General features: G+C 37.3%; 1 long non-coding RNA gene across 1 annotated transcript; it reads left to right on the forward strand.

Moving 5' to 3' along the window:
• The first annotated feature begins 24,760 nt into the window (after window positions 1-24,760).
• On the forward strand, window positions 24,761-45,652 carry LOC138986254 (uncharacterized). Its single transcript, XR_011463113.1, has 3 exons — window positions 24,761-24,900; window positions 44,214-44,301; window positions 45,060-45,652. It is a non-coding gene; the product is annotated as an uncharacterized lncRNA (long non-coding RNA).
• The last annotated feature ends 26,437 nt before the right edge of the window (window positions 45,653-72,089 follow it).

Consider the following 72,089-nt stretch of genomic DNA (forward strand, 5'->3'; position numbering starts at 1 on the left):
TTTGTTAAGTGAATGATAATTAGCAAGTCATGTAAATGTGTTTTCTGTAAAAATACCTCTGGAAGAATCTTTCATATGGGTCTTGCTTGGTTAAAGCTCTGTTTAATGATTTTTTTGCTGATCACTACAGATTGTACAGTCCCCAGCGTTTCAATGCCTCAGGCAATTTGAAAAAGTTTGTGTGTGTCATTCAGAGCCTGGAAGTCTAAATATTTCCATAACCTTAATGTCTTGCTGCCTTATTAGAAATCAACTCTCATTTATGCTTTTGTGTCATTTTCATACTGTGTGTTTTTTTTTCTGATTGATCAAAACAAATCCTAAAAATAAAATATAAACTGACTTTTAGTGAAACCTGTCAGAGATTTGAAAGTGTCTTCAGAAAATAAATAGAAAGATAACAAAAACTGGACAGGCTGAGTATGGGAATGGAGCCCAGAGGAAGAACTTTAAATGCCAACGTCATTGTCTAGTTCAGTATGACCACCTCAATTATCGTCAGGAAAGTGAAAAGAATGTTGATTAGTTTCACAGTTTTTCTTTTTTTTTTTATTTTTATTTTATTTTATTTTGATGTTGATGGATCATTATTTTTTTTTAAATGTAAGGACTATTTTCTTTTGTATTGGGGTATAGCCGATTAACAATATTGTTCGTGATAGTTCCAGGAGAACAGGGAAGGGACTCAGCTATACATATGCATGTATCCTTTTTCCCAGAACTCCGCTCCCATGCAAGCTGTCATGTAACACTAAGCAGAGCTTCATGTGCTGTATAGTAGGTCCTATACAGTTGACTCAGAGACAGTACTTTGCCAACAAAGGTCTGTCCAGTTAAGGCCAGGGCCTCTCCAGTGGCCATGCACGGATGCGAGAGCTGGACCGCGAAGAAAGCCGAGCGCCCAAGAATCGATGCTCCTGAACTACGGTGCTGGAGAAGACCCAGTTTTTCTAATTTAGGATATATAATCAACACCAGTAGTAACAAAACAAGTAGAGACAAGGCTACTCTCTGGAGAAATTCATGAACCTGAAGTTATCTAATAAGACAAACATGGACTAATAGTACTTACTGGAAAGAAGACAGTAAGGCTGGGTAACGTAAGGAATGGATAAAGCAGAGGGACCTAAGGGGTGAAGAGAGCCATGCCCCATTTGTATTCAAGCTAACAAAGTGTGTTCACGTTGCATCCAAAAAACATTTTCCAGGCCTTCTTAGTAACATTAGTTAGAATAGTCTTACTATTAAGTTTCTTTCAGAGTAACTCCTAGTTTTAAAGAATAGAAAGAGGTGTTAGGAAGCGAATCCAAATGAACAGAGCAATTGTGAAGTTTTGTTTGAAGAAATTTAAATTAGAAAAATATTTATATTTACCCAGCAGTTACCATATCTGCCATCCTGGTTCTTTTTTTTCTTTTTATTGCAGATCCAGACTCCTCCTACTTGGGGCAGGGGGGTGGGGGTGGGGCTGTCTTTAATATTTATCAAACTGTTAGTCTCCTAGTGATCAATGTTTTCAGCTTTTGTATATATGAAAAATTCTTAATTTTAAGGTATCTTTTAGGATCTTCTCTGGTTTTAAGTAATTTGCCTTTTCTGTAATTTCATATTTTACTTTCTTTGTATTGGTTGATCTTTTTGTATCTATAATTTTAATCAAATTTGACAAATATATAACTATTATTTCTTTTCATATTTTTCTATCCAAGTCAATACCAACTCTCTCTCAGACTCTAATTATACATATAATAAGATGGTTGAAGTTGTCTGACAAATAAATTATGTTCTATTCATTTAGTTTATTCATTCACTTTCTTTTTTTAAATTCTTGTGTTTCCTGTTAGATAATTTTTTTATTGCCATATCTTTTCATTCACTCACACTTGTAACATCTAATCTGCTATTAATCTCATTTAATGCCTTTTTCATCTCAGATATTTTTGTTTGTATTTTCTTGAAGTTCTATTTGGATCTTTTCTTTTTAAGTATCTTCCATGTCTCAACCTTTCATCTAGCTTCTTAAGCAGATGGAATGCAGTTACAGTGATTATCTTAATACTTTTTTCTACTAGTCATACCACCTGCCATTTGTTTGGGTTTTGATTGAATTTTTCTCTTATATAAGGGTTGTATTTTCATACCTCTTTGCATACCTGGTAATTTTTTGTTGCTAAATATTGTAAATTTTTGGGTGCTTTATAATTTTGCATTTATCAGCTATTCTTGGCTTTTATTTCTGGAATTCAGTTTAGTTACTTAGAAACACTTTGATCTTCTTGGGTCTTGCTTTTTAGTCTTCTAGGGAGAACCAGGGTAACATTCAGTTCAGTTCAGTTCATTTGCTCAATCATGTCTGACTTCTTTGCAACCCCATGAATTGCAGCATGCCAGGCCTCCCTGTCCATCAACAACTCCCAGAGTTCACTGAAACTCATGTCCATCAAGTCGGTGATGCCATCCAGCCATCTCATCCTCTGTCGTCCCCTTCTCCTCCTGCCCCCAATCCCTCCCAGCATCAGAGTCTTTTCCAATGAGTCAGCTCTTCGCATGAGGTGGCCAAAGTATTGGAGTTTCAGCTTTAGCATCATTCCTTCCAAAGAACACCCAGGACTGATCTCCTTTAGAATGGACTGGTTGGATCTCCTTGTAGTCCAAGGGACTCTCAAAAGTCTTCTCCAATACCACAGTTCAAAAGCATCAATTCTTCGGCACTCAGCTTTCTTCACAGTCCAACTCTCACATCCATACATGACCACTGGAAAAACCATAGCCTTGACTAATGGACCTTTGTTGGCAACATTAGTTAGGGCTAATTTTGCTCCAGTACTGTGGCAAAACCTTTCTGAGTACTAAACCCATGAATTATATGATTTTCCACTACTGGTGTGATCAGGTACTATTACCAGTCATATGTGAGTGCTGGAAATGGTTTCCTCTAATCTTTCCAAGAGATTCCTTCTTGGGTAGAATCCTCACACAAATGCAGTGATTAGTCCTGAGATGAAGATTCTGCAGATCTCCAAAATTCTCACTCTGCACTCCAGTCTCCTCCCTGATACTCTGCCCTCTCAGCTCTTGCCTATTTTCTCCTAAACTCAGGGAAACTGACTGCTGGTTCCTGACTCAGGCCTCCAACTGGGTTCTACTTCTCCATGCCATTACTTGGCAACTGTCTCTAGCTAACAAGTCAAAGCAATCTAGGACTTATCTTCACATGTCCTATTTTTCAGAGATCACTGTCCTTTACTTCCGTATACTCAATGTCTTAAAATCTGTTGTTTCACACAGTCTGTCTTGTTTGTTCAGCTATTTCAGGCAGAAATATCCTTGTGAAAAGACTTTAAAATGTCACAATTCTGTGTAATAAAAATATTAATATACAGGTTATGTAGAAAAATTCCTACTTGTTATGAGGTTTCTTGCTGTTAAGCAATGTATGTTAACACTGAGGTCAGCATATCCTAAAGTGTAATTTGTTTCAGTTGCCCCTGATCTCAAAATAAACTTGAATTTTCCACCACAATTTCTCCTCTTTCAATTTTCTTTCTAGCACAGGAAAAATTTTATCTTTGCCAGACTGGTTCGTAGAGCCTCTGTAATATAAAATTACAATTCATTCATTCATTTCTTCAACAATATTTATGAAGTACTCATTTTATGCTAGGCACTGTTCTGGGTATGTGAAACATACCAACTGAACAAAAGAGAAAACATTCCTGCCTTCACAGAATTTTTATTCAGCAAAGAGAAAATAGCACTACTCTATAAAATAAGTAAATTTTTTATCATAGAGGAAGAAAATGTGTAGATCAGAGAAAAAAGAAGAAAAGTCAAAAGTGACAGATCAACATGTTTAATAAACAGTTGGAAAAGAAGGGAGTAAAAGGAATAATTGTCTGGAAAAGGTTGAGAATTTATTGTGAGGGAGGTTCTTTAGCTATTCAGGTATATAAACAAGATGTGCAAAAGAAAACAGAGACTGCTAAGAAGAGTTACTGGATGTTATAAACTAGAATTACCTGAAATTCTCTCTGAAAGATTAAATATTGAATATTACATTAAATATTAGAAGGAGATGGATACCCATGCCAGTATTTTTGCCTGGAAAGCTCTATGGACAGAGAAACCTGGCAGGCTACAGTCCATGGGGTCACAAAGAATCAGACAGAACTGAGCGACTAACACTTTTTATGTTCATGATCTTTGAAATATTGGAATAATCTTCCTTGAAAGTTATATTATTTTCAGGAAAATGGAGGGCCCTATTTCATGTGCAGTATACAAACGTGTTGCCATCATTCTTAACTTTTAAATAGTATATTTTATTTTTGTTTTATAGATGAGGGAACTAAAGGTCAAAAATTAAAAAAAAAAAAAAAAAGCTTGTTCAGCTAGCAAATAATAGCAAGAACTGGAGTCCAAGTTGGCCTGTTTCAAAAATCAATACATATGTTTGTACAAAAACTACTCTATAACCTTATTTATGATGTAGCAAAGGTACATTAAAATGAAAGATGTACAAACAAGTGCTTAAATAATGTTTTCATGACCTTTGGTCTGTCTCAGAGAATTATCTAGACCACTTCCCTGGCTAAGCATCTCTAAAAAGTTTGTTAATTTTATAGTTTAGAACTTTTAGGTGTAAAGTCATAATTTTTAAGAGATTAAGAAATAGAGCAGAGGTCTGATAACTGTAGCTAATGGTCCAGAAATTAGCCCATCATATGCTTTTGTAAATAAATTTTATAGGAATGCAAGCTTGCTTATTTGTTTTATTATTATCTATGACTACTTTCAGTAGACAATGATAAACATGAGAGCTGTAAAAAAGACTCTGTAGGATGAAGCCTAAAATATATACTTTTTTTTTTAAACAGAAAAATTTGCTTAGCCCTGAATAGAAGATCTTACTTCTGTAAAGTCTTAGTGGTTCTTAAATGTGGGACATCAGCTCTGTGCTGATCTTCAAGTCTGGAAGATTAATTACATAATTTCCTTACTGCTACATCTTTTTTATATTTATTTTATTGAAGTATAGTTGATTTACAATGTTGTGTTAGTTTCAGGTATACAGCAAAGTGATTGTTATACATATACATCTATGCATTATTTTTTGGATTCTTTTCTTTTATAAATTGTCCGAGAACATTGAATAGCGTTCCTTATGATATATAGTATGATCTTATTGGTTACTATCTTATATATAGTAGTTTTGTATTTTCATCCCTAGTTCCTGATTTACCTTCCTCCCCATGTTTCCCCTTTGGTAATCATAAGTATTGGGCTTCCCAGGTGGCTCAGTGGTAAAGAATCTGTCTGCCAAGCAGGAGATACGAGTTTGATACCTGGGACATGGAGATCCCCTGGAGAAGGAAATGACAACCTCCTCCAGTATTCTTGCCTGGGAAATCCCATAGACAGAGGAGCCTGGTAGGCCACAGTCCATGGGGTTGCAAAAAGAGTAGGCATGACATAGTGACTAAACAACAACAACAGCAACCTTAAGTTTGTTTTTGAGATTTTTAAGTTTATTTCTGTTTTATAAATGAGTTCTTTTGTGTCATTTTTTAAACTAGACTCCTCATATGAGTTATAGTATATATTTGTATTTCTCTGTCTGACTTACTTCACTTAGTATGATAATCCATAGGTCCATTCCTGTTGCTGCAAATGGCATTATTTCATTCTTTTTATAGCTGAGTAATATTCCATGTATATATGTACCACATCTTCTTTATCCTCTCCTCTGTCAATGGACATCTAGGTTGCCTCCTTGTCTTTTTTATTGTAAGTAGCATTGCAATAAACATCATGGTGCATGTTTCTTTTTTGGATTATGGTTTTCTCTGGATATGCCCAGGAGTGGGATTGCTGGATCATATGATAGTTCTATTTTCAGCTTTTTAAGGAACTTTCATACCATTCTGTATAGTGGTTATACCAATTTACATTCCACCAATAGTGTAAGAGGGTTTCATTTTCTCCACACCTCTCCAGCATTTATTGTTTGTGTACATTTTGAAGCTGGCCATTCTGGCTGGTGTGAGGTACTACCACGTTGTACTTTTGATTTTTATTTCTGTGATAATTAGTGATGTTAAGAGTCTTTTCATGTGCTTTTGGCCATCTGTATGTCTTCTTTAGCAGTCTTACTGCTACATCTTGAGGAATAAGAATTCTTGCAGCCCATCCTCAGAGAGATTATCAGCAGAAAATCCCCTGCAGCGTTCTTTCTTGAGGAAGTATTGCTCAGCCAACTGGCCAGTTGGCACATAATCTCCCCTGTCTTAATGATAGAGGTTTGAGAAGGCAGTCAGAGGCCTGCAAGTCTTTCTTACTATTTGTTCCCTAGTTTCTAGTATATCCTTTATTGAATGAAGTAACTTTAAGAATGACAATTCCATGGTTTTCAAAATATTTGGAACTGGACTTTTAATAACATCTGAAATTAAAACAAAGAATAGAGTCACTAATCATTTTATGTTGCTAATCATTTTATTACCTCATTTAAATAGCACATTCTGGTAAATAAAGAATTTGCATGAATAGCAACATAGAATTTTGTGTTGTGATTTTGGCATTTTAGAAAATAATACAGACTGGCTGTATGCAAATGTTGATATGTCATTACAGGATTGGGAAATGCTCATTTAAAGAAAATGCCCTTAAAAAAAAAAGTCCATCTATTTTTAAAAACTATTTTTTAAGCTTCCATTTTCAATAAATTTTAGATTTATACAAAAGTGACAGAATAATGCAAAGGTCTTATATTCCCCCACTCAGCTTTTCCTAATGTGAAGATTTTACATAGCCATCATACAATTATAAAAACTAGTAATTAACATCTGTATAATGCTATTATTAACTTTATAATTCATTCTAATTTCACTAATTTTTTTTTTAAGCAAAAATCTCTAATAAGAATCTCTTTTTTGTTTCCAGGATCTGATTTTGCATTTAATCCCCTTAAATCTGTGTCTGGTTTTTCATATCTTTCATGATCTTTACAATCTTGAAGAGTGCTGGTCAATTATGTTGACATATTTGTTTTCTTTTGTAATGATGGGAATCTGAAGTTCCTCCCCACAGGCAAAGAAATAGCCTGCAGATCTTTGGGGAGTTCAGATAGCAAGTAACTAAGCTCTTTAGCCCACTGGCTATGTCTGGAGGCTCTTCTCCCAAGCGGATCAAAATGGGAAGAGACAGGAAAGCTGAAGTTCTTGCTAATATTTACTCTGACCCATTCTCCAGTATATTAAGATGGTAAGTCAGAAACTGAGCTATTTTCTACATCTGAGTTTAACATCTCAGTACCTATCTGAATAAAAAGTGAATAACATACACCTAAGCTGAAATGTAATAATTAATCTACTCAGAAAGCCTTTCTTTCACTTGAAATGAAGTTTAAAATGCATATGAAGATAATATGTTTACTTGTTCAGAGAATGACCCATCTTATTATATTCATAAGTCCCAAATAAATGATAAAGTTATATAAACCACTATCCTTTCAAGATTGAGATTTTAAAGATAACAATAATGATGAAGTACAGAGAGGTTTCCTCAAAGTATTGTAATCATATTACTATTGAGATAACATTTATTAAAAATAAATAATAGTCATAGAGTTTAAAACATATCAATTAGAGAAAGACTATTTTGTAGAAAAGAGACTATTATAAAAATACTTTTAAGGAACTTTCTCCCTTGAGTTAGTAGAGTAAATTATTATCCCATTGTTAACTATCTTTTGAGATAAAGCCTAAACAATTGAAGGAGGAAACAGACAGAAGAGGCTCCATCTTGAAAGCTGGACTCCATCTTGGGCCTGGCTGTGGACTTTGAGCTATATGCCCAGTATCTATGGAAACGACATACCAATTGGAAAACCAGACCTCCAGGATGGAAGAGCCCCAGGGCTTCTAAAAGCCTCTGCTGCTGCTGCTGCTGCTAAGTCTCTTCAGTCGTGTCTGACTCTGTGCGACCCCATAGATGGCAGCCCACCAGGCTCCCCCGTCCCTGGGATTCTCCAGGCAAGAACACTGGAGTGGGTTGCCCCTAAACACTCCTAAAAGAATACCTTAATTATCTGTGTAACTGAATAGAATCATAAATTCTATTATGCTTATTGGGGTATGACCACAGGCCTATTGATAATTGTCCACTGTTAACTACCTAGGCTTAAGGCATATGAATCACGGTTAACTTTGATTATATCATTCTTTTCCTTTGTTCAGACTAGTTTCAGGGAATTTGGGGAGGTGAGTTTGGGCACATACACTTAGGGTATATAAGGTTTTCACAAAAACTGGTCAGGATCCTTGGCTAAGAGGAAACTCTGCCTTAGGCCCACTGGTGCAATAAACTGTGCTTCACTATCTGCATTGTCCTTCTGAGTGAGTTTGTTTCCCCGGAATGCTTGGCTACAACACAATAATGTTTTCCCTAGCTTAATATAAAATAAATTGTTGCCTGAGGAAGCCTTTTTGCCTGGTAACAAACACTTTGCATTTTGTGTAATTAATCTTAATCTGTCAGGTGGGCCAAATTTCTTAGCCATTTTCCTACAGGGGAGCTGTAGGTGAAGAGAGAAAGAACAGGATAATGTCACATCTCTCTCATTAATTTGCATTCCAGGTTGTCTGAAGAGAGATGCAGTAGAAAGCATAAAAGAAGTGTCTTGAAGATAGATTTTGTTATTTTATCCTACCCTCCCCAGTGTTGGTCACAGACAATAAACACATTTCTAAAAAGCTGTTGCCCCAGGCAATTGACAAATGTGGAACTTTCCCTGCTCTCGTGGCAGCTATAGTCAAGCAGGGGACACAGAATTTAAACCGATATGTTAAAATCTAAAAAAGAGGTGAGCAGTGTGATAAAGGAATACATGTTGGTTATGAGGAAAACTAGAGATTTCATCTCCAGATGGAATGAAATAGGGAAGGAATGCAAATGTGGTCAGGGGACACGGTGAAAGAACTCTGTCCTGAGCTCATGCATATGTATTTCTAGAAGAATAAAAATTTACTTATCACCAATGTTTAATTAAGAAGTCAAAATTTGTCAATGTCATGTTGACGTGGTTTGAATGAAATGTGATAAAATATTATCTAACGTTCTTTAGTGATCATAGCAGAACAGCCCAAACTAAGTAAAATAAAGTTTGTGAAAAATCCCCAAACATCATCTAAGTGAGAACTCAAAAAGATTAAGAAATTTGTGAAAAAGTGAAATATATATTTAAACTATGTTAAAATCTAATTTGTCATGAGAGATTTAAGGTGTTAGGGGATTTTTTAATTACTCATTCAGAAAATATTTTTTAAAATAACCAGATTTAAAGCTGAAGGAAACACTGCTAAATATATTTGTGTAAAACCATTCTACCTAGCACTAATTACTATAGGAGAAAAGTCTAAAATAGAGAGAGAACATGTGCTCCTAGGTGAGCCTGTCATGCTAGCATCTGGAGGCAAAGAACCAAAAGCTGAAATCTTTAAATATTTTAATGAATTGATGGGCACTTAAATAGGCTCATGAAAACTCATAGTTTCTTCAAGTTGTATGTTCCATGTAGAGGATATGTTAATAGATTTCCCATAGAAATAAGTAATCTCTGATAGATAAGCTAGCTGGTCTTTATAAACATTTTGTCTATCACTAACATATGTAAGTTCTTTCAGAGTGATTGGCAAAGGTTTTTCGTCGCTTTACCAAAGAGATTCAATCATCTCTATGACAGCAAATCATAAACTTTCTGCCTTTAACTAGTTTCTCAGTTTCTTGAGAATTTAAGCTTGTACCATACCTGTTTACGAGGTGTTACTAGTAAAAAGAAGATTACAAAACCAACTAATGCAGTTACAGTTTAGCAGTGCCATTTATAACCCATCTGTCTAAATGAGCCAACTGATACCCAAAAAATGGCTTCAAGGATAACAAAAGCTTGTTTTCTTTTCCAAAACAAAGTTGTGTTCAATCAAGAAAGGCATTGTGGCTCATTTCCTGAATAAATATTGGAATTCTGTGTCATATAGGATATAGCAGGACCATCTATGCAGTGTGTAGATTCTTTTGTCTATTTCCCAGGATTGAAATAATTACTTCAAGGGATATTAAATCAGTTCTTCAGTGACAACAAAAAAAAATTAGTTCACCTAATTATGCTATCTTAACTTCCTAACAAGTGCCAGGCACATATCAGACCTGGGGATAGGAAGAAATTAATATATTAACCTTGCTTAGCAAACACTCTGTTTACTTCATACCTACAACATGAGAGACTAAGTGAAATATTTTGTTAACCCAATTATATAGTGAAGGAAAAGCTATTACACCAATTTCTTAACCTAAAGGTATAGTATCAGATTTTAATGGCATGTTATTATTATTTTGTGAAGCATATTGCATGATCTTGATATGCAAAAGTCATGGATAAAAATATGAATCTATGTAATGATTATACATTACATATATTATACGCTGGGCTGGAAGAAGCACAAGCTGGAATCAAGATTGCCGGGAGAAATATCAATAACCTCAGATATACAGATGACACCACCCTTATGGCAGAAAGTGAAGAGGAACTCAAAAGCCTCTTGAGGAAAGTGAAAGAAGAGAGTGAAAGTTGGCTTAAAGCTCAACATTCAGAAAACGAAGATCATGGCATCTGGTCCCATCACTTCATGGGAAATAGATGGGGAAACAGTGTCAGACTTTATTTTGGGGGGCTCCAAAATCACTGCAGATGGTGATTGCAGCCATGAAATTAAAAGACGCTTACTCCTTGGAAGGAAAGTTATGACCAACCTGCTGCTAAGTCACTTCAGTCGTGTCTGACTCTGTGCGACCCCATAGACGGCAGCCCACCAGGCTCCCCCATCCCTGGGATTTTCCAGGCAAGACCACTGGCGTGGGTTGACATTTCCTTCTCCAATGACCAACCTAGATAGCATATTAAAAAGCAGAGATATTACTTTACCAACAAAGGTCCATCTAGTCAAGTCTATGATTTTTCCAGTGGTCATGTATGGATGTTAGAGTTGGACTGTGAAGAAAGCTGAGCACCGAAGAATTCATGCTTTTGAACTGTGTTGGAGAAGACTCTTGAGAGTCCCTTGGACTGCAAGGGGTCCAAGCAGTCCATCCTAAAGGAGATCAGTCCTGAGTGTTCATTGGAAGGACTGATGCTAAAGCTGAAACTCCAGTACTTTGGCCACCTCATGCGAAGAGTTGACTCATTGGAAAAGACCCTGATGCGGGGAGGGATTGGGGGCAGGAGGAGAAGGAGACGACAGAGGAAGAGATGGCTGGATGGCATCACCGACTCTATGAATATGAGTTTGAGTGAACTCCAGGAGTTGGTGATGGACAGGGAGGCCTGGCGTGCTGCGATTCATGGGGTCACAAAGAGTCGGATACAACTGAGCCACTGAACTGAACTGAACTGAATGATTATAATTAGTGACATAGTGGGACTATCAATGTTCGAGAAATGAAAATGGATCAATCCCTTCATACTTCTGTAATTTCAGGGGGTACTAAGGCCAAGTGCATAAAAAATCAGAGCAAAGTTATTAGTATTTCTAATATGGTACATTCTTAAAGTTCAAAATTTCATCACAAGTTTTGAAATTGGTCCATATCTTGTTTCCATTAATATCTTTCACACTAAAAAAAAAAAAAAAACAACCTGTCAATGCTACCTAATCTTGCCAGAATTCTGCCTCATGTCCTCACTTTCTAAACTTTGGTTTGTCAGAATAGATCATGTCATCCACTAGCTTTTACTGAAATCCATTGCACATCTTTTCCTTTATTCATTATTTTGTATATAGATGGTGTCTGGCTTTAAGTTTTCATGCTACTTTTTGGGAATGTTTGCTATCACTTATAAAAGTTTTAAACATAGGATATTTAAGTCATTTTAGAAAGGCTACTTTAGGGCTAGTCTTAGAAATAACCTCTGAAGTAGTAGTATAGGCATTGTTTAATGTTTCCAAGACCTCTATAGAGTGGAAATACTACAATCATGTAGTCAAGAAATTGATGCTTTTGAACTGTGGCACTGGAGAAGACTCTTAAGAGTCTCTTGGACAGCAAGGAGATCAAACCAATCAATCCTAAAATAAATAAATAAATAAATAAAACCTGAATATTCATTAGAAGGACTGATGCTGAACTGAAGCTCCAATACTTTGGCCACCTGATGTGAACAACTGACTCATTTGGAAAAGACCCTGATACAGGGAAAGATTGAAGGCAGGAGGAGAAGTGGGGAACAGAGGATAAAATTCTTGGGTGGCATCACCAACTCCATGGACATGAGTTTGAGCAAACTCCGGGAGATGGTGATGGACAGGAAGGCCTGGCATGCTGCAGTCTATGGGGTTGCCAAGAGTCAGACATGACTTAGCCACTAAACAACAAAGTCAAGAAACATATAAAACATCTAATAAAATGGTCCTTGGTATACCCAACACTGTAGAGTGTGTGTGCGTGTGTGTGTGTGTGTGTGTGTGTGTGTGTGTACACATTTCTGAAACTTCGGGAATGGAATAAGAAGACTGCACCAAGGAAATGTCACTCCTCATCTATTTTATCAAGAGATTTTAGGTAACAGAAATATATTCAAGAAAAATACAGGGAAAGAGAGCACAATCACTAGGTTTTTATTTAAAAAAAAAAAAAAAGATGACTTCGAATGCTGCTCTGGCTACATCTAGTATGAATAGTATGCTGCTCCTGCTGCTAAGTTGTGTCCGACTCTGTGCGACTCCATAGAGTCACCAGCCCACCAGGCTCCCCAGTCCCTGGGATTTTCCAGGCAAGAATATGGAGTGGGTTGCCATTTCCTTCTCCAATGCATGAAAGTGAAAAGTGAAAGGGAAGTCACTCAGTCATGTCCGACTCTTCACCACCCCATGGAGTACAACCCACCAGGCTCCTCTGTCCTTGGGATTCTCCAGGCAAGAGTACTGGAGTGGGGTGCCATTGCCTTCTCCATGAATAGTATAGTCAAGCACTAGTTAAGAAAACAGAACTGTAGGAGGAAACAATGGTAGTTAGGCTTTTTTTCCCCTTATCTTTCTCTTCTGCCTTATTATTACTAAATTTTCAAGTTACAATGAAAAAATCACTACATTAATGACTGAGAAGTCACTGTACTGTGGTGATGTGATAACCTTGGAGTCAGACAAATCTGAGTTCAACTTGAACTTTTTGTATAACTGTGGTGTGATGCCACATTGGAGATCTTCAATGAGCATATTATTCACATCATTGTGTAGTTCCTAATTACATTATCTCTAGGCATGTTCTGATCATGTGAGTTGCCTTTGCCAATGGAATAATAGCAAGTGTGATAAAAGAATAGTTTTCATAAGCCCTTGAATACTGAGGGTTTTTCCCTCTGAAATATATATCCCTGCAAGGGACATGTGTGAAAACCATGTGGATGCCCAGCCCCAGATGGCATCTGACTATAAACATGAGACCCCAAAGAAGAACAGCAGAACTGTCCTTTCCCAAGGCACAGAAACATGAGCACTAAATAAATAACTGTTATTTTAAGCCACAACGTTTGGAGCTAGTTTGACAGGCAGCAACATATAATTTAAATAGTAGCCTAGATCAAATGACTTAAGTTCAACAAGTAGGCCTAGATTATGGCTTTACATTTAACAGATGAGGAAGAAAACAAAGCTGAGCATGAATTACCTTGTCTTAAATTATATCACTGTTTTTTTCTTTTTTTTTTAATTGAAGGATAATTGCTTTACAGAATTTTGTTCTTTTCAGTCAAACCCAAACATGAATCAGCAATAGGTATACACGTATCCTCCCCCTTTTGAACCTCCCTCCCATTTCCCATCCCATCCCACCCCTCTAGGTTGATACAGAGCCCCTGTATGAATTTCCTGAGCCATACAGCAAATTCCCATTGACTAACTATTTTAAATATGGTAATGTAAGCTTCCATGTTACTCTTTCCATACATCTCACCTCTCCTCCCCTCTTCCCATGCCTATAAGTCTATTCTCTATGTCTGATTCTCCATTGCTGCCCTGCACATAAATTCTTCAGTACCATTTTTCTAGATTCCATATATATGCATTAGAATACAATATTTATCTTTCTCTTTCTGACTCACTTCACTCTTGTATAATAGGTTCTAGGTTCATCCACCTCATCAGAACTGACTCAAATGCATCCCCTTTTATGGCTGAGTAATATTCCATTGTGTATATATTCCACAACCTCTTTATCCATTCATCTGTTGATGAACATCTAGGTTGCTTCCATGTTCTAGCTACTGTAATACTGCTGCAATGAACAATGAGATAAATGTGTCTTGTTCAATTTTGGTTTCCTCAGGGTATATGTCTGGGAGTGGTATTTCTGGGTCATATGGTAGTTTTATTCCTAGTTTTTTAAGGAATCTCTATACTGTCTTCCGTAGTGGCTGTATCAATTTGCATTCCCACCAAGAGTGCAAGAGTGTTCCCTTTTCTCCACACACTTTCCAGCATTTATTTTTTGTAGACTTTTTGATGATGGCCATTCTGACAGGTATAAGTGATATCTCTTTGTAGTTTTGACTTGCGTTTCTCTAATAATGAGTAATGTTGAGCATTATTTCATGTATTTGTTAGGCATCTGTATATCTTCTTTGGAGAAATGTCTATTTAGGTTTTTTTTCCCCACTTTTTGATTGGGTTGTTTGTTTTTCTGGCATTGAGTTGTATGAGCTGCTTGTATATTTTGGAAATTAATCCTTTGTCGGTTGTTTCATTTGCTATTATTTTCTACCATTCTGAGTGTTGTCTTTTCATCTTGCTTAGAGTTTCCTTTGCTGTGTGAAAAGTTTTTAAGTTTAATCAGATGCCAATTGTTTATTTTTGTTTTTATTTCGGTTACTCTAGGAGGTGGGTCATAGAGAATCTTGCTTTGATTTATATTATCAAGTGTTCTGCCTATGTTTTCCTCTAAGAGTTTTATAGTTTCTGGTCTCACATTTAGGTCTTTAATCCATTTTGAGTTTTTCTCTGTGTATGGTGTTAGGAAGTATTCTAATTTCATTCTTTTACATGCAGGTGCCCAGTTTTCCCAGCATCATTTATTGAAGAGGCTGTCTTTGCCACATTGTATATTCTTGCCTCCTTTGTCAAAGATAAGGTACCCATAGGTGCATGGGTTTATTTCTGGGCTTTCTATCTTGTTCCATTGGTCTATAGTTCTGTTTTTGTGCCAGCACCATACTGTCTTGATGACTGTAGCTTTGTAGTATAATCTGAAGTTAGGAAGGTTGATTCCTCTAGCTCCATTCTTCTTTCTCAAGACTGCTTTGGTTTTTCGGTGTCTTTTGTGTTTCCATATGAATTGTGAAATGTTTTGGTCTAGTTTTGTGAAAGATACTGTTGGTAATTTGATAGGGATCACACTGAATCTGTAGATTGCATTTGGTAGTATAGTCATTTTCATAGTATTGGTTCTTCTTACCCAGGAACATGGAATATCTTTCCATCTGTTTATGTCATCTTTGATTTCTTTTGTTAGTGTCTTATAATTTCCTGTGTACAGTTCTTTTGTCTCCTTAGGTAAGTTTCTTCCTAGATACTTAATTCTTTTTGTTGCAATGGTGAATGGGATTGATTTCTTAATTTCTCTGATTTTTCATTGTTGGTATATAGAAATGCAAGTGATTTCTGTGTATTGATTTTGTATCCTGCAACTTTGCTAAATTCAGTAATTCACTCTAGTAATTTTCTGATATTATCTTTAGGGTTTTCTATGTACAGTAACATGTCATCTGCAAACTGTGAGAAGTTTAGTTCTTCTTTTCTCATCTGGATTTCTTTTATTTCTTTTTCTTCTCTGATTGCTGTAGCTAGGACTTCCAGAACTATGTTGAATAATAGTGGTAAAAGTGGAGACCATTGTCTTGTTCCTGATCTTAGAGGGGATGCTTTCAATTTTTCACCATTAAGAATAATGTTTGCTGTAGGCTTATTACATATGCCCTTTACTATGTTGAGGTAGGTTCCTTCTGTGTCCATTTTTTGAACAGTTTTAATCATAAATGGGTGCTGGATTTTGTCAAAGGTTTTTCTGCATCTATTGAGATTATCATATGGTTTTTATCTTTCAATTTGTTAATTTGGTGTATCACATTGATTGATTTGCATATATTGAAGAATCCTTGCATCCCTGGAATAAACCCAACTTGATCATGGTGTATGAGCTTTTTGATGTGTTGCTGAATTCTGTTTGCTAAAATTTTGTTGCGGATTTTTGCATCTATGTTCATCAGTGATACTGACCTGTAGTTTTCCTTGTTTGTGTTGTCTTTGTCTGATTTTGGTATCAGGGTGATGGTGACCTTGTAAAATGAGTTTGGATGTGTTCCTTACTCTGCAAGTTTTTTAAAGAGTTTTAGAAGGAAAGGCATTAGCTCTTCTCTAAATGTTTGACAGAAATTTCCTGTGAAGCCATCTGGTCCCAGGCTTTCATTTTTGGGGAGATTTTGGGTCACAGCTTCAATTTCAGTGCTTGTAATTGGGTTGTTCATTATTTATATTTCTTACCAGTTCAGTCTTGGAAGATTGAACTTTTCCAAGAATCTGTCACTTATTCCAGGTTATACAATTTATTGCCATATAGTTGTTCACAATAAGTAAGTAAGTGTTAGTCACTCAGTCATGTCTGATTTGCTACCCCATGGACTGCAGCCCATCAGGCTCCTCTATCCATGAGATTTTCCAGGCAAGGAGACTGTAGTGGGTTGCCATTTCCTTCTCCAGGGGATCCTCCCAACTCAGGGATCAAACCCAGGTCTCTTGCACTGCAGGAAGTTTCTTCACTGACTGAACTACAAAGGAATCCTTTGTATTTCTGCATTGTCTGTTATAACCTCTCCTTTTAAATTTCTAATTATATTGATCTGATTCTTCTCTCTTTTTCTTCTTGATGAGTCTGGGTAAAGGTTTGTAAATTTTGTTTATCTTCTCAAAGGACCAGTCTTTAATTTTATTAATATTTACTATTGTTTCTTTCATTTCTTTTTATTTATTTCTGCTCAGATCTTTATAATTTCTTTCCTTATACTAATTTTAAGTGGTTTTTTCCTTCTTTTTCCAGTTGTTTTAGGTGTAAAATTATGTTGTCTAGTTGATGTTTTTCTTGTTTCTTGAGGTAGGACTGTTATGCTATAAACTTCCCTCTTAGAACGGCTTTTGCTGCATCCCATAGGTTTTAGTAGTCATGTTTTCATTGTCATTTGTTTCTATAAATTTTTTGATTTCTCCTTTGATTTCTTCAGTAACTTGTTGGTTATTTAGAATCGTGTTGTTTAATCTTCATGTGTTTGGGTTTCTTACAGTTTTTTTCTTGTAATTGATATCTAGTCTCATAGTATTGTGGTTAGAGAAGATGCATGATACGATTTCAATTTTCTTAAATTTACTGAGTGTTGATTTGTGACCAAAGATGTGGTCTATCCTGGAGAATGTTTTATGTGCACTTGAGAAGAAGGTGTATTCTTCTGCATTTGGATGGAATGCCCTGAAGATATCAATGAGATTGATCTCATACAATGTATCATTTAAGATTTGTGTGTCCTTATTAACTTTCTGTGTTGGTGATCTGTCCACTGGTCTGAGTGGGGTGTTAAAGGCTCCTACTATTATTGTATTACTGTCATTTCTTCTTTTATGTCTGTTAGTGTTTGTCTTATGTATCGAGGTGTTCCTTTTTGAATGCATAGATATTTACAATTGTGCTGTCTTCTTCTTGGATTGATCCCTTGATCATTATGTAGTGTCCTTCCTTATCTCTTATATTCTTCTTTATTTTAAGGTCTATTTTGTCAAATTTGAGGATTGCTACTCCAGCTTTCTTTTGCTTCCCATTTGTATGAAATATATTTTTCCTTCCTCTCACTCTCAGTCTGTATGTGTCTTGAGGTTTGAAGTGGGTTTCTTGTAAACAGCATATATATGGGTCTTGTTTTTGGATCCACTCAGCCAGTCTGTGTCTTTTTCTTGGAGAATTTAATTCATTTATGTTTAAAGTAATTATTGATATATATGTTCTTATTGCCATTTTCCTAATTGTTTGGGGTTGATTTTGTAGATCTTTTTTCTCCTCTGGTATTTCTTGACTATATAAGTCCCGTTAACATTTGTTGTAAAGCTGGTTTGGTGGTACTGAATTCTCTTAACTTTTGCTTGTCTGAAAATCTTTTTTATTTCTCCATCAATTTTGAATGAAATCCTTGCCTGGTACAGTGGTCTTGGTTGTAGATTTTCCCCTTTCAGCCCTTTAAATATGTGCTGCCATTCCCTTCTGGCCTGTAGTTTCTGCTGAAAGATCAGCTGTTAAACATATGGGGTTTCCCTTGCATGCTACTTATTGCTTCTCCCTTGCTGCTTTTAAGATTCTTTATGTTTAATCTTTGTTATTTTGATTAGTATGTGTCTTGGTGTGTTGCTCCTTGGGTTTATCCTGTATGGGGCTCTTTGTATCTCTTAGGCTTGATTGACTGTTTCCTTATCCATTGGGGGAAATTTTTGAGTATAATCTCTTCAAAAATTTTCCCATACCCTTTCTTTTTCTCTTCTTCTTCTGGGACCCCCATAATCCAAATGTTGGTGCATTTGATATTGAACCAGAGGTCTCTGAGCCTATCCTCAGTTCTTTTAATTATTTTTACTTTATTCTGTTCTTCAGAAGTTATTTTCACCATTTTACCTTCCAGCTCACTGATTCGTCCTTATGCTTCAGATATTCTGCTATTGATTCCTTCTGGAGTATTTTTAAATTTCGGTAATTGTGTTGTTTGTCACTGTATGTTTAATTCTTCTAGGTCTTTGTTAATTGATTCTTGCATTTTCTCCGTTCTGTTTTCAAGGTTTTTGATAATCTTTACTATCATTATTCTGAATTCTTTTTCGGTTAGTTTGCCTATTTCCTCTTCATTTTTGGGGACTTCTGTGTTTCTAGTTTGTTCTTTCATTTGTGTAGCATTTCTCTGCCTTTTAATTTTTTTTTAAACTTACTGTGTTTGAGGCTTCCTTTTCCCAGGCTTCAAGGTTGAATTCTTTCTTCCTTTTGGTTTCTGCCCCTCTAAGGTTGGTCCAGTGGTTTGTGTAAGGTTTGTATAGGGTGAGATTTGTGCTGAGTTTTTGTTTGTTTAAACCAAACTTAAAAGACGTTTACTCCTTGGAAGAAAAGTTATGACCAACCTAGAAAGCATATTGAAAAGCAGAGACACTACTTTGCCAACAAAGATCCGTCTAGTCAAGGCTATGGTTTTTCCAGTGGTCATGTATGGATGTGAGAGTTGGACTGTGAAGAAAGCTGAGCGCTGAAGAATTGATGCTTTTGAACTGCGGTGTTGGAGAAGACTCTTGAGAGTCCCTTGGACTGCAAGGAGATCCAACCAGTCCATTCTGAAGGAGATCAGCCCTGGGATTTCTTTGGAAGGAATGATGCTAAAGCTGAAACTCCAATACTTTGGCCACCTCATGTGAAGAGTTGACTCATTGGAAAAGACTCTGATGCTGGGAGGGATTGGGGGCAGGAGGAGAAGGGGAGGACAGAGAATGAGATGGCTGGATGGCGTCACTGACTCGATGGATGTGAGTTTGAGTGAACTCCGGGAGTTGGTAATGGACAGGGAGGCCTGGCGTGCTGCGATTCATGGGGTCGCAAAGAGTCGGACACGACTGAGTGACTGAACTGAACTTTGTTTGTTTGCTTGTTTTTCTTCTGATGGGCAAAGCTGAGTGAGGTGGTAATCCTGTCTGCTGATGATTGGGTTTGTATTTTTGTTTGTTTGTTGTCTAGATGAGGATTCCTGCACAGCGTGCTACTGATGGTTAGGTGATGCTGGGTCTTGTATTCAAGCGGATTCCTTTGTGTGCATTCTCACTATTTGATACTCTGTAGGGTTAATTCTCTGGTATTCTAGGGCCATGGAGTCAGTTCTACCCCTGCAAAGGCTTAGGGTTTGATCTCCTACCTGTGTTCTTCTGTTTTCCAGTAGGTGGCTCAGTAATAAAGAATCCACCTGGGAGGGTTGTTGCACAGGTCTCACACTTTCATCCAGGAAAGCACTTGGAACAGTGGCCTCAGCCCCTGTGGCTCCTCCTTCAGCTCCTGCACAGCACTAACCACCAGGCATCCCAGTGGTGCAGGATGTCTATGTCACTGTTTTGTCATGCCCACTCTTCTTTCACTGTTTGGAGAAATAGAAATGTGGATAAGAACTCACCTTGGGACCAGTTTTTTTTCTTCTTCTTCTTCTTTCTGATGATTTTCTTGAGATATTTACTTGCATTCTGTAATCTGAGTTGAAAGCATTTAAAAATATATATATATTTACCAAGTCAACATTTGTTGATTAAGGTGTCAGACATGGCTCCTGCCCTTATAGGAATTTGTAATCTATCAAGAGAGATGAATATTAAAGAAAAATACATACTATTGTGTATATTGTATATACACAATACTTTACTGAATGGGCAGATCTTGGTTGGACACATTAGAGTATAGCTTTATTTTTCTTTCACTACTGACATTAAACATATTCTGATGAACCAAACTTCCTCAGTCATTGATAAGAACATCTCAAGAAGATCCATAAATTTCACATCTCTTTGAGCTAGAATAGTCTTATTTTATACATTAGAACATCTGATCCAGTCAAAATCTCAAATTCAGTTCAAATTCTCATATCTAATATTACAGGTAATAAAATATCTCTTCTTTTTTTTTCACTCGTGCTTTATTTTTTAAATTTCCTTTTCTGCTTCTGGATCCTCTCAGGCCTAAACTAGGGAAAAGAGAATTTGAAGGGGAGGATCAACATCTTCAGTGACTACAGCTATCGTAATTGAGCCTTTGGGATCCTCTCCCTTGTGGATTAGTGGTAAAGAACCCTCCTGCCAATGCAGGAGACTCAACTTCCACTGCTGGGTCAGAAAGATTCCCTGGAGGAGGGAATGGAAGCCCACTCAAATATATTTGCCTGGGAAATCTCCTGGACAGAGGAGGCTGGCAGGCTGCAGTCCATGCAGTCACAAAAGAGTCCTGCATGACTTAGCATGCACATCATGGAGATTGTTTCTGGCTGTTTGTGACCCTATGGACCATTGTACACTAGGCTCCTCTCTCCATAGGATTCTCTAGGCAAGAATATTGGAATTGGTTGCCATGCCCTCCTCTTATATCTCTTGCATTGGCAGGTGAGTTCTTTATCCTTAGCTCCATCTGGTAAGCCCAGTTTATGGAGATACTTTTCCCCAAAGAAGATTTTGCTTGCTTCTTCCAGGAGAGTATAACCAATACAGGACTTCTTGAGCTCCTTTCAATGTTAAAAGTGTCAGGTTTAGCTCATTTGGCTTTCAGAGGCTTTTTAAACACCACCTGTAATTCTGATTTCAGCTCACATTATTTTCTGTTTGTTTCATTTGTTTGCTATTAGATATAGGTCTTATACCCCAATGTTCATTGCACCACTGTTTACAATAGCCAGGACATGGAAGTAACCTAGATGTCCATCAGCAGACGAATGGATAAGAAAACTGTGGTATATATACACAATGGAATATTACTCAGCCATTAAAAGGAATGCATTTGAATCAGTTCTAATGAGGTGGATGAAACTGGAGCCTATTATACGGAGTGAAGTAAGTCAGAAAGAAAAACACCAATACAGTATACTAACACATATATGTGGAATTTAGAAAGATGGTAACAATGACCCTATATATGAGACAGCAAAAGAGACACAGATGTAAAGAACAGTCTTTTGGACTCTGGGAGAAGGTGAGGGTGGGATGATTTGAGAGAATAGCATCGAAACATGTATATTATCATATATGAAATACATTGCCAATTCAGGTTCAATGCATGAGACAGGGTGCTCAGGGCTTTTGCACTGGGATGACCCTGAGGGATGGGATGGGGAGGGAGGTAAGAGGGGGGTTCAGGATGGGGAACACATGTACACCCATGGCTGATTCATGTCAGTGTATGGCAAGAACCATAACAATATTGTAAAGTAATTAGCCTCAAATTAAAAAAAATAAATTAATTAAAAAAAGAATGTTACATAAATGGGAAAAAAAAAGAAAAGCATTTTTAAAGTGTATTTCATTAATGATTCATTTGTATTGCAGTACATGTTGCCTTCTAAGTATATAATCTCTTTAATCTTGGAAATCATCAAATGATCTTTTAACTCCACATTTTGACTTGGAATTATGGAACAAACACTACTCCTTTACAGAGAAGGAAGAAAATCTATGCTCATTGGGTCTTAAAATATTTTCCCCCCCTTTATTTCTTTTCTTCCTCTACTTTTTGCCCCTAGAGTTTGGTGAAAAATGTTGATGGCTGAAGAACTAATATTAATATTTTTAATATGTCCTGAAATTTCCTTTAGAATGTAAGGGTACAGTACCCTATGTTCATATCCAGGCTTCAACTGAAACTTCATGGTAAGTACCATTGAATATCATTTCATATTTTAATGTCACAAAGGTTCTGTGAAATATTGTAATGAGAAAGATTTAATTTACGTTGTGAGGCTAGAAAAAGACTTTCTCAAGAACTAACATTTGATTTGAGAGATGAAAGGTGATTTAGAGTTATCTGGGGAGTCTAGTCAAGGCTATGGTTTTTCCAGTGGTCATGTATGGATGTGACAGTTGGACTGTGAAGAAGGCTGAGCACCGAAGAATTGATGCTTTTGAACTGTGGTTTGGAGAAGACTCTTGAGAGTTCCTTGGACTGCAAGGAGATCCAACCAGTCCATTCTGAAGGAGATCAGCCCTGGGATTTCTTTGGAAGGAATCATGCTAAAGCTGAAACTCCAGTACTTTGGCCACCCCATGGGAAATGTTGACTTATTGGAAAAGACTCTGATGCTGGGAGGGATTAGGGGCAGGAGGAGAAGGGGTGGATGGCAGAGGATGAGGATGGCTGGATGGCATCACTGACTTGATGGACATGAGTCTGAGTGAACTCCGAGAGTTGGTGATAGACAGGGAGGTCTGGCGTGCTGCGATTCATGGGGTCGCAAAAAGTCGGACACAACTGAGTGACTGAAATGACTGAACTGACTGAAGAAGTGAATGGGAAGAAGAGATTGACTACACAGGGGAGTTGTAATGTGGGAGGAAAGAGTGATATGAAAGATAATTTTTAAAAACAACTCAGGCTGCTAAGTGCAGAGGGAATGTAAGCAGTATATCCAAATAGGAAGCTTTTCTAATCATCTAGATTAGAAGTATAAAAGGTGTAGGTACAATGGAGGCTAAGACAACTGGTTAGATTCAAAAATATTTTTCATGTAGAAATGAAGAGAGATGCAGTGGAATGGATGTGGGACATGAAAAAGGATGTATGCTAGGAATAACACCCAGATTTCACAATTTAACAATGGGTAGATGAAGTTGCCACTTACTGAGATGATCAAAATAGGAGGAAAATAGAAAGAGCAAGTTGTAGTAGGTTGATAATTTGGTTTGCAAGCACTGTGAGTCATTCAAATGATGGAGATGAGGCAGAGCTGTAAATTGTTACCTATCCGCAATGGGTCCATGACCCCTTAATGGGTCCTTTACCTGGAGAAACAAATGCAAGTCAAATAAATCAGGCTCAGTATACCAAAGCACAAATTTTATTCACTGATCGAGGAATAGAGAAGGAAGAGCTTGTATTCTAAAAATGCCTTCTCCCCAAAGGAAGGGGAGAAAGGGAGTTTTAAAGGGTAAGAAGTACATCTGTCACCAGGGCTCTAGAAAAGAGGCAAAAATTTTCAGGGGGAGCCAGGGGCACCCTGGTGCATCTGGGGCACATGCAGTCTTCCAGGCTTATTTGCACATGGCAGAAATTGTGCCCAGCAGAGTATGAATCTGAGAACTTAACATGGTAATGCAGCCAAGGTAACTTACAGATACCATCAAGTCTCCTTTGTACAAGCACCTCCTCTGGTCAAGTCAAAGTCAGTTTAGGGCAGTTGACCACTGCAAATCTCTTAAAGCATGACTGCAAAACATCTGTGTCAAATAACAGTACTTTTGAAGCAGAGATAAATCAGGGAAAACATCCTTTGGCTCTAAAGGGCTAATATGGGTGACAAAATGAAAATTTGAGACCATGAATACACCTGAGTAATTCTAGTAATTATTATTTAAATAGAAAGGAGTTGATAAAGGCAACTGAGGATGAACCATTAGAAGAAACAACAGAAAACCAAGATTATGGCATGATATTAAGAGTACAAGATAGGAAGAGAACAGTGTTAATTGGACTTGGCAATATTGAGGTCAAGAATGGTTTTATGGGGATTTCATTAGGAAAATTAATCAGTTAATGTAAGAAAGAAGTGGAAAATTTCATTCATGCCAAGTTGAGTATTATAACCTAGGAACAGCATCTCAGAAAGCTCTGAGAACTCTTTTGCCCATTAGAAGTCAAGGCATAGTTATGTTTTTTGAGAAAGAGGGCTGTACATTAAATGACATATTACTGACAGTTTATATAATCAGATCTGCAAGTACAAAGTGGTAGGTCATTTTGACCCCTTACAAGATCAAGAAGGAATGTTACCTTTTAAGGAGTTTTCTTGTTGGCACTAGGAGAATGTTATTCTTTATGGCTGAACAGACATTTCTGCCAATGGGGAGATTTGTTTACACAGAATGATACACAAGGGATAAAAGAGGGGAAAGAGGAGGACCAAAGGCAGAGAACATTTTTTATTTAAAAATTTTCCTTCACATAAAGTATGAATTTTATTTCACAGGGAGCTGATTGGATAAATGGTGGAGAAGGAAATCCGTTGCTCCTGAAGACTGGAGTTTTGGAAGTTGCACTGCTGACGCCATGGTAAGTTCTTTATGATTCTTTCATTGAGGAAAATTTTGAAGCAAAAGGGAAACTCAGACACTTCATAAATGTACAGGCTAGATTTCATGAAAGGGATAATAACTCCTGAAAGATCAACGGCAATCTGCATTTTATATTTTCTCTGAGTGTACTTTAAATACAGGTGTGTTTATAACATGTTAATTTTTGTTTCTCTTTGTATATAACATGTTAGCAATGGACTGAAAGACTGATATGTTGTTAAACGTCTACTAAATCCCAGTAAAAGTAAACTGGAATTTTCTAGGACTTACATCCATGATGTTGCATTTATCCAGATACTTCTCAACCATAGGAAAAATAATATGCTTCATTTACTCCCTTAATTTGCTCAGAAGGATGAGAGGGAGCACTGAAGTGCCTATCCTTCTCCAAGTTAGTAAAGCACATTATACAACTTCAAGAAAAAAGAATCTACTGTCTTGCCCTCTAAACTAAGTCTTTGGATTACGATCACCAATTACAATCAGCTGGGTGTCCAAGAATTCAACTAAATAAGTCCTGACAGTATCAATCCACAGGTAGCATCAGACTCCACAGATAAAGGGCCCAACACAAGACAGCCCTTCACTTCAGACCCAGTCGCAATCTCAGTCTGTTAACCTCTCGTTACACATTAGAGGTTCCCAGGCTCCCCTCCTTGGATTTGATTGATTTCCTAGAGTGTTTCATAAAACTTGGGAAACCTGTTTACACACTAGATTACTGGTTTATTACAAAGCATATTGAAGGACAGAAATCAACATCCAGATGAAGAGTAAATAGGGTGAGGTTACAACTAAAGGAGCTTCGTCCTTCTGGAAGCTGAGACCAACACGGTGACATATGGAAGTGTTCAGGTTTCCCAGCCTGGAAACTCTTTGAAGCCTTTGGGGTTTTATGGAAGCTTCATTACATAGGCAAGGTTAATTAAATTATCAGCCACTGGTGATTGACTCCATGTCTAGATTTCCTCCAGTCCCTGGAATCCAAGGGGTTGAACTGAAAGCCCCAACCCTCTATTCCTGGTTGGTTTCTTAGCAACCAGTACCTCTCCTAGATGCTTTGCAAAAGTTTCCTCATTAACATATACACAATTGCAGTGAAAAAAAAAGGAGGTTTCTTATGAATAACAAGAGATATACTCTGTCTTTATGGTTCTAAAGCATTTCAGCAGCTGAAGACAAGAGAGAAAATATTATTCTAAAAAGATGATTTCTTTGCTCTTATCACTGAAGAAATCCCAAGGATTTGAGGAGCTGTGAATCAAGAACAATGAATGAAGATCAAATATATTAGAAATATAGTTTAGTTATCTAAATGACCAAATATGTATTCTTTACAGTTCCTGAGTGCTTGTAGTTGAATGGATTGTCATTGCTTTAAAGGTATGACAAGGTCACACACACACACACACACACACAAAATGCTAGCTATGCAAAACCAAAACAAACAAACAAAAAATCAAAATAACCTTATGAAGACTAGTTAATGCACAAAGCTGTCAGTGATAACACCATGTTATCCCAATAGTTCTGTCCTAAAACTTACTAATGAATGAAGGTGTTGGTCCAGAAATGTGCTTGAAGTTGTGAAGAGAAAACTAGGGTATATTTTATAGTTACAATCCTTTTTTATTTTTACAGGTCTAAACAAGTCTGAAGAGACAGTTTCATGTTTTATTTTATTCTTTTCTTACCTGGCCATGTGGCTCCTGGGCAGTAGGCCAAACCTGTTTCTTTGGTTATAGGAAACAACATTCAGTCTCCATGACCTTCCTGAGTTCTAGTGTGCATATTCAAGCAGCTGTTAATTAATGAAGAGAAGGAATACAAGACCAGGGAGGAAGAGTAAAGAGCAGCTTTGGGACGAGGTTCTAGTTCCCCATCAAAGCATACACACAGCAATATCTTTGAGCTATTTTACAGATACTGAAAGTCCCTCCAGGTGGGATAAGTTAATGGCTAATGATGGTATGCTGCCCACAAACATAAAGACCCCAGATCAGTTGGATCTGAAGGCTGTTGATGCTGACTCCTACTTATCTCACCACCAACTCATCAAAAGAATGTCCACAAGCTGATCACGCTCTTTTTGAACAATTACTATAAAAAATTTCAGTCTTCCTTAAGTTGGGACATATGGTTTTGAAGGCTTTAACCCACTGTGGCTCCCTTTGCCTGGCAAAGTGATAAAGATATTCTTTCCTATTCAGAAAGCTTATGCCTCTGAGATTGGATTGGCAATGGTGTACAGAGAAGCCAAGCTTTTGGCATCAATAGATCTGTCCTAAAGTGCTGATACAGAGGCTTTGGAGGCAGCTAGATCTTGGTCTTCCATGCTTTACTAGCTGAAGGATCTCAGTCAAGTGAATCAGTTCAGTTCATTTCAGTCGCTCAGTCATGTCTGACTCTCTGCGACCCCATGAATCGCAGCATGCCAGGCCTCCCTGTCCATCACCAACTCCTGGAGTTCACTCAGACTCACGTCCATCGAGTCAGTGATGCCATCCAGCCACCTCATCCTCTGTCGTCCCCTTCTCCTCCTGCCCCTAATCCCTCCCAGCTTCAGAGTCTTTCCCAGTGAGTCAACTCTTCACATGAGGTGGCCAAAGTATTGGAGTTTCAGCTTCAGCATGATTCCTTCCAAAGAAATCCCAGGGCTGATTTCCTTCAGAAAGGACTGGTTGGATCTCCTTGCAGTCCAAAGGACTCTCAAGAGTCTTCTCCAACACCGCAGTTCAAAAGCATCAATTCTTCGGTGCTCAGCTTTCTTCACAGTCCAACTCTCACATCCATACATGACCACTGGAAAAACCATAGCCTTGACTAGACGGACCTTTGTTGGCAAAGTAATGTCTCAGCTTTTCAATATGCTTTCTAGATTGGTCATAACCCTCCTTCCAAGGAGTAAGCGTCTTTTAATTTCATGGCTGCAGTCACCATCTGCAGTGATTTTGGAGCCCAGAAAAATAAAGTCTGACACTGTTTCCACTGTTTCCCCATCTATTTCCCATTAAGTGATGGGACCAGATGTCATGATCTTCGTTTTCTGAATGTTGAGCTTTAAGCCAACTTTTTCACTCTCCACTCTCACTTTCATCAGGAGGCTTTTTAGTTCCTCTTCACTTTCTGCCATAAGGGTAGTGTCATCTGCATATCTGAGGTGACTGATATTTCTCCTGGCAATCTTGATTCCAGCTTGTGTTTCTTCCAGTCCAGTATTTCTCATGATGTACTCTGCATATAAGTTAAATAAGCAGGGTGACAATATACAGCCTTGACGTACTCCTTTTCCTGTTTGGAACCAGTCTGTTGTTCCATGTCTAGCTCTAACTGTTGCTTCCTGACCTACATACAGATTTCTCAAGAGGCAGATAAGGTAGTCTGGTATTCCCATCTCTTTCAGAATTGTCCACAGTTTATTGTGATCCACACAGTCAAAGGCTTTGGCATAGTCAATAAAGCAGAAATAGATGTTTTTCTGGAACTCTCTTGCTTTTTCCAATAAACCTTCTCAAAACTTCTTTTTCTTCACCTGTAATATGGTGACAGCAATAGTTCTGTTGCAGGAAGAGGGACCCCTTCCAGGGCCCGAAACTGGGCTCTTGTCTAACACTCAGAAATGAATTGTCTGAGGAGACGCATGTGCTGACAAAGGAAGAGATTTTATTGGGAAAGGGCACCTGGGTGGAGAGCAGTAGGGTAAGGGAACCCAGGAGAACTGCTCTGCAGCATGGCTCGCAGTCTCAGGTTTTATGGTGATGGGATTAGTTTCTGGGTGGTCTTTGGCCAATCATTCTAATTCAGAGTCTTTCCTGGTGGCTTACTCATCTCTCAGCCAAGATGGATGCTAGTGAGAGGGATTTTGGGAAATGGACAGACATCTGGTGTCTCCTTTAGAGTTTTCCGGAACTCTTCCGGTGGGTGGTGGCTTATTAGTTCCCTATTCCTTATCAGATCTCCTGTCATAAAACAACTCATGCAAATGGTTACTATCGTGCCTGGCCAGGGTGGGCGGTTTCAATCAGTGTGCTTCCCTTAACAGTTCTAGATATTTCAACAGATTGCTGTGAAAATTTAATGACTTGTAAGAAAACAGTTTATAAAATGTGAAGGAATAAGTATAGCATATGATGAAGGAAATGAGATGGTGATCAGCTTGATCAGTGTTTGAACACCATCTGAATCAAATGCAGGTTGTGTGAACTGTGAAAGGTTGCATAATACATTTGAGACTTTTTCCTGAAGTGAATTGTTATACCAATATCTGCAGCATAAGACTATTATAACAAAAGCATGTAAAGTTAGTTGCCTTACAATTATATTCATTGATGCAGGCATGACTAGTTAACCACCCCATTCATTCTCAAATGAAAGCTATTCTTCTCTGCATTTCTCTCTCTTATACAAGTATACACACACAACATACATCCCTACAGTAAGTAATCTCATCTTGTTTGTATTTTCCTTTGTACAAGTCTTGAAAATTTGTCTTACAAATCTAGTATCACAATTAGATTAGTGTGAACCTGAAACAGACTAAGACAAGATGAATTTCAAGGACTTAGGCTAAATTATCTGTGTATGACAAGTAGGTGTATCTTTCATATTCCTTAAAGCAAGTTCAAGTAAATTTCTGCTAGGCGACCCTTTTCATGAGTTGTCTCCACTTGAATATATTGAAATTTCTCTTCTAAATAATCTAAAATTTCACACCGAGCACTTAAGCTCATTTCAAGTGGGGGCATTTGTCAGATTTAGTTTGCCTAAATATCTCAAACCCTTCCTTTTTGGAGAGTATTTCACTTTTGTGAATCTTGATAGAAGGCTGGAATTTAAAGGCAGCTAGAGGCTCCATTTCCCCCTTCCCTCTGCTAAAAATGTGCGATCTTAACTCCTAGGCTTTGCCAGTTGGCTGGGACTACCCTGGTGGCTCAGATGGTAAAGAATCTGTCTGTAATGCTGGAGACCCAGGTTCGATCCCTGAGTCAGGAAGATCCTCTGGGGAAGGGAATGGCTAACCACTCCAGTATTCTTACTTGGAGAATTCCATGGATAGAGACTGGTGGGCTACAGACCATGGGGTCACAGAGTCAGACGAAACTAACACTTTTACCAGTTGGCTGCCCCTGCCCCAAAGACACACAGAGATACAAAGACTCTTTAGAATTTATTTTTGTGGTGGTGACATCCAGTGTCACCAAGAGAAGGGTACTGGTGTCAGTCAGTGGGATACTAACCCTACTTTTCCTGTGGCTTGACTTTTGCCCTATCTACTCTCCTAATTTAGCTCAGAAAAAATTTTAAAATGTTATTTAAAAAAATGAACTCTTGACCATTTTGGTCAATTTATATAATTTAGGTCAGTTCTTCCACACATGTAGTTTTTATCCATTTACATGATAAGCATTCTTAAATATTTAATATAGTTTTAAAGGAATGCATTTTTTTAAATTTCACTTGGTGGAATTGCATTTATGCATTGTATTTATTTGAACATAATCTCAAATTGTACAGTCTCTTTTCCATTCTCCCAGTGAATGTCCTAAATCCATGAGTTTACTAGAGTTAAACTTTCTAAAAGAGTAAGTTTTTATTCCGTCATATATTATGGTGTATTGAATTATCACTTGACATTATTATCTAATCTGGGTTATGTTTAAAAGTCAAAGTCATTAAATATTTTAAGCTTCCTTTGAAAAAAAAAAAGACTATTAAAATGTTTAAATGAAATTATGCGTGAAAAGTGTCTAATGCCATTTAGTATGTGCACATATTATATTCTGCATCAAAATAATACACTTTGGCCCCCTTGTGGAGGAAGGGAAGGTGACCCATCATGCCTTCCTACAATTTAAATAATCCTTCCTTATTCCTAGGGAATAGTTCTTAAAGACAGTTTATCTCTATTTTCCTAAAAGGAAAAAAAAAAAAGCATGACACTTTTGATCTGCTACTACTGGTACCATTATTGTTTTCACAGAATGGCTTTACTGTAAGGAATTCTTGGTCTTCCCAACTCAGGGATTGCAAGAACCTGTGTCTCTTGCATTCCAGGCAGATTTCTTACCATCTGAACCACTGGGGAAGTCCATTTAAAGAGATACTGTTCCTTAAATAATGTAAAAGAATCACAAAGATTTACAGGAAATCAGTGAGATAAACTTAGAAAAGACAATTTTGACATATCCTTCAAATAGCATGTCTGTTATTTCATTTACATATAAGAATGATCATCTTAAATGAACATGTATGTATGCCTTCAGCTGTCTTTTCACAAAACACTTCTTTTCACCTCTGTTACACCTGGAAAAATGACAAGGAGTCAGTTTACCTAAAATTATTGCTAAGGCAGGGAAATCATCTTCTTGATCCTTCCACCACCAACATTATCCCTAAAAAGCAAAACAAAAGAAAAATAGAATCATTTTCCCCCAGAGAATGATTCTGTCAGAGGCAATCCAATCCCTTTACTGAAGCAAAGGAGAGTACTTGTGATTAAGTTAAAGGGGAAGAGATTAATTAACTTGGAAAGCAATCTTTAAAGACTCCCTTGGAGGAGGGTGTGGAACTCTCTATTGCTTGGATGCAAATGAATCACTCCTATTAATCTTCTGGGTCTAAAGAGGAAAGCCCCTATCCTGGATGAGATTTTAGACCCTGGAAAGGTGGAGAACCCTGTAAATTCTTTAAGAGCAGATAATCTAATCTGATCCAGTACCTATGAGAATGGCTGTATGCTTAACAAGTAGATATAAAAGTTAGTTCTTGCAAAATGCAGCAGGGACAGCTGAGTGAGCAGATTCTCAGGAAGCCAAATCTCCATAGAATAACCTCCTATAATGGACATGCCATGTTCTGGGAGCCAGGCCTGAAAGACTTGGCTGCAATTTGTATCAACCAGTATGTCAGACGGTGGAAGATCAGCATTCAACAGTGACACTGGTTCTGGACCTTCTCTCAACTTGACAAGTGGGCTCTCTAGACCACTATAATTTAATTTGATAAAAAAGTAATACATTACAAAAATTTTGCACTTTAAAGCTATAAAGTAATTCTTACCAATTTCCAAGACATTCAGCTATTTAGAACAAGATATTGATCGCTTGGGGTTTCTTATCTATCATAAAGTTTTCTCATCCCATGAAACTTCACTATCACTTTAAGCAGTTAAAACTACCTTTCATATTTATGTAATTTTTTTTTTTTTTCAAATTCACAGTTTGGAATGACTAAACCGTGCTGTTCAGGTGGACAATTGCATGATTAATTATAAAGATAATAAGTGAGTTTTATCTAACCTCAATACAAGGAGCATCTTCTAAAACTGCAGAATATATGCACAAATTGGTCAATCCTTCAAATATGGACAGATGAACTCTGGGAAGAAGACTGCTGCTGCTGCTGCTGCTGCTGCTGCTAAGTCACTTCAGTCGTGTCTGACTCTGTGTGACCCCAGAGATGGCAGCCCACCAGGCTCCCCTGTCCCTGGGATTCTCCAGGCAAGAACACTGGAGTGGGTTGCCATTTCCTTCTCCAATGCATGAAAGTGAAAAGTGAAAGTGAAGTCGCTCAGTCGTGTCCGACCCTCAGCCACCCCATGGACTGCATCCTACCAGGCTCCCCTGTCCATGGGATTTTCCAGGCAAGAGTACTGGAGTGGGGTGCCATTCCCTTCTCCTACAACTAGGCATAGCTAAATGTCTGAAGAGAGGCAAAAAGATAGGGAAAGTAAATATCTCCTTCAGCTATTAAAATAAACAGAGGGATAAAGTTCACAGAAACAAAATTCTGTGCTTTCCTATCAACAACCTCAAGTTATTGAGTAACTGAACTGATATTAAAAACCTGTATCAGTTGATGCTATAATTTACTCCTTAAAGAAAGTGCTATAGGCCATTCAGGAAGGGACCTGTAGAGAATCCAGTCTCATAGCAGGTTGGTAGATCTGTCCTTACTCAAAGACAAGCAAACAGGTAAAAATGATATCAAATTAAAAAGTCGCATGTACAAATATGTATTCAGAGCATCTGGAGTAGGAGAGCGTATTTTATAATGTTTTATTGATGAAACAAAAATGTTTGCCAAGATAACGCTCTTAAATGGAGCCAGGAGGTCATTAAGAAAGTGTGACTTGTGCATGTCTCAGCCTGGATGGAATCAGGTCTTTTGACCACTTATTTTTCTAAATAAGTCATCCAGAACTTCTGTCAGAAACACATGATACTTATTGAACCTTCCATCGGAAACAATGGAAACAGTGACAGATTTTATATTTTTGGGCTCCAAAATCACTGCAGATGGTGACTCAGCCTTGAAATTAAAAGATACTTGCTTCTTAGAAGAAAAGGTATGAACAAGCTAGACAGCATATTAAAAAGCAGAGACATTACCTTGCCAACAAAGGTCCATCTAGTCAAACCTACGGTTTTTCTAGTAGTCATGTATGGATGTGAGAGTTGGACCATAAAGAAAGCTAAGTGCCTAAGAATTGATGCTTTTGAACTGTGGTGTTGGAGAAGACTCTTCAGAGTCCCTTGGACTGCAAAGAAATCCAACCAGTCCATCCTAAAGGAAATCAGTTCTGAATATTCATTGGAAGGACTGATCCTGAAGCTGAAATGCCAATACTTTGGCCACCTGATGGGAAGAACTGACTCATTGAAAAAGACCCTGATGCTGGGCAAGATTGAAGGCAGGAGGAGATGGGGACGACAGAGGATGAGATGGTTGGATGGCATCACCTTACTCAATGGACATGAGTTTGAGTAAACTCTGGGAGCTGGTGATGGACAGGGAGGCCTGGCATGCTGCAGTCCATGGGGTCGCAAAGAGTCGGACACCACTGAGCGACTGAACTGAACTGAACTCTAAAATAACTAGTAATACCCTATCTGTGTATCAGACCCTTGTCTAAAAATACTCATGACTACTTAAGGACAAGTATTTCCTCACTAAAGTCAAGAGTCAATCACAGTTTTCTCCAGGCAACTTTTAACAGCCAAATGGCTTCTTGTCTGTATAACCCCCAACACTTTCTCTTCCCTGGAGCACTCTTTCAGTTCTACCTGAACCTGTGTCTTCTGAACAGTATTTCTTAAGACCTCAAATAAACTCTTGTCTTATCTGCAGCCTTCTGCAATGTATTTAGTTATCACATCAAACAAATACTTGGGAAAGCAATTTTTATTCTCAAGAGAGTTAAAGAAAACAACACACTCATGTTCATAGTAGTACTATTCAAAATAGCCAAAGGTGGAAGCAGACCAAATATCTATTAATGAAGAGGTAACAAATGTGGTATATACTCTAATGGAATATTATTTATCTTTCAACAAGAAGAAAGTTCTGAGGTACACGACAATACGGATGAACCTTGAAGAGATTATACTAAGTACAATCACAAAAAGCCAAATGCTGTGTGATTCCATTTATTTAAGGCATCTAGAGTAGTCAAATTCATGGAAAGAAAGTCCCTGTCCATCACCAACTCCTGGAGTCTACCCAAACCCGTGTCCATTAAGTTGGTGATGCCATCCAATCATCTTATCTCTTGGGACTGGAGAGAGTGGGAATTGGAAAGTTGTTACTTAAATTAGATAAATAAGCTGTGGAGATTAGTTGCACAAAAATGTGAATATACTTAACACTACTTATATATTTCTTCTAAGAAGTGTCATGATTCTGGCATCTTTTGGTGAGCTCTCGTTGGCCCTTGACAATCCGGGGTGGAAGGTGTAAATTTGTGCTGGGCCATTCCCATATCCACAATAACAATTAAGAATACATTTTAAAAAAGAAAATTAATGAAAATAAGAGCATGATATAGCATATAACAGAAATAACTATCAATTTTAATCAGAAAATGTGAAGAATTGCTACACAGAATTTAAAATACAATGAGTGTACCCACTCCAGTATTCTGGCCTGGAGAATTCCATGGACTATATAGTTCATGGGTCATAAATAGTCTGGCACAACTGAACGATTTTCATTTCACTTCAAGAGTAGAATCTAGACTACTCAAAGTCAAATCATTAACAGCAAAAAACAAGCAAATTTCCAGATTTTAAAACAACATTTAAAAATTCTAACAGCATTCAGAGGACAAAAAAAAGATGATATAAGTGATTAAAAACAAACAAGCACAAAAGAACCAAATTATTTAAATAGTTGACATGCAACATGCAACGAAGGAATAAACAGAACAAAAATAGGAAAAAAAAAAAAAAGCTAAACTGAAGAAAAGCCTGAGTCTGCAGATCAAAAAGGCTCATAGAATAGTTACTGAAACAAGGTGTAGGGCCTTCCTTGGCAGTCCAGCCATCAGCACTCTGCCTCTCAGTGTGTTTCCATCCCTGGTCAGGGAACAAAGATCCCACGTGCCACGGGGCAACTAAATCCTGTATGTTACAAGGAAATATCCTGCATGATGCAAGGAAGATCCTGTGTATTGCAGCTAGACCTGATGCAGCCAAATAATAAATAAATATTTAAAAAAACACACAAAACACAGAAGCGTTTACCCAAAAGTTGCACTCAAAATGCACTAAAAATAAAATCCAAAAATGCAAACTAAAAAACAATGAATAGCTAGATATGCAAAGATGAAGTTGTTGAATTTTTAGGGTTTAGAATAGGGAGATATTGCAAGTATTCAGGGAAAATAAAACAGAAGTTTAGAAACAATTTAACAGTAACAACAGAAAAAAAAAGAAAAAACAACAACAAAAGCCTTTTTACTTAAAAGTATGGGAAATTTTTGCCTCTGCAATGTTAAGTTACAGAAAAAAAGGTGTTTGAAGGTAGGGGATATGACCTAAAATCAGTGTACCTAACCTAGCTGAATGTGAACCAAATCTCTAGGTATAATGTATAAATGTATATGGACTTAAAGTTGAATTTAAATTTTGTTCTGGTGTTCTAATTATCCTAGGCTAGCATTGATGAAATACATGAATTTGTGTTGTGTAGTGATGAATTATCAGAGAAAATGGTTTCTAGCTTAAGTCCCTAAATCTTAGAATAAATTAATACTGTACTTCTGCACTCAAAAATAAATAAATTGAACTGGTACCTATTTGAAAATTATCCCATATTTATCATTACAAGGGAAAATTATTTTTTAAATAATTGGTAAACATTAGCTCCACAGTAATAAATTGGTACTTGTGATGCTGAGTTGGTGGATTCCAAAATTCTTTGAATTTGAATATATGACCAGAGGTAATTTTTATAAATGCTTAAATTATTTTTTGATTTAAGAGGATGATCTCCTAAATGATAGATAACACATTTATCTACTGTTGGTTGACATGATTTCACTATTTCTGACAGTTCTTCAAGAGTAGAGTCCTGAAGCCAATTAGGAAAGCTGGACAAAGTCCAGGAAAGAGTAACAAGGATGTTTAGAAAAGCTAGCTTCACAGATGTTGAGAAATCGACCAAGTGGAAATTATTTACTATAGAAAGGAAAGAGGATATCAGCATCTCAAAGATAAAACCAAGAGATGCAAAATGGAGAAAACAACAATAATTCATCTTTGTCCAGAGACAATCCCAGAGAGGAGGCTAGAGGACTGGCCAGATGGATATAGATAGTTCTTAAACGATACAAAATCTAGAAGAGCAATCGAACCTAGAAACCACTTAGGAGAACAGATGGGCATTTAGCTACATTCCAACACTGTTTTATTTGAAGTTGGTCACAGTTAATATTTTATAAGAGAATCATAATTTCCTAACATTTGAAGTCATTCAGAAAAGGGAATGAGTCTTCATCAGGGTTGGTTGTGTTTGGGTGGCAGGTGGTGAGTCACTTCCTGCAAAGCAAGATGATATCCACCTGTTGCAGAGAGCGCATGTTTTCCTCACAGTTCCCTCTGGCAGAAAGCCTTGGCCACTGCCAAAGGCAGGTTCAAAATCTATCAAGAGTTTAATCCCATATGTCATCTCCTATGCCCATAAATTTTAGGACTTGAGATGAGGCTGGCTTTGGATAAGAAATTGAAAAATCCTGGGTCATAAAACTACTGTCAACACAGCCATCCAAGAACAGAGCATGCAATTATAAGTTTGAGAAGAGGAGGTTGAGGATGGAAGAGATGACGAGTCAAAGTTGAGATTTCAATCTGTTTCCCTCAGACTTGAAAGAAGTGTAATTCTAAAAGCAGACTTCTTTCACTAGGAAGGACATATATTGAGGAAGTGGGTGGGAAAAAAAGGGAAAAAAAAAAAAAAAGCAGCAAAGACACACGGGGGAATGATCAGCAGCAGTGGGCTGTCATTGTTCACAGAAACTGAGTACCATATTTTTGAAATGGAACTTTAACTAATGTGTAGAATGGGTTATGCTGTCCTGCTGTAATTCCTAATTAGCACAGGGAAATGTGATGATCGCTACCCAGGACCTGTCTGCTTTAATTCCATTGTCCTACTGATAGATATAGTCCTTCATAGGAAATAGCTTCATTATTTAGCTGGGAAGACCAACCACTTAGAGAATTATATCTTAGTATAATTATTCTGTAAATAGTATACAAACTAGTGTTTGTACAACCTAGTATAACAACTTAGAGGATAACATCTTCATATATCATAAATAGCATTAAAAACGAGAATATATGACACGTACCTTAACAGAAGGGCAATGGACACCTGCAAAAAAAATGCTTTCTCTTAAAAACAGTCACTAAGAGATAATGCACTTATTCTAAAATCGAAATACAAATTCTAATGTAGAAACATATTCAGAACTTAAGCTAAACTTTAAAAAAATTGAGTATGTGTATGTGTGTATGCATCTCATTCATGTGTGTGCTCAGTCATGTCTGACTCTGCAGCCCCATGGACTGTAGCCCATCAGGCTCCTCTGCCCATGGAATTTTCCAGGCAACAACACTGGGGTGAGGTGCCATTTCCTACTCCAAGGGATCTTCCAGACCCAGGGATGCAATCCACATCTCCTGTTTCTTCTGCATTAGCAGGGGTATTCTTTACTACTATCATCTCCTGGGGAGCACCATTATAAAGACTTTAAAAACCACAACCTATCTTGAGGGGATAAACCCAAGCTCTCCTGGAGAATTCTCTCATTAAGTTCTTCACATGCTTTTAAATGCCTCACTTTTCACTGTACTTGCTTTTGTACCCTCAATGGAAGTCTTGATTTGTCTTTGCATCCTCAGTGTTGTGCGTGTGTGTGTGTGTGTTACTCACTCAGTCATTTCTGACTTTTTGCAACATCATGGCCTATAGCCCACCAGGCTCCTCTGTCCATGGAATTCTCCAGGCAAGATTACTGGAGTGAATCGCCATTCCCTTTTCCAGGGATCTTCCTGACCATCATTATAATATCATGCAAAGTATTTTCATTTTCCTAGAAATCCTCCATGCCTTCCCCCATTCATCTTTCCACACTCTGTTAGCCCCTGGCAACAGAGATGACTTTATTGTCTCTATAAATCTGCCTTTTCCAAAAGGTCATACGGGCTTACCAGGTGGCACGAGTGATAAGGAACCTGCCTGCCAATGCAAGAGACTTAAGAGACATGGGTTCAACCCTTGGGTGGGAAAGATCCCCTGGAGGAGAGCATGGCAACTCACTCCAATATACTTGCCTGAAGAATCCCATGGGCAGGCTACAGTCCACGTGGCCCCACAGAGTTGGACACAATTGAAGTGACTTTGCGTGCACACAGGCCATAGAGCTGGATCATACAGTATATAACGTTTTAAGATGGGTTTATTTCACTTCATGTTATGCATTTAAGTTCCCTCCATGTTTTTTCATGGCTTGATAGCTTAATTCTTTTTAGTATTAAGTGCCATAATATTGCCTGTGTATACTACAGTTTATTTATCCATCCACCTACTGAAGGACATGTTGGTTGCTTCCAAGCTTGGCAATTATGAATAAAGCTGTTATACATACGTGCATGCAAGTTTTTGTATGGGAGTGTTTCCAGCTCCTTTGGGTAAATACCAAAGAGAATTATTGCTGGACCTTGTGTTACAGATTTGACCTGCCAATGCAGGAGACCCGAGTTCCATCCCTGGGTTGGGAAGATTCCCTGGAGAAGGGAATGGCAACACACTCCAGTATTCTTGCCTGGGAAATCCCATGGACTGAAAAGCCTGGTGGTCTACACTCCATGGGGTTGCAAAAAGAAATGGCCAAACTGTCTTCCGAAGGGGCTGTCCCATACCATTCACTTTCCCGCAAGTAACAAGTGACAGTTCTCGCTGCTTTACCTCCTCGCCAGCATTTGCAGGTGTCAGTGTTCTGGAATTTGGCTGATGCAAAAAGCCAACTCATTGGAAAAGACCCTGGTGGTGGAAAAGATTGACTGCAGGAGGAGAAGTGGGAAAAAGCGGATGAGATGGTTGGATGGCATCACTGACTCAAGGGACATGAGTTTGAGTAAACTCCAGGAGATAGTGAAGGACAGGGAAGCCTGGCATGCTGTAATCCATGTGGTTGCAAAGACTTGTAAACCTAGCTACTGAACAATAATCCGTGAGTATAGGTATCTCATTGCTGTTTTGGTTTTCATTTTCTTAATGATTTATAATGTGTGATATTTTTTCATATACTCCTTTTTCATCTTAAGATTGTCTTTGGTGAGGTGTATGTTGAAGTTTTGGGCTATTGTTTAATTGGATTTTCTGCTTTTGCCAACCTCTTTTTATCTTTTATAATTTTCACAACAAACCAGTCAGAGATTACAATGATTTCTACCAAACATTAAGTATTTTTCCTAGAGCCACTGGGATGTCAGTCTTTTTGGCCTTTAATATTTTGAATCTAAATCCTAAGTCGTTCGCCCTATGCCCTGATAACTCAGAAGAAATTGGCCATCAAAAGTGTCTTAAATAGTGAAATTAAGATTGGCCTAACGTTTGCAAATTCTTGTTCTGATATTTCATCCTCCATATGCCATGGAGAAATCTGGTCTATTGGAAACCATGTGGTATAGGCTCCTGGTTGTGTTTAAAGATCCTTCTGCTCAGGCTAGGGAGATCAGACATGCATATTGTGCTTTATAAAGATGCCACTGGGAGTCAGGCTGGAGTTCAGCGGTTCCAGCAGAGGAAGCAAAACAGCTGTTGTGATGCCTGCAGCTTGGGGCAGAAACAGAGTTATAAGAGCTGTCAAAGAGTGCCCCATGAGCTCTGCTTTTCATGGCCTGCCTTCTCACACAGTGCCTCCTGATCTCAGAGGCTTTATTATGATGATGATTCTATTTCTAGTGAGCCCAAAGAGCACAAGGGAGATTATTATAAGAAAGCACTATAGGTATATAGGACTTATCCCTTGGAGGACCATTTCAAAGGTTTTGAGTTTCAACCATTCTGATGCTTTAAAAATAATCCAAGGATTTAGAAAGTCTGAAAACAGAGTTGTGCTCTAGATAACAGTATGGTACACAAAGTCTTTGATTTATCACAAAAGACAGCAAGAGGTCAGGGCATATTTTCATCCCTGAAGTATAGATTTGGATCTACAAAAGATAGTTTATGGCTGGGGTTTTTGAAGTGTCTGGTGTCACAGAATACTTACAAAAAAAAAATTTAAAAGAAAACTTTAAAAAAGAAACTTGATCTTCTACAGAGCAGTGAATGACAGTTTAATATTTTGTGTAAAATAATATGCAATAAAGAAAATTTATAGTATTTTGCAATAAAAATATTTGTAGTAGACAGTTTCTCATTTCTTAAAAATCTTTATTTAAAAAATTGATGATAATTGTTTTACAATGTTGTTTTGTTTCCTGCCCTACAGCAAGGTGAACCAGTCATAACTGCATGCATATATTCTCTTCATCTTGAGTCTCCCTCTTACCCACCCTCAATCCCACCCTTTAGGTTGTCACCGAGTGCCAAGCCAGGTTCTCTGTGATATATAGCAAGTTCCTGCTAGCTGTTTTAAACATGGCAGCTTATGTGTCAATGCTATTTTCTCAATTTGTCTCACCATCTCCTTTCCCCAAAGAAGATGTACAGAGTAAGATGGTGGAGATGGCAGAAAGTGAAGAGGAATTAAAGAGCCTCTTGATGAAGGTAAAAGAGGAGAGTGAAAAAGCTGGCTTAAAACTCAACATTCAAAAAATGATGATCATGGCATCTGATGCCATCACTTCATGGCAAATAGATGTGGAAAAAATGGAAACAGTGACAGACTTTTATTCTTGGGCTTCAAAATCATTATGAATTGTGACTGCAGCCATGAAATTAAAAGATGCTTGCTCTTTGGAAGAAAAACTATGACAAACCTAGATAGCATATTAAAAAAACAGAGACATTACTTTGCAAACAAGGCTCTGTATAGTCAAAGCCATAGTTTTGGCAGTAGTCATGTATAGATGTGAGAGCTGAACCATAAAGAAAGCTGAGTGCCTAAGAATTGATGCTTTTGAACTGTGATGTTGGAGAAGACTCTTGAGTCCTCTGGACTGCAAAGAGCCCAAACCAGTCCATCCTAAAGGAAATCAGTCCTGAATATTCACTGGAAGGACTGATGATCAAATTGAAGCTCCAGTACTTTGACCAACTGATGCGAAAAACCAACTCATTAGAAAAGACCTTGATGGTGGGAAAGACTGAAGGCTGCAGAAGTGGACAACAGATGAGTGATTGGATTGGCATCACCAACTCAATGGATGTGTCTGAGCATGTTCTGGGAGATGGTGAAGGACCTGGAAGCCTGGCGTGCAGCAGTCGACAGAGTCGCAAAGAGTGGGTGGGACTGAGGGACTAAACAACCACACAAAAAGTGTGAGAAATATTCTAATAAGAAACGTAGGCATTTACTAAAAATCATTTTAATTAAAATAAATGAACTCTCTTTTCAATAGTAAAACACCACCATGTTTCCAAAACACAATTCTTAAAAAAAAAAAAAAAAAAGAAAACTGGTTATAAGTGAACACAAAAAGTACAAAACAGGTAATAAAAATTAGAGAATGTATTACATATCAAATGTATTAACATTAAATCTATAAAAGGAACAATTCTCTAACTAGACTTCTAGAAAAATTCACACTGAGAAACATTCATATTGTAGAAGTTACACAAAATTTCTTCAAGAGATCTGGAATCCCCATCAGGAAATAGACTTTGTTATATCTAACAGATATTAAGAACCTATGTTTTGTGTGTGTTTTAAAACAATTTTTCAGGTTTGCTATAATTATAGATGCTAAGGTTTTACTTTTGCAACAAAACAAACATTTCAGAAAAAAGTGATAAAGGAAAAGAAAATATAATCAAATTAGGTGAAATCTCGATACCCAAAGGCTATTACAGTAAGTTAAAAAATCTATATCATCACTTCAGTTATTGTATCCATCATATAGAAACATAGTTTATTCAATGACATTGTTAATACTGAACCTGAGTTTGCTTGCAACATTTTGTTCCATCAACACTGCAGCAAACATACTTGTGTGTATGTATGCATATTTGACTTTGCCTCCATGTATATATTATTTTTAACTTTATTTTGGAAAACCTTTATTTGAAAGTGTCAAATTTACAAACCATTTAAAAGAATAGTCCTATGCATAACATGTTTGTCCTTTCCTTTGCTTCACTAACTCTTTAAAATTACTGTATTTGCTTTCTCTCTGTTAATTATTTTATTATTCTCATTAACACATATTCATACAATTTTTTCCGAACTACTAAAGAACACCTTGCACACTTCATGAATTCCCATCCCTGTTTCAGTGTGTATCTCCTAAAAATAGTATACTCTTATGTGCTGCTGCTGCTGCTGCTAAGTCACTTCAGTCGTGTCTGACTCTGTGCGACCCCATAAATGGCGGCCCACCAGGCTTCTCCATCCTGGGATTCTCCAGGCAAGAACACTGGAGTGGGTTGCCATGTCCTTCTCCAATGCATGAAAGGGAAAAGTGAAAGTGAAGTCGCTTAGTCGTGTCCGACTCTTCACGACCCCATGGTCTGCAGCCTACCAGGCTCCTCTGTCCATGGGATTTTCCAGGCAAGAGTACTGGAGTGGGGTGTCCATGGGATTTTCCAGGCAAGAGTACTGGAGTGGGGTGCCATTGATCATGGTACAAATACTAGATTCAGAAAACTAATTCAAAAAGTCAAACCAATTGTCCAAATAAGTTTCTTAATGGTGTTAAAAAAAATCCAGATGCAATGGACTTCTCTGGTGGGACCGTGGATAGGAATCTGCTAGACACTGCAGGGGACACAGGTTCAGTCCCTGGTCTGGGAAGATTCCACATGCCGTGGAATGACTAAAGCCCCTGGACCACAGCTACTGAGCCCTTGCCCTATAGCCCATACCTGCAGCTGCTGAGCCTACATCCTGAGCTACTGAAGCTCTCACACCTAGAGCCTGTGCTCCACTAGAGAAGCCACTCTGATGAGAAGTGAAGACTGGCCCTGCTCACTGCAGCTAGAGAAACTAAGCAAAGAAGACTCAACACAACCAGAAATAAATAATTTTTAAAAATTCAGATGCAAAACACCCACTAATTTAATTTATCATAATCTGCCTTTAGCAGGAATTTTATATAGATTGATGTGTCCTTGTCAGTGTATCATACCAGAAGACACATGATTTCAGTTTCTCCTATTACTGGCAATAATAATTTCATCACTTAATTAAGGTGGTGTCTGTATAATATATATTGCATTTATTAAAATAAGTTTAATAAAAGTATTATTAATATATGCATTAAAATTTTAAATATAACTTTTTCCACTGACAGTTTAAAAAAATGATCTGTGATACTTTGAGTTCTGTGAATATCCTATTCACCAACAAAACTTCATCCAGGTAAAGGTGTTTGATTAGTGACAGATAAATATCTATGTATATTTCATGGATGTTGATGAATCTCATCCATAGGTTAATACCATTTTGTACTCCCAGCAGCAATCAGGAGCACAGACTCACCAACAGAGAATATTGTTAAGCTTTTGCATTTCTGTGAATCTGGAGAAAAATTATTTTAGTGTAGTTTGTTTCCAAGTATCAGCTTTATTGCTTGTAAAATTTGATTGAATTACATAACTGAAATCTACAGCTAGTGCTGTGCTAAAGCTGCTTTATGGTTTGCAGGAGTCAAGCAAGCATCTCTGCCCAGCTTCACATTCAGTGATGTCATTTTGGTAACTTAAAACTGGACACAGTTGGTCTATTTAACCTGGAGAAATCAGAAAATGTCAGAGCTCAGCCAGGTCTTCAAAAATCCAGTAATAAAGCATTTTTTCCCTAGTGTTTGTAACCAAAATGGTTTTCTTCACACTCCTTAGCCTCCAACTCAAACTGGAAATTGGGACCTACCTGTGGGATAAGTCAGCGGTCAGCTGAAAAGAGGATCGTGATTTGAAGCACATCGAGGTGAGAGCAGAGAGCCCTTAGAGGAAGAGTCTCCTTTGCAAATGGCCTTTAGCATATTACCCTCCCTGCTGCTGCTGCTGCTAAGTCGCTTCAGTCATGTCCAACTCTGTGCGACCCCATAGACAGCAGCCCACTAGGCTCCTCTGTCCCTGGGATTCTCCAGGCATAGATGGCCATCAGCTTCTTGCCATTTTAACAACTTGATAGATTATTCTTAGTGCCTGTGGGGAGAAGCCAGTAAAAATTCAAGAGAGGGTAGTTAGTGGTTTCTACTGATTATTTTCAAGAGAATAGAAGCTTCTATTTTACTGTGTGGCAAAAGAGGCTGGATGGCATCACTGACTTGATGGACATGAGTCTGGGTGAACTCCAGGAGTTGGTGATGGACAGGGAGGCCTGGCGTGCTGCGATTCATGGGGTCGCAAAGAGTCGGACACAACTGAGCGACTGAACTGACTGACTGACTGAAGAGAGACTTCCCAGGTGGCTCAGCGATAAAGAATACACCTGCAATGCAGGAGACAATGCAATGTAATGCAGGTTCAATCCCTAGGTCAGGGAGATCCCCTAGCAAAGGAAATGGCAATCCACTTCAGTGTTCTTGCCTTGGAAATCCCAGGGACAGAAGAGCTTGGTGGGCTACAGTCTATGGGGTCACAAAGAGTTTGGCTTGACTTAGTGACTAAACCACAACAAAAGATCACAGGGAGAAGTAGTATATAGATTTCTTTCTATTCTGCTTTTTTCCAACTTAACAGGTGAAGAATTTGAGACTCAGAAGAATTAAAGTGATGATTTGGAAGCCGCACACCAAATTAAGGACCAATCCAGAGCTGGAATCTTGATCTCCCATATCCTAGCATGGCAGAGGAGAAGAGAGAGTGGAGCCCATGAGGTCAAACCTCTTACGTAATAACCAGAGCAAGCACACCGTGAGCTGCCATGTTACTTGCTCGAGAACAGACTGCAAGTAGGCAATAGAGCCAGAATCGAAAATACAGGTCTCCTGACTTGCAGTTTGGTGGTATTTTTAGTACCCCACAGGAATCACCTTCCTAAACTTGTGATACATTTGCTCTTTGATTTTTAGAACGGAATTTGAAGATTCCAATTCATCCATCCATGAAGGAGAATTAAGTGATAACGTCCCCTTGCATTTTGTGCAAACGGAAAGAGATGAAAATTAAACAAACAAAAGCCACTAATGCCCAGAATACACACTAAGGCCAATCAAAATGAAATCTCTGAGAGATTCCATTGCTGATCTTTTTTATTGTAATATATTTAATCAATTATTTTATTTGAAACTAATAAAATTTACTTTTGTGTGTGTATAGAGTTCTTTGGTTTTGACAGTTCCTTGCAATCGTTTAACTGCAAACACTTTGTTGTGCCTTTGTGTCAACCCACTCCCCAAATCACAGATATGTTTTCTGTTACTATGTGCATACGCGTATGCTAAGTCACTTCAGTCCTGTTCCACTCTTCGCAACCCTATGGACTGTAGCCCACCAGGCTCCTCTGTCTATGGGATTCTACAGGCAGGAATACTAGCGGGAGTTGCAGTGCCCTCCTCCACGGGATTTCCCCCACCCAGAGATGGAATCCACCCTTCTTGTCGCCTGCACTGGTAGACGTGTTCTTTCACTGCTAGCGCCGCCTGGGAAGCCCCTCTGTAACTTCAGTTTGCCTTTTACTGAAGTTCTATGAAAGGATTCATTCGGCATCTAGTCCTTTGAGTCTGGCTTCCTTCACTTGCAACAATGCATACAGATTTTTTGCATGTTTCAGTAAATTCCTTTTTGTTATTGGATATGTATGACTATCACATTTTGTTTATCCATTCATAGTTGAAGGATATTTGGGTTGTTTCCAGTTTGAGGGATTATGAATAAACCCCTGATAAACAATCATGTACAAGTTATTTCTTTTAGGTAAATAAGAAGCGTGGAATTGCTGGATCATATAATAAGCAAAGTTTTAGTGTTATAAGAATGGCAAACACTAAATTGTTTTCCAATATGTCTGTAACATTTTTTTTTACACCAATATGATGATTCTTCCCTAGCATTTGTACTGTCAAGTATTTTATTCTTTAATTTTATCCATTTCAATAAGTTGTAGAAGTATATCTTTATAGATGTTATTTGCTTTTCCTTGATTACTAATGATGCTGAACATCTTTTCATGTGCTTATCGACCATCAGTATATTTTATTTGATGAAGTATTTGTTCAAATCTTTTTCAGTTGTTTTTAATTTTTAAAACTCTCTTTTTACCGAATTTTACATATTCTAAGTAGAAGTCCTTTGTCAGATATTTGTTTTGCAAATACTTACTTATATTTTGTAAACTTCCCCTTTCATTCTTGCCATCGTGATTTCACAGAGAATTTTTTAATTTTGATGAAGTTCAATTTATACGCTTTTTTCCTTTTATGAATTTTTACTTTTGGAGGCATATTCAAGAAATAGGTGCCTAATCCAAAGTCTCTCTCTCTCACACACACACACACACACACACACACACACACACACACACATGTTACTGGTTCTTTTTCTGGAGAATCTTCACTAATACAGGCAGTTAACATCTTTAAAATATTGTGTCTTCCAGACCATGAACACTATCATTCTCTTGATTTACTTAAGCCTTTGAATCATTTTTTATCTTTGCTTTGTAATTTCTAGCATTCATATCTTGCACATAGCTTGTTAGGCTTATATCTAAGTATTTCATAACTTTAATGCTACTTTAAATGATATAATTTCTTTAATTTCAATTTTCAATTATTTTTGCTAGTACATAGATAAAAAAGCACTTCATTTGTATAGACCTTGAAATTTTCAACCTAAATACATTAATTTCATGAGCTTTGTTGTTCTGGGTTCCAAGGGATTTTTTATATAGCTAAACTAATATATATACATAAATCATTTCACATGGTCAATTATGTTGACTGATTTTTAAATTTTGAAACAGTCTTCCTTTCTCTGAAAATTCCCATTCATTCATGACATTTAATTTATATTTCCTGGATTGGTTTGCTAATAATAAATTGAGAAAATTTGTTTCTATATTCATGAGAAAATTGAGTCTGTACTTAATATCCTTATCTTGTAATGTCATTGTCTGATTTTGGTATCAGGAAAAATCTTGCCTCATAAAAATAAATTAGGGAATATTTGATTCTTTTCTATTTTCTGGAAGAGTTTTGACACAATTGGTATTATTTCACCCTTAAATATTTGATAGAATTTATGGATAAAATCATCTGTGCCTGGAGGTTTCTTTATTGAAATATTTATAGGTATGAATTCAATTTATTTAGTGAATATGGTATTATCTAAATTATTGATCTTTCTGAGTTTTTATAGCTTGTGTTCTTCAAGAAATTAGCTAAGTTTATTTACATGAATTTACGGTCATAGAATTATTCTTAAGAATCCCTTATTACCTTTGTAATGTCTTTAGGATCTGTATTGACATTGCCTCCTTCATTCCTTACATTTAAAATTTGTGTCATTTTTCTTTTTTATTCCTTTACCAGTCTGGCTAGAGGTTTATCAATGTTATCCAACTTTTTAAAAGCTGCTTGGTTTCTTTGACTTTTTATTGTTTTTCAGTTTTTAATTATATTACTTTTATTACTTTCTGCTCTTTATTTCCTTCCTTCTGTTTGCTTTGCATTTCATTTGCCCTCTGTTGATTTCTTTTTTTAATTGGTGTATAACTGATTTACAATATTATATTAGTTTCAGATGTATACTCTAGTGAGTCGACATTTATACAGATTATACTGCATTTTAAAATATTTCAAAAAAGGACATGTTTTCCTGTGTTGTACAACATATCTCCATTGCTTGTTTATCTTATACATAGTAATTTGTATCTATCTCCTACTCCATTTTGTCCAGCCCCTTTTCTCTCCCTACCGGTAATAACTAATTTGTTCTCTGCATCTGTGAGTCTATTTCTGTTTTGTAATACTCATTCATTATTTTATTTCTTATATTCCACATATGTGATAACATAGATTATTTATTTCTCTCTAACTTATTTCACTAAGCATAATGTCCTCTACATCTAGTCAGGTTATTGCAAATGGCAAAATTTTATTCTTTTCCTGACTAATATTACATTGTATGTATGCATACACACACACACACGTAATATATACACACACATATATTAATTCATTAATTATAAATATTACATTAGTAATTAGTGATAATTCATTAATGTTATTGAAATACATTAATTATGTAATGTATTGATATTATAGTAGTGATTATTATTAATTTATTAATAATATTATTAATAAAATATGTTTTATCATTAAATAGCTGCTTAAGAATTTCAATTTTGAATGTACATAGGTTTGGTCATTATGTTGAAAAGGGACAGCTAAGGAATTTGTCTTTATATGAAGTTCACCTAATAGGAACAATACTTGACTTACACTGTGTAAATTTAATTACCATGGTTTAGTGGACTTGTTGGATATTTAACAAAACAAAAACTCTTCCTGTATTCAGTTCTACTCTTGCTTCCATTACTGACTTCTGGTAGATTGAGACCAAAGGAGGTTTTTGTGATTTGAAATATAACCACTCCACAATGATTTTGAAATATCAGCTGATGTGATGAATTGTTTAGCATTCTTTATACACATTTAGGTACAAGTTGAATTCTATATTCATATGTAGTTTATCAATTAACTTCTTTTTTTGGTTAAATAACACAACTTTGCTTCTAAAATATGTTTTATTCTTTCACTTGTAGCAGCAGCACAATGTTTCTGATATATAACATGATACTATTTGATATATAATGGAAAATATTTTAGAATTCTATCGACTGTGGAAAGCCATTTCTGCTATCAGCATAGCTGGTAAGTAATATATTTGAAAACTGATAGTTATTTTATATGCTGTTAAAATATGTAGAAAATCAGTTCATTTATGTTAATAGAGTAAGCCTTTGGTTATTTCAAATAAAAACACTGGCATTATCATAATTTTCTGTGAATCTAGATTTTTCTGCTATGAATGAAATATTTAGCTCTCTGTGTAGTATCTGTCACTTAATATGTACATATCAAAATCTCAGTGTTAGCCACAGTTATGAGAAAAAAATCCAGTAAGCTGTAAAAAATTCCTTTGCTTGTAGCTAATATAAATTAATAATGAATATGACAAGAACAAGTATTTTAACAGTTATCCAAATTCCCCATCATGCCAAATTATACTGCATTAACAAAACATCAAATTGCAAATGCCAATTTAAAATGGCTTAAAGGCCAAATTTCCTATAGTCCGCAGAACTTGTGATACTGAAGACCAAGCAGAAGATAGCATATTTGTACACTTAACAGAGTGGCCTAGGAATGACTGGTGGTGGTGGTGGTGTGTGTGTGTGTGTATGCGTGTGTCTGTGTAGAGCAAATAGGCAATCTAATTCCATAGAAGTCAATGAGCCTTTGGAATGCAAATTTCAACTGTCAAATCTTGATTAAAAAGTACCAGTCAGCATTATTTAAAAATTGGAAGAGAACTAAGTGGTGGGTTGTTAGAAAGTGTGCAACTTGCCTTCTAAATAGAGTAGGTAGGCTGACAGGTATATAATTAACATCACATCAGGTGAAGGACAGGGAGCTGACTGCAGTTCCTTGAAGGGAGGAGCTTCAACGATTTTCAAGGAAAGGATAAGGTTCTTCAATCAGAGTTAATTTATAATTCCTTTTATTTCTAAAGAGAATCTGCTTTTTTGTATTGAACTTCCCTGAACCTTAGAAAGCAGTGAGATTTGCAGAGTTGAGATTTTATTTTAAGAGGTTAATATAAACATAAATGTTTAGGCTCCTCATGTCAGTTAGAACAATTTTCTAGTCTTATTGGACTTCTGATATCTTTGGGTCACTGTGGTCTTTAATTCAACTTTTTTTTTTTGCTATATTGTTTCCCTCTTGCATAAGAAGGTGAATTAGGCAAGTATCATTTGGAAGAGAGATTTCAGACCTTAGTGTTCTTTCCTATAGAGAGAAGTTTGAGTACTGAAAATTCGCAAAAGCTAGGATATATTTTGGAGAAGGTAATGGCAACCCACTCCAGTACTCTTGCCTGGAAAATACCATGGACAGAAGAGCCTGGTAGGCTGCAGTCCATGGGGTCGCTGAGGGTCAGACAGGACTCAGCGACTTCACTTTCACTTTTCTTTGTCATGCAGGAGAAGGAAATGGCAACCCACTCCAGTGTTCTTGCCTGGAGAATCCCAGGGACGGGGGAGCCTGGTGGGCTGCCATTTATGGGGTCGCAAAGAGTCGGACAAGACTGAAGTGACTTAGCAGCAGCAGGATACATTTTGAACAATAATATAATTAAGAGGTTAGTGTGGCCCTCTTAAGAGGATCCTCAACTCACATGGGCTTGCAGAGGACAGTAGAATACTGCCTAGTTCATGGTTACTGTTAAAACTGTGCACTAGTGTGAAAGTTTCTGAAAAGAATATTCATGAAAAATGTCTCTTTGGATAGTGATCAACGGTTAATCCATCACAAGAGAAGACATTTAAAATTACTTTCAAAAGAAGTCTTGTAACAGTTATCTCATGGCTAGAGACACTTTGGCAAAGGGCTGGGAGAACCGGATCATTTAAGAGAGTGAATGGTTATTAAGATTCTAGGTATGGAATCCTGATGAGAAGTGAGACTTGCAATGAGTAGAAATTGCACAGCTACAGAGGAAGGAGATAAGCACATACTTGATAACATCCATCACTTTGGACACACAGGAATTTCAGGCATCCTGCGGGGTTAAAAAGAAAAAATGTAATTCATAAACATCTGGTTTAGGAGAGTGCTTTTGCTTTCTGACTGATTTTGCCTGTATTTCCAGCATTTATAGAGAATTTTGACAACTGATAACTTTGATACACAAAGTTTAAGTTTCTGACTGCAAATTCATGACAAAAGATGGCAAACCATGCCTCTATGGCAAAACAAACAAAAACATGGCAAACCATGTTTCCTATGGCACACAGTCTGTTAATATAGCACACTCTGGTGCTGGAATCTGTTATCTACCAGTGTGTAACTCCTCACTTGTAAGAACATATCGTTATTGAACTAGAGGTTTGAAAAAAAAAATAAAGCATAAGCAAGAAACTCACCACAAAACCACCATATTTTCCTATTTCTCTTGCATTTTTAAACTAATGCTGATAAGTAGAGCAAGTAATGAATGACTTTCTTATTTTAAACACTTTCTGTGGACAATGATCAAGGAAAATATCAGTGTGTTACCTCCAGCTGCTAATTCCTACACACTTCATTAATTACTCAGAATTCAGAGAAATGAGGTATTTAATTACCTCAATTATCTGAACTTTCTCAAATGCAAAAAGATAACAGTCAGCCACCATGTGAATCCACATTATAGTTGTAGCATGAGTATTTTTGACAGAAATCCTGAAGGCAGTAAAATGTCAAAGCAAAACCTTTTCCAAACAAAACCATTGTGTGTAACTGCCCACTGTAACCTAAAATTTTAAAATTCATCTACCACAAAGACCTTAAAAAAGGAAATGGCAACCCACTCCAGTATTCTGGCCTGGAAAATCCCATGGACAGAGGAGTCTGGTGGGCTACAGTCCACAGGGGTCACAAAGAGTCGGACCTGACTGAGCACACATGCTACCACCAAGAGCCATGTCTAGTGAATGATGATCTGATTTGAGAGATCCATTTGGATTTGCTCATGCCAAGAATCAGAGAGAAGCTACCTGGCTCATTTGTACCTGGATGTCCATCAGTGCTATCTTTGCAATCACTGTACATCCCTTATTTTCCTTCTACAGCACAGAAGCTCAGTGGAAGGTGGATTAGATTGCTTTTTTGTGCAGCCTTTTCAAAACTGTCATGCCTTCTAATGTGTTAACGTGTGTGCTCAGCCATATCTGACTCTTTGCAACCCTTTAGACTGCAACCCACCAGGCTCCTCTGTCCATGGGATTTTTCAGGCAAGAATACCAGAGTGGATCTTCCAGGGGATCTTCCCAACTCAGGGGTCAGCCCTGCGTCTACTGCATTGTGGACAGATCCTTTACTCACTGAGCTATCAGGGAAAACTCCCAGAAAATTAATTATACTCTAGAGGGCAGAGACTGTGGTGGAGAAGGGCTGTACTCAAGTTTTTGCACTGAGAAAATGTTCTTGGGAAAATTTCATACATGGTACGCCGCCAATTGTGAACAGTTTTCTCTAGAGCATCTTGGGGTGGGCATTGAAATGCAATGTAGTTTATTCAATCATTCATTCATTAAGTTAATTACTAGTTGATTCATTCAGCAAATATTTACTAAATTCTTATAGTTATTTGTGCTAGGTTCTGATGAAAATAATGAAATAGAAAAGATGATCTTTGTCCTTGGAGATCTTAAAATTCTTGATAAAAGGGAGAAATTGAGGTCAGAAAGACTTCCAGGCAATTACAATGTAGTGTGATAAATGGTCATATGTGAGAAGACAGTGAGTATAGGGTATACAGAATACAAGGGGAGATAGTTAACTTAAATTAGGGTTGTGTGTTATGAGGGCAGCTAGTGTTAGGGAGGATTTTCAAAGGTTAAGGCCTGAGGAAAAAGTGAGATATAGTCATTTTGATGGACGAGGGAAGAAAGTGATTAGGCAGTGCAAACAGCATTTTTAATGGCTTGAATGTGAAAGAAAAGAGGTTTTATACCAGTCAGTATACTTAAATTTGCCCAATAATTAGATACATTCTGAATGAAATTGGAACAACTTTACATGTAAAATGATAACAAAAGTAGCCCCATATCATTCTAAAACATCTTGAAAACGTTGACATCTTTAAATACCCTATGGAGACTGAGTTGGGCATATAAAACTATGTTATGCATGTAAACTTCCTAAACGTTCTCTTGATCTGTTTCTTTGGCCTATTCTGTATTTCCTTTTCTGCTCTAAACATTTTCACCTGCTTCTCTTGTCCACTCATATAAATAACTTTAGTTTATTTAAACTTTTGTGAATTTCTCATATCTAGTTCAGTAAGCCAGTAGCTGAAGTATGAACTGCTGGAAAACTGTGAAAGAAAAATAGAAATACTTACCAATGAAATACTCTGAACTGACATATTCTGTTATCAAAATTTGACAATCTAGGGAATACGGTAATTTATGGCTGTGGCATATTGAACATTGATCTATAGGCCTACCAAGAATTGATTGTACTTATTCCCTAAACTGTTTATGTTAATTGTATTGTAATTGCATGATTTGATTGATAGTATCTTTGTCCCTGGCATATAAATAAGGACTGACAAGTGATCATTGAATCTACTAACAAAATGTTTCATTTGAGTGAGGGAAGTAAAAACCAGGCTATAATAAATTTCATGAATAAATGTTAGACCAGGAAGCAGTGACTGTGAGAATAAACAACTCTTTCAACAAACCAGACTGTGAGGAGAGAGAAGCAGAATAGTGGGTAGCGGTCAAATGGGGTCAAGGGAGCTTTTTGTCATTAAGTGAGAGATTTAAGTAAGCAAGTTAAATATAGATGAACAGAGCCTCAGGAGACATGCTGAAAACATGGGAAGGAATTGGTAGTCATGAATATCCACATGAAAAGGTCTGGAGGAAAATCGTGGTCTTGGTGATCATATACATGTAAGTTTACTTTAAAGCTCTGTAACCCATACTCATCATTAAATTTCTAGTCTTCAGTGTCTCAGTTTCTCATTTGGCAGTGGGGACAAATAGTGACATTTAGTGAGTATTACTAAAGTTAAGTTAAATATGCAATTAATTATGTGTGTATGTTTATTCTTTGTTAATAATTTAACTTCAAGAAGGATGAGACATTTTTGGTAACTGCTATATCCCTAATGACAAGAGCAGGAGCAGTAGCTTGTGTTAAATATTTGCTGAGCAAATATTGAACAAACGAATTAATGAATATACACTAGTCTCTTAACTGCTTATCACAGATTAACCAAAATATTGAAAAATAAAAGTTAGACAACTTTACCACTCTATCACAAAAAAGGGGAAAAAATCTGCTTGTGGGTTTCCTTCCAAAGTGCTATATCTTTGAAATCCAATGTTCTGAGTTTTATTATTTAACTTACATGTTGGCAACCTGTTAAGAGATAGAACTTGAAGGTATGGGTCTTTACACTTTAGTTTAATAATTAGATCAAGTTTTTGATCAAAGTTAATCGAGATGATTATTGCTTAAGGATGAAAGTAAGACCTCTGAGTGGAGAGAAAATGGCACAAATACAATAAACTAGATGTTCAAGAAAAATGTTTCCTATAATCATACAGTAAAGATATGCATATCTTTATCCTAAATCCTGAAGACACTAAAATAGCAAGTCAAGCCCAGAAGCAAAAACTTTGAGGACAAATACAAAACAGCTTATTGCTTTGTATAAAATTATAAAATAAATTCTAATTTCTCTCAGTATTTAATTCCTACTGTTTACAAAAACAAATGCTAAGAAATCTGCTTATACATAAATGTTGGGCATGTACAAACTCAAATCTCTTCCAAGTAAGAATGTTTATTCTTATTTTAAATAGAAATAGAATTATGAAAGATAGAATGCCATACCTGAAGTCACCCAGGGAGGTAGTAAAGGTTCTGTACTCAAACTCAGGCATCCCAAAGGCACAGTCGTCTTTCTGTCTTCTCTCACAAGTTTGGTTTTTGTGTCTAAGTGTCACTCCAGTGTTCATAGCAGCATTATTTATAATAACCCAAACATGGAAGCAACCTAAACATCCATCAACAAATGAACGGATAAAAAAGATGTGATATATAAATATATATAAAATAAAATATTCAGATCAGATCAGATCAGTCGCTCAGTCGTGTCTGACTCTTTGCAACCCCATGAATCGCAGCACGCCAGGCCTCCCTGTCCATCACAAACTCCCGGAATTCACTCAGACTCACGTCCATCGAGTCAGTGATGCCATCCAGCCATCTCATCCTCTGTCGTCCCCTTCTCCTCCTGCCCCTAATCCCTCCCAGCATCAGAGTCTTTTCCAATGAGTCAACACTTTGCACGAGGTGGCCAAAGTACTGGAGTTTCAGCTTTAGCATCATGCCTTCCAAAGAAATCCCAGGGCTGATCTCCTTCAGAATGGATTGGTTGGATCTCCTTGCAGTCCAAGGGACTCTCAAGAGTCTTCTCCAACACCACAGTTCAAAAGCATCAAGTCTTTGGCGCTCAGCCTTCTTCACAGTCCAACTCTCACATCCATACATGACCACAGGAAAAACCATAGCCTTGATTAGACGGACCTTTGTTCACAAAGTAATGTCTCTGCTTTTGAATATGCTACCTGGGTTGGTCATAACTTTCCTTCCAAGGAGTAAGCGTCTTTTAATTTCATCGCTGCAGTCACCATCTGCAGTGACTTTGGAGCCCAGAAAAATAAAGTCTGACACTGTTTCCACTGTTTCCCCATCTATTTCCCATGAAGTGATGGGACCGGACGCCATGATCTTCCTTTTCTGAATGTTGAACTTTAAGCCAACTTTTTCACTCTCCTCTTTCACTTTCATCAAGAGGCTTTTGAGTTCCTCTTCACTTTCTGCCATAAGGGTTGTGTCATCTGCATATCTGAGGTGATTGATATTTCTCCCAGAAATCTTGATTTCAGCTTGTGTTTCCTCCAGTCTAGTGTTTCTCATGATGTACTCTGCATATAAGTTAAATAAACAGGGTGACAATATACAGCCTTGATGTACTCCTTTTCCTATTTGGAACCAGTCTGTTGTTCCATGTCTAGTTCTAACTGTTGCTTCCTGACCTGCATACATATTTCTCAAGAGGCAGATCAGGTGGTCTGGTATTCCCATCTCTTTCAGAATTGTCCACAGTTTATTGTGATCCACACAGTCAAAGGCTTTGGCATAGTCAATAAAGCAGAAATAGATGTTTTTCTGGAACTCTCTTGCTTTTTCGATGATCCAGTGGATGTTGGCAATTTGATCTCTGGTTCCTCTGCCTTTTCTAAAACCAGCTTGAACATCAGGAAGTTCATAGTTCACATATTGCTGAAGCCTGGCTTGGGGAATTTTGAGCATTACTTTACTAGCGTGTGAGATGAGTGCAAGTGTGCAGTAGTTTGAGCATTCTTTGGCATTGCCTTTCTTTGGGATTGGAATGAAAACTGACCTTTTCCAGTCCTGTGGCCACTGCTGAGTTTTCCAAATTTGCTGGCATATTGAGTGCAGCACTTTAACAGCATCATCTTTCAGGATTTGGAATAGCTCAACTGGAATTCTATTACCTCCACTAGCTTTGTTCATAGTGATGTTTTCTAAGGCCCACTTGACTTCACATTCCAGGATGTCTGGCTCTAGGTCAGTGATCACACCATCGTGATTATCTGGGTCGTGAAGATCTTTTTTGTACAGTTCTTCTGTGTATTCCTTCCACCTCTTCTTAATATCTTCTGCTTCTGTTAGGTCCATACCATTTCTGTCTTTTATCAAGCCCATCTTTGCATGAAATGTCCCCTTGGTATCTCTAATTTTCTTGAAGAGATCTCTTGTCTTTCCCATTCTGTTGTTTTCCTCTATTTCTCTGCATTGATCACTGAAGAAGGCTTTCTTATCTCTTCTAGCTATTCTTTGGAACTCTGCATTCAGATGTTTATATCTTTCCTTTTCTCTTTTGCTTTTCACTTCTCTTCTTTTCACAGCTATTTGTAAGGCCTCCCCAGACAGCCATTTTGCTTTTTTGCATTTCTTTTCCATGGGGATGGTCTTGATCCCTGTCTCCTGTACAATGTCATGAACCTCATTCCATAGTTCATCAGGCACTCTATCTATCAGATCTAGGCCCTTAAATCTATTTCTCACTTCCACTGTATAATCATAAGGGATTTGATTTAGGTTCATACCTGAATGGTCTAGTGGTTTTCCCTACTTTCTTCAATTTAAGTCTGAATTTGGCAATATTACTCAGCCATAAAGAAGAATGAAATAATGCCAATTGCAGCAACATCAATGAAACTAGATATTGTCATACTAAGTAAAGTCAGTCAGAAAGAGAAAGATACATGGTACCACTTATATATGGAATCTAAAGTATGATAAAAATGAACTTATTTACAGGGAAGGGATGGACTCATAGATGTAGAAAACAAATTTGAGGTTACCAAAGGGGAGAGTGGATGAAGAGGAATCAATTAGGAGTTTGGGAATAGCATGTACCAACTACTGTGTATAAAATAGATAAACAGGGACTTCCATGGCAGTCCAAGGGTTAAGACTCTGAACTTCTGTTGCAGTGGGGCACAGGTTTGACCCCTGCTCTGGGAACTAAGATCCTGAATGCCACTTGGTGGGGCCAAAATGAAAAAAAAAGATAAAAAAACAAAACATAAAACAAGGTTCTACTAATTGGCATTGGGTACTATATTTAATAGCCTATAATAAACCATAAGAGAAAATAGTATAAAAAATAATTTTATATGTATATATATGAATCACTTTGCTATACCCCAGAAACTAGTACAACATTGTAAATCAACTATACTTCATTACAAAATTTTTTAAATAATAGAAAATAGAATTTTTTGAGAGAAAATAAAAATAAAAAGATAGTTGCTATTGGTGATATAAAAAACATGATCTGACATTATTCCTAGATTCAGGAAACTGAAGGTCCATTGATTCTCAAAATACTATTTTCAAGAAGAATCTTTGTAAACTTTGACAATGATTATGTAAGAGTAACTGGTTGATTTAGTTCAGAATTTGGGGATTAAGGTTGAAAATAGAGAAGACAAGGTTACTAAAAATTAATTTTCTTATTTAGTATGTTTTTGGCTCTTTTTTCTTTTCCCTAGGGAAAGAAGTTCAGGTAAGAAAACCATAATTCTCATGGATTTAGAGTATGTGTGTGTGCATGCTTGTGTGTGTGAGAAAAAAATTAAATCCATATTATATCTAGATGAAAACCACCTTTGCATTTATTTTTTATTACTCAGTTATATTTTGATTAATTCATTAATGGAAAAATACCTATTAAATTTCCCTACCTTGCACAAAACAGACAAAAGTGAGAATAAAGTTATCAAATCACTAAAATATAAGGAAAGCAATGAAATTAAAAATAGTGTAATTTTAGCATACTTGACTTTTCCTACACCAAACAATTTAGAAAGTTAGAGGGTTTTGAAAATTATTAAACTTACTTTCAGTGAAATGTGTGTAATTGTGTAAATAAGAAAAAAATTGAATATTTTTTAACAACTCTCTTGAGGTCTCCAGTTCAGTTCAATTCAGTCACTCCATCGTGTCCAACTCTTTGTGACCCCGTGAACTGCAGCACACCAGGCCTCTCTGTCTATCACCAACTCCTGGAGTTCACCCAAACCCATGCCCATCAAGTCGGTGATGCCATCCAACTATCTCATTCTCTGTCGTCCCCTTCTCCTCCTGCCCTCAATCTTTTCCAGCATTAGGGTCTTTTCAAATGAGTCAGCTCTTTGCATTAGGTGGCCAAAGTATTGGAATTTCAGCACCAGTCTTTCCAATGAATATTCAGGACTGATTTTCTTTAGGATGGACTGGTTGGATCTCCTTGCAGTCCAAGGGACTCTCAAGAATCTTCTCCAACATCACAGTTCAAAAGCATCAATTCTTCAGTGCTCAGCTTTCTTTATAGAAAGAAATATATATGAGACATCCTTGAGGTCTCAGGGAACAGAAAACCTGCTGGCCTGAAAAAAAACAAAAAGAGGCAAACTCTGTAAGTAAATTCAAATAAATTATTCAAAGACACATAAGATCAGTTAAGTAGAAAAGTCTCTGAGGGAATTACAGTCCTTGGTCTCAGATACGCTAAGTCGCCTCTCACGGGTAAGAAATTTAATGTATTTTCAGAGTCAGTACATTTTCATACTCAGCCATTAAAGCAGTGACTTGCTTATAATAAGCTTATACTTATGAGATGTAAGAAAATCAGGTAATCATGTGGATATGTTTCTTAGATGAGTACTCTCTTTATTTTTGCCTTCTGGATCATTTGTGAGCCTTTGTAATCTGACTTTCACCAGTCTCTTGAAATAGACCCTAATCATTATATGCCATGGTGACAGGATCCCAGCATCTAGCATGAAGCTTGTCAAATAGACAATTATAGATATTTGGTCATTCCAGGCACCTTTTTACTTCCTGAAATCAAATCCAATCCTGGCCTCCAGTGATGGTACTTTATCTTGGTTCTTCTTCCACCTTCTCCTCTTTTTAAGAGCGTTTTTTTTTGTTTTTTTTTTGTTTTTTGTTTTTTTTTATTGCCAAAAGTGACAGCCAAATCTAGTGCAGTCCTTTGGAGATTTCAGTCATTCCATGGTATCACAAGAGATGGATTCATAGTGATATTTAAACTTGTGTGCCTCTCATTTCCATGAGTCACGTTCGAAATCCCAAACAGAATTTTGTATTTATAATATTCCTTTAGTTTTCTTAAAGATGCCCTCCCCATAAATTGATAAATTTCAGGCCACAACACCTGTGTCTGTCCATACATTTTTATGTATGTGTAGTTTTTTGTACCAATATCTTCTCTGAGTTCTATGCCTTGTTAGAGTTCACTGGCTTCTCCCATTTAGTGTGATTAAAACCAGCTGTTCTTCCTTCACATTAGCCCCTGCTTCTGACTTACATGTTTCTATTAAGGTCAATGCAGCACTCTCAGTCATCCTAAGTAGAAAACTGAGAGCGGTGATTAAACATTCCTTCATCCATATCCCATATTTACAGTTAATAAGCCCTATCCATCTTCATTTACTTCAAACCCTTTCCTTTCTATTAAAGCCAAACCAAGTCAGGTCCTTGTTACTACGTCTCACCTCATCCACCGCTGGATCACTTCTGTATTTTAACCTTTTATTATTTCAGTGGGTCTCTTGTCTTCTGTTTGTGCCCCACTCCTGTCTGACAGTCTATTTTCAACATATCAGTTATAGTTATTCTTTTTTTCTGTCTTATAATTTTATTTTTTTCAATTTAATTGCAGTGTAGTTGCTTTACAATATAGCAAAATGAATCAGCCAGACATACATATATATACCCTTATTTTTGGATTTCCTTCTCATTTAGGAGTATTGAATAGAATTCCCTGTGCTATATAGTAGGTTCTTATTAGTTATCTATTTTATCGGTCAGTCAGTCATTTCAGTCACTTGGTCGTATACGACTCTTTGTGACCCCATGGACCACAGCACACCAGGCTTCCCTGTCCATCACCAAATCTCAGAGCTTATTCAAACTCATGTCCTTTGAGTCGTTGATGCCATCCAACCATTCTTCTTCTGTCAACTCCTTCTCCTCCTCCCTTCAGTCTTTCCCAGCATCAAGGTCTTTTCCGATGAGTTGGGTTTTTGCAACAGGTAGCCAAAGTATTGGAGCTTCAGCTTCAGCATCAGACCTTCCAATGAACATTTAGGACTGATTTGCTTTAGGATGGACTGGTTTGATCTCCTTACAGTCCAAGGGACTCTCAGGAGTCTTCTCCAACACCACAGTTCAAAAGCACCAGTTCTTTAATGCTCAGCTTTCTTTATGGTAACTCTCACATTCATACACGACTACTGGAAAAACCATAGTTTTGACTAGACAGACCTTTGTCAGCAAAGTAATGTCTCTCCTTTTTAAAACGCTGTCTAGCTGCAGTCAAGGTTCACAGCGATTGGAGACCAAGAAAATAAAGTCTGTCACTGTTTCCTTTGTTTCCCTATCTATTTACCATGAAGTGATAGGACTGGATGTCATGATTTTAGTTTTTGAAATGTTGAGTTTTGAGCCAGTACTTTTACTTTCCTCTTTCACCTTAATTAAGAAGCTCCTTAGTTCATCTTTGCTTTCCGCCATGGAGTGGTGTCATCTGCATATCTGAAGTTATTGATATTTCTCATGGCAAACTCGATTCCAGCTTGTGCTTCATCCAGTCCAGCATTTCTCATGATGTGCTCTGCATAGAAGTTAAATAAGCAGGGTGACAATATACAGCCTAAACTTGACCTACTCCTTTCCCAATTTGGACCCAGTTGTTTATTCCATGTCCAAGTCAAACTGTTGCTTCTTGACCTGCATACAGATTTCTCAGGACACAGGTAAGGTGGTCTGGTATTCCCATCTATTAAAGAATTTCCACAGGTTTCTGTGATCTACACAGTCAAAGACTTTAGCATAGTCAATGAAGCAGAAGTAGATATTTTTCTAGAATTCTCTTGCTTTTTCTATGATCCAACAGATGTTGGAAATTTTATCTCTTGTTCCTCTGCCTTTTCTAAATCCATTTTGGACATCTGGAAGTTCTCAGTTCACATACTGAGAAGCCTAGATTGGAGAATTTTCAGTATTACTTTGCTAGTGTGTGAGATGAGTTAAATTGTGAGATAGTTTGAACATTCTTTGGCAGTGCCTTTCTTTGGGATTGGAATGAAAACTGACCTTTTCCAGTCTTGTGGCTAATGATGAGTTTTCCAAATTTGTTGACATATTGAGTGCAGCACTTTAACAGCATCATCTTATAGGAGTTGAAATAGCTCAACTGGAATTCCCCACCTCCACTAGCTTTGTTCATAGTGATGCTCCTAAGGTCCACTGACTTTGCGCTCTAGGATGTCTGGCTGTAGGTGAGTGACACCATCAAGGTTATCTGGATCATCAAGATCTTTTTTGTATAGTTCTGTGCATTCTTGCTGTCTCTTCTTAATATCTTCTGCTTCTGTTAGGTCATCTCAAATCCAATCTCCCAGTTCATCCTACTACCCCCTGCTCTTACCCTTTGATATCCATATGTTTATTCTCTACAACTGTGTCTCTATTTCTATTTTGTAAATAAGATCACCTAAACCAATTTTTTGAGCTTCCCAGGTAGCTAAATGGTAAAGAATCTGCCTGCCAAAGCCAGAGCTGCAGAATATTTGGGTTCGATCCCTTGGTTGGGAAGATACCCTGGAAGAGGAACTGGCAACCCATTCTAGTATTCTTGCTGCTATAATCCCATGGATAGAGTTCTTTTAGGCTACAGTCCATGAGGGTGAAAAGAGTCAGACATGACTGAGCCTGCATACATAGCAATATATTTAGATTTCACATAGATGTGTTGGGCTTCCCTGGTAGCTCAGCTGGTAAAGAATTCGCCTGCAATGCAGGAGACCCCAGTTTGATTTTTGGGCTGGGATGATCTCCTACAGAAGGGATAGGCTACCTACTCCAGTATTCTTGAGCTTTCCTGATGGCTCAGATGGTAAGTAATCCACCTGCAATGTGGGAGACTTGGGTTTGATACCTGAATTGGAAAGATCCCCTGGAGGAGGGCATGACAACCCACTCCAGTTTTCTCACCTGGAGAATCCCCATGCACAGAGGAGCCTGGCGGGCTACAGTCCATAGAATCACAAAGAGTCAGACAAGAGGGAGCAACTTTCCTTTTGCATCCAACTTCCATTCTGTGGCAGATTAATTGTTCTGTAGCTCAACTTTATTTGTATAATTTTGTTTAAATCCTTTAATAGCTTCAAATTTCCTATCACAAGAAATTCACTTCTTGACATGCTACTCAACACCCTTCACAGTCGGTCTGCAAGCTTTCTTTCCAGTCTCAGTCACTGAGATTCATCTACAATAACCTCTGCCTGACCCCTCATCTCTAAATATTCCTATTTCCTGTCATTTTACTTTGGTTTTTCATTCTTCATTGCAGGTCTTTAACCTAAAACTGGTCATGGAACTGTTGCATATACTTTGATGAGCTCTAACAAAGATACCATTGTCTAAAAAACAAACAAAAATTTTCAGCTCAACTATCAGTGTTCTTTCAAATGTGAAAGCATATTAATTGGGAGCAAATTTTATAAGGCTTCCCAGGTGGCGCAGTGGTAAAAAATCCACCTGTCAATGTAGGAGATGCAGGGGACGCAGGTTCGATCCCTGGGTTGGGAAGATCCCCTGGAGAAGGAATGGCAAACCACCCCAGGGTTCTTGCCTGGAGAATCCCATGGACAGAGGCTACATCCATAGGATTGCAAAAAGCTGGACATGATTGAGCAGCTGAGCACACACACACATGCCCACACATACACAGTTTTATAAGTGATCAATTATTTAGTAAATTTTTTCATGTCATGATAGCTTTTGTTTGTAATTCTGTAGCTCTTGGGAAATGAATAATGAAAATCAGATAAATACTTCTATTTCCAGCAACTAGCAGTTCAGTCTATGATAAAATTAAAGTGGAAATATTAAAACACATATGCAAAATAAGTTAATGGATATTTCACCTACTAGTCTATAAACTATAATGTTGCTTCAAAATATCTCAAGGATCTAGAGAAGCCAGTTACATCAAAAAAGCTGCGGCTGTTCAGTATATATACATTAATAGTGTAATAAGATGTTCCCTAATGCTACTGCGAAATATAAAGTATTCACTCTGATATTATTTGATTTAATTAAAAGCTCACATTTTACCCTCAGACATGATGGGATGCTCATTTTTTTTTCTATCTTTATCAAGATTATCAAATATATGTTAACAAAATGTGCAAGCTAAGTTGCTTCAGTAGTGCTTCAGTCATATCTGACTCTTTGCCACCCCATGGACTGTAGCCCTCCAAGGTCCTCTGTCCATGGGATTCTCCAGGCAAGAACACTAGAGTGGGTTGCCATGCTCTCCTGCAGGGCATCTTCCCGACTCAGAGATCAAAACCACATTTCTTTACATCTCCTGCATTGGCAGGTGGAATCTTTACCACTGGGAAGCACCACCTGGGAAGCTCTATGTTAACAATAAGATTTTTAAGAGCTATTTACTAATTATATGTTTTCCTTGAAGCAGACATTTTGGAGAGTTTTACAAAATAATTTTGAAGGAATTTTTATTTTAATAATAAAAAAGGGAATTGGAGGAATTTGTTTTAGTGTTTACATAAAAGTAATAAAGTTTTCAAATATTTTTAAGACTAGTTTGAGTCTCAGGCAGATTTTTTCCAAACATATGGAATTGTGAAATTTTACTCCTATGTTGAAATAAGCAAAACAAGAAAGGAAAACTAAGCCAAAAATAAAAACCCCAGCTACTGAAATTAAAGTGTTTTTTATGGTAAACTGATTTTTTAATCAGGTTTGCAAGGTAATAGTTCACATTGACTTCTGTGTAAAAAGAATACAGGCTGTATTATGTAAAAAAGAAAAAAAAATAACGAATTTGAAAAGTAAAGGCTATTCTAACATTTTAGTCTTAAGGGCCAAATCACACTAATTTCATAACATTCTATTAAGAATTCTATGCAAGAATTGTTCAACAAAAGGTATTAATTGAGGGGATGAAGTTGAGGAAAGAAAACAATCAAAAACTAGTTGATCTCATGGCTACATTTGAACTCAAAAAATATTAATATCGGAATTGTTTAGCTCACAATCGCTTAGGAGTAGGTAAAGTGGGCTGACATTTGTTAAACTACTTAGAAAAGTATTTGAAACATCATTAAAGTCTGGAATAAATGCCAAGCAATTGAAGAAAAACAGACAGTACAAAACTTCAAACAGAAGACAGTAATCAGTGTGATATGATATGTGTAATGTCAGTACTTGTTTTTTATTTAAGTCCAGATATTGAAAAGGAATCTATAAACACCCCCAGAACAAATAGACTAAGTAAAATGGCTATGCGGACTTGTAAAAAAAAAAAAAATTATGCCAAATTTTGGGTCTGCTTGTGGAAGGACAAAGTTAGTAGCACTGTGAAATGTGATCTATGTTTTATTGGGGAAACAGTGGAAGCATTTAATGGGGTGTCCCAGAAAAGCTAGTATTCCCGCCTGTTAGAGGTTGGCTTGGATATGAGCACCGTCACGTCATTCGCTGCGCTGGCTGAGCCAGTGCAAAGGGAGGGGGTGATGAATGGGAGTGTGTCCAGTTGCGAGGAAGCGGCTAGTAGGGGGGCTGCAGGGGCTTTGGCATGAGGTCAGGTTTTATTTTCCATCTTTATTAATCATCTCCAGGGGGGAATAAATTGCCTGCTAATGAAATTTGCAGATAGCACTAAATTTTGAGGTGTTGCCAACACGGTTAACAAAGGAGAAATAAATATAAATGGACTTAAGCATACTATTTATCATTTATTTGGACTTAATCATAATTGTTCCCAGGATACATTTATAAGCAATTCCCACAAATTAAATTTTAGAGGGGGAAATCTCCATCACATCGCAAGACAAATGGGCTGATGGTAGGGTCATCCTCTGCATTCTGCTTGGTTAGAAGAAAAAGGATATTCCATAGAAAAAATGCACTGGTTAGAATGTCTTCTTTCCATGTCTGTTGATTTCCAATTTGGAAAATAGGCAGATTTCCAAGATTTGAAAATCTGTTTTAAGAATTCAGCCAAAGCACAGAGATGAAGAATAGCATTTGTCTTCCTTTTGAGTTCTTATCCTAACTTGGCCATCCCCAGAAAACATTGTTTTCTCTGGAATTCTCTTAAGGGAGAGATGTTATTATTTTTTTTTTTTTTTCTTTCTCCATATGTCCTATGTCAGTACAGGACCTGGAGGTAAGTTGGATATTCACATTGTCCATGCTGATTCAAGTGACCTTCTCTAGACTGAACTGAACTGAACTGATTAAAACAAATAAATAGAGATACATAAATTCTTATTTACCCACAAATATGCATAAAACACTAGCTCTTTTGAAGTTTGTTCTATCAGATAGTTTACTTACCTACGATCCTCATAATTACTCCCTCATTCAGGAAAATTTCAATATTTTACTTGCTACTTTCCCTTTATCACTATAGTCATTGTGGTATTGATATCCATTAATCCAACACTCTGACTTCTCAGCTTCTAGGTCCTCAGTTTCTGATCTCTTTGCTCATTCTATGTAGCCATCCACTCCCTGTTTCTTATTAAGGGTAGCTGTACCATTATCCCTACATCTTGATACTCTTCTTTCCCACTGTCTGATCTTCTCCTCTTGTTCTTACAGTTTTCCAATTTTAATAATTATTTGACTCACAACTTGAACACCAATAAAATTGTCCCTTTCAGGTTTTTACTAATTCCTCATGTTCTCTTTCTCATTTTGTGTTGCTTAGACTCCATTTTTCTGTAACTATATGTACTCCCTGGTATAATCATCAATGCCACTTTTCTCCATTTTTGACTCTTCCTTTGTAAAATGCCGACTTGGTTCAATCCAACTGTGTTTCTCATCAGTACAGAGAGGCTGAATATGAATGTGCATAGCCATCACTACTTTACGTTTATGATGGTAAAGCTGAAGGATGGCCTTGGCACTATTTACTAATATTACCCATAAATCAATTTATTGCATTCTTTCTGAGAAGGTTATTTTACTTTCTTCTGTCTTCAACTTCATTCGTTCTTTTTTAAAATTTTAAAATTAGCTGGAGATTTATTTCTGTATTTTATGGGAAAAAATACAAGCAATGAGAGGCTAATCTCCCTATCTGCATACCATCAAATATTACAACTGTTTCCAAAAACTCTGCTTTCCCTCCAGTTAGGAGAGATGACCTGTTCTCCTACAATTCAAACCTGCCCTTTGCATTGGGTGTAGTTCTTCTCACCTTGAGAAGGGCTTTGTTACAGTTATCTTCTTCTTTCCTACATGATTAATTCTCTGCTTTCTGCAGTCATTGCTTAACATAAAAATAGTTTAAACAGCATCCAATGAGAAAATGAAGCAAGCAAAAAAAATGTTTCCTTAATACCTCATCCCCTGTAACTACTCTTCGTTTCTAGTTCTCTCATGGCAAATCTCCTTCAAAAATTCTCTGTCCTTTCTGTTTCTACTTCAGCTTCCATGCGTTTTCTTTTGGATCGACACCAGTTATTCTTTCAACCCCAGTTGCTGCTGCTGCTAAGTCGCTTCAGTTGTGTCCGACTCTGTGCGACCCCAGAGACGGCAGCTCACCAGGCTCCCCCGTCCCTGGGATTCTCCAGGCAAGAACACTGGAGTGGGTTGCCATCGCCTTCTCCTTTCAACCTCAGTACTCCTCTGAAATCTCATTTGTCAAGGTCATCAAGGAATGAGTAATGATACGTCCAGTGGTTAATATCAGTCCTCATTTTACTCAGTCTCTCTGTAACATAACAAGGTGGATGAGGCTCTTGTCTGGGGGGAAAAATTGTCTTGGCTTGCAGAATATTATCCTTTTCTGAATTTTCTCCTCTTGACCATCCAATCTCTCTCAATATATGTCTTTTATTTACTCCTTTTTTCTAAAAATGTGAACACCCTTGTTCCCTAAGACTTAGTTCTTAATCACTTTTCATCTGTTTCTATAACTCTCCTTAAATGGTCTCACCTTCATGCAGAAGATTCCAACATTTGTTTTTTCCTCCAAATATGCCTCACCTCCAGTATTTCCAATTTCAGTAAAGGCACTATTATTTACACAAATTATAGGACCCTGGTTTTATTATTTCTTTAATCACATATTACTGAGAAAAATATCAATTGTACTGTTTGGGGGGAGTACTCTGCAGAGGTCTCTTAGATCTATCTGATGTATACTTCTGTCAGGTCTTCTATAGCATCGTTGATGTTTTTCCTAGCTGTCTTATCTGTTACTGAAAGTGTGATATCAAAATCTCTATTATTGTGCTTTGTCTATTTCTCTTCAGTTTTTGTTTTGTACATTCTTGTGCTCTGTTATCAGGTATATATGTGCTTATAATGATTGCATCTTATTTATGAGTTCACCTTTTTGTCATTATGAGATACCCATCTTTATTTCTAGTAACATCTTTCTTTGGTGGTAAAATTTATTTTTCTTGATATGGGTATAGCCAGTCACATTTATGGTTGCTGTTTGTTTAGAGTGTTTTTCCCATCTTTTCCTTTCAGTCTTTTGTATTTTTGAAAATACAACGTGCCTGTTCTAGACAGCACAGACTTGGATGTTATTGCTTACTTATTTGTTTGTTTCTTTCTACTCTATTGCTTCTTTTTGATTGGATAGTTTAATCCATTCATACTGATAAGGTTAGATTTCCTTCTGCCATTTTAACCTTTATGTATTACTAAGCAGATAGATGTGCATTTTCTTATTTAACTTTCTTATTCATATTAAAGTTAATGTGTTACACATATGATATTCCAGTTACATTTTTCCACTTAACATATGTTATGTATATTTCAAATTTGACTGTTTTCTCATGACTTTCACTACTACCTCTCTGGTCCAGAGACTTAATGTCTTAATGATTGTTAATGATTATTGTTATTTATTTTTATTTTTAATAGATAATTTTTAAATTGAAGTATAATGATAAAAATCTGCCTGCAATGCAAGAGACATGGGTCTGAGCCCTGGGTCAGGAAGATCCCCTGCAGAAGGAAATGGCAACCAGCTCCAATGTTCTTGCCTGGGAAATCCCATGGACAGAGGAGCCTGGCAGGCTACAGTTCCCTGGGTCACAAAAGAGTCAGGCACAACTGAGTGACTAAACATATATAGATGATTTACAGAGTTGTATTAGTTTTAGGTATAGTGTTAATTATTGCTCTTAATCTAGCACTAGCCTCTTAACTGCCCCACCAAGCATTCAAAGTGATATATTTAAGTGTTAATGTCTTCTGATCATGTGCAAGAGAAAATCAAAACACTTTATCATAAACTTCCTAGTCACACATAATTTCATAGGTCTGCCTTGCATAACTCTAACCTATTCCATATCACTAACCCTGTCCTTCATTTTTTTTTCCTTGAATAGGCCATGCATAGTATCTTTGTAATTGCTGTCCCGTTGGCTGGAATATCCTTACCTTGAATCCCCTCAGGGATTACCTCAACTCACCCAGCTCTAATCTCCTTAAAGAGCTCTTCCCTCTTTGCATTGAGCCCCCTAAAATCAGATCAATATTATCAATTTTAAAGATGCTTTTCTTAAGTCACTCATCAGAATTTTACATAATCTTATTGCTATTATCTCCTACTTAAAAGCATTCTTCCGCAGAATAAGACCTTCTTATATTCAGTACCATATTTCCTGAACCTAGAAGACACCTGTCATAAAGAATGTGCCTGTAATTAGTCTCTCAGTCATGTCCCACTCTTTACGACCCTGTGGACTGTAGCCCACCAGGTTCCTTGTCCATGGGATTCTCCAGGCAAGAATATTGGAAGGGGTAGCCGTGCCCTCCTCCAAGGGATCTTCCCAACCCAGGGATAGAACCCAGGTCTCCTGAATTGCAGGTGGATTCTTTACCTCTGAGCCACTAAGGAAATCTATCATAAAGAATAGGTAGTCAACAATTTTTATTTAATAAATGTGCAAATTAATTACATATATATCTTAGGAAGTCAAAACTGGCTTCACAAGGGTGCTCCATACAGAAAATCAAAAGTACACTATATCAATAAATAAACATTTCTCACATAGCAAGGGGCTGAAAAGAGTCACCACAAGCTGAATAAGCAATAAATAGTTTGTCTAGAACAAAGGTATGCTCCTAATTATTATATGTATGTTGATTTGAAATTAAGTATGGACAAATAAAATAATTTAACTTGATGCTGGACATAGGTCTCCGTCTCTTTACCATCATTATTGTTTTGACATCTTTCTTAATATTTTTATTCTTAAACTCTTAAGAAGGGCTGGAAAGAATGTCTTGCTGAGATATTTTGGCTTGGCTTTGGCTGGAAAGGTATACACAAATTGCACATGGTCAAGAGAATTCAGGCCTTCTTGTGAGCAATGTGATTTTTTTTTTTTTTTTGGCAGGGTGCCACAAAACAAAAGAGAATTTTATAAAGATATATATATATATAACCTAATTTTTAAATTACACTTATTTTCTACAGCTATTTTTTTGGAAAATATAAGGAAGCTTTCTGTCATAAAAAATTAATACCATTCTTATATAGGTGAATAATTGCTGTTTTGCATAAAATTTTTGTCCCACCTTTGTAGCAGACAAGGACCCACCAGATTATAAAGTGATTAATTGTTGATCTGAAAAGTTGATTGGGAGTAATCATTCTACCTTTACAAAATTAATTACAAAAACTGTTCTAACTCATCAGATATTTTCCTTTTGCAAATTTTCTGACTGTTAACAAGGAATTGTGTTTGAAAAATGAAAACAGCATGGCTGGTATTATAATGGTGGGGATAATTAGCAAAGAAAGAACTGTAATACTATCATAAAATAACTGTGTTCCATCATGGGACCTGACGCACTTTAAACTTGCGCCTGCAGTCTCGTGCTTGGCGATTCCTGGTTTTCTGATTTGGAAACCAGGTTGGCTGGAGGAGTATTCCCTGGCCAGGAGCAAGCTTTCTTCAGAAGGTTCAAGAGAAATTGAAAGAAAGGAGGAAGGTGTAAATTCGGGGAGACAGGGGCAGTGAGGAGGAAATGGTGTGGCAAATCCGACCACAAGCCTCCCCTTACACTTGGAAACACACATAATTTGCATAGCTACAATTCTCTCACTTTTGTTACCTTTTCTGAGTTCTGAAATGAGGATGAGTATTTTGCCTAAACAAAGCTGTTCTTCACTTACTCTAGTTTTCTCTACTGGCTTTTCCCCTATTAGGTCTCTCTTGTCCTGAGTGGCCTGTTCCTGTTTCCCACTTCATTAATCAAAACTTGCTCTCTGGAAAGAAGTTGACAAATACAGTCACACAAAGGCAAGAATAATAAATAGTATCCTCACCATTCTTACCCATTTCCAGACATTATCATCCATCTTGATAATCGTTATCACTCATGCTGGCTGTGTCCTCAAATTCCCTCTCAGCTGTAAACATCAGGCAAATTATGTTTCAATTGTTCATAGTTGGTGCTGAGGAGAAAGTCTATTTCCTAATTGTGCACTAAAATATAGTTATATTTTAAAGCTAAATGGCATCTTTTCCCTGAGGAATTTTGAATTTTTATTGGGAAAAATGCTGTCCCATTTATAGATGATTGTCATGCGGTAAGGAGGTAAAAGAGGCCTGTATACAGGATGAGAGATTTACCATTCCTCCTGAGCAATGAATGATGGACACCCCTCCTTTAGACAGATTTAAGAAAATTTTAAAAAATGTATTCAGATGAATTTCCTATGTGCTTCTCCAGTTAGTTTATGTCTGTAAGAATGGTCTTCTCTAATTTGAAGGCTGTTGAGGATAGGAGTCATTGTTGATGTCCCTTTACCCTCTTTGGCTCTGAGCCCTGTTCAGTTCAGTCGCACAGTCCTGTCTGACTCTTTGCAACCCCATGGACTGCAGCATGCCAGGCTTCCCTGTCCACCACCACCTCTCAGAGCTTGCTCAAAATCATGTCCATAGAGTCTGTGATGCCATCCAACCATATCATCCTCTATCATCCCCTTATCCTCCTGCCTTCAATCTTGCCCAGCATCAGGGTCTTTTCCAATATCAGTTCTTCGAATCAGGTAGCCAAAGTACTGGAGTTTCAGCTTCAGCATCAGTCCTTCCAATGAATATTCAGGACTGATTTCCTTTAGGATGGACTGGTTGGATCTCCTTGCAGTCCAAGGGACTCTCAAGAGTCTTCTCCAACACCACAGTTCAAAAGCAGCAATTCTTCAGTGCTCAACTTTCTTTATAGTCGAATTCTCACATCCATACATGACTACTGGAAAACCATAGCTTTGACTAGACGGACATTTGTTGGCAAAGTAATGTTAGAGCTTTTTTCCCAAGGAACAGGTTCTTTTAATTTCATGGCTGCAGTTACC

Source organism: Bos mutus, chromosome 29 (assembly GCF_027580195.1).
Source record: "Bos mutus isolate GX-2022 chromosome 29, NWIPB_WYAK_1.1, whole genome shotgun sequence".
In the NCBI taxonomy this organism is placed as follows: domain Eukaryota; kingdom Metazoa; phylum Chordata; class Mammalia; order Artiodactyla; family Bovidae; genus Bos; species Bos mutus.